This window comes from Oryctolagus cuniculus, chromosome 16, assembly GCF_964237555.1.
Source record: "Oryctolagus cuniculus chromosome 16, mOryCun1.1, whole genome shotgun sequence".
Taxonomy (NCBI): Eukaryota; Metazoa; Chordata; class Mammalia; order Lagomorpha; family Leporidae; genus Oryctolagus; species Oryctolagus cuniculus.
In genome coordinates this window covers 3,916,528-3,988,616 of record NC_091447.1, presented here as the reverse complement: position 1 = coordinate 3,988,616, position 72,089 = coordinate 3,916,528, and the positions used below count along the sequence as shown (strand labels likewise).

The 72,089-nt window shown below is 41.0% G+C and overlaps 1 pseudogene; it reads right to left on the bottom strand.

Moving 5' to 3' along the window:
• Positions 1 to 23,671: 23,671 nt before the first annotated feature.
• On the bottom strand, positions 23,672 to 62,995 carry LOC100356665 (rho-related BTB domain-containing protein 3 pseudogene; annotated as a pseudogene).
• Between the last annotated feature and the right edge of the window lie 9,094 nt (positions 62,996 to 72,089).

The following is a 72,089-nucleotide window of genomic DNA, read 5'->3' as shown; positions in this document are numbered from 1 at the left end:
ATTTCCTGAACTCTGGAGATTGGCCACAAACTTGAATAATCCATGGACTACTGATTCCATAAAGGGGGAAAAAAAAGACAACCAGTTCTCAGGAAAACACTGAATTGGTGTCAGTTGCCCTTTCCTGGGTCCAACCTGCTGCTCTGCAGTTCCACAGGAGCACAGAAAATTAAAACGCACATTCATGGTGAAAACAAGCAACCTCCTCAGCCGCTGGAGACAGCAGGATCAGCCTCAGGCTCCCACAAAGCCTTATCCCAAGTGTCTGCTACTTTCTAGACTGTGTCTGACATGACCTCGAGATTCTCAAGGCTTGTGCCCTGCACAACTGTCAAAAAAACAAAAAATTCACAGGCAACTGTTTAACTTCATGGAAACCTGAAGTGGTTGTTCACATTCTCCTAGTCAAACAATAGATTCATCAAAAGCATTGAAGGAAAGCCGGGCCATGAGCTGTCTCTGGGGCCTTGGAAATGCTCTGATACATTTTTGGGTATCTGGAGAATGCACAATTGTAGCATTTTCTGATAAGAGGGGCTCCTGGTACCTATTTTGTTCCCACAAACACAAAGGCTTATGCCAAACATGTTCTTTTGGGGATCCTGGGACTTAGGTACGAGCTAGTAAGACAGTGTCAATGACTAATCCCATTAGAAAACTCTGGACAATCAGTCTCTAGTGAGCTTCTCTGCAGACAACACTTCACAACTCATTGCTGAGTCCAGTGGGCTCTCAAAAAATCATTGACCCCAGGGGTGCTCTCAGGTCCCCCAGCAGAAGCAGATGCACAAGGAGTAAGGCAAGCAGTGGACAATGTCCCTGCGGAATTCCAGACAGGGGACTCTCTAGGCAGAGTACTCAGCCTTGACGACTATTTTCAGATAATAAAGACTATGTCTAAAGAAGTAAAAGGTAGCGTGAGAATTGTGTTTCTCCAAACGGAAAACAACAGTAAAGATATAAATTACAAGACAGACCCAAATTGGATTTCTGGAATTGAGGAGGCAAAGAAGAAAATCACTGGAGGCACTTCTGCTGTCTTGCTCCCCCAGTGGTGGTTGTGAGCCACTGCATCACACGTGGGCTGGCAGAGTTCTTGCTGTGTGGGCACTCAGGGTTTGGAAGAGCTGCTTGTGAGGAGCTCACTCACGGAAACTCAGGACAGGGACTTACCCTTCTGTCCTCAGTTCCCTGTTCTGGTGTAGGAAAACGTTCCTACGGTCTACTTGTCAGTATTGTAGTAGGAAGCCTGATAGAAGCAAATACACACAGAACCCTGATGGAAAATGACTGGAGCTTCCTGAGCATCACAGCCGCGCTCACACGATCACACGATCAGCATCTGGGGAAAAAGGCAGGCAGGGGTTCTGGCTGTCCCAGAGGGCCCCCCAGCAAGGCCCCAAGTACCCCAGCATGGGAGAGGGCTTTCCAGCCTTTGTTTCACAGCTCTGGTCTCTTCTCTGCCAGGTATGCTAGCTTCTCGTATGGCAAGGGGCCTGGGCTCCTTTGTCCTCACACTTTTCCCAAGGAAAAGCAAGGCATTCAGGCCACTGATACTGTCTCAGCACATCCAGAGACAGAGGACTCCCGCTCTAAATCTCCAACAGGAGGGTGCTCCCTCTTGATCTTAAGGGTCTGGGAGTTCAGAGGCGGGACCTGCACAGCAAGACAGTGACAAATCTTGGAGCACGCTTCGAACAGTGTTCAATGAGATCGACATTGCTGGACTCACACACGTGGCCCTAGAGGAAGACTCAGTGCCACCATCCACATGAAGTCGCCGCTGGAGGGCTGGGCTCAGAATCCTCAGAGGCAGACATGGAACAGGGATCTGTTCCCAGAGAGGGGTTCTTGGGACATCTACTGGGCTCCCCTGTGCTGTTCACGTGCAAGAGCAGACATGCCGGTGTCACCTTCAGCTTTGCTGGTTTTCCTTACATGCAGGGAAGAGAGTGAGGGAAGCCATGGGGAACACTTGCAGAGCTTTGCTGTACTCTCCACCTGCCCACTCCACACTCCCGTTTCCAGCACCTCCTTCTTTTCTTGATCCCTGTCTTCCCAAAGCTATAATTTACACCAAGAGACTTTTCTTTTCTTAAAAAATATTTGATTAATTACTGATGATCGGGGGTGGAGCCAAGATGGCGGAATAGTGAGGGCGTGCACCGACAGTCCGGGAAAAGATAGTTTAATAAAAGTGGAGTTACGGTAGCCTCAGGAAAAGGATCAGGGAAAAACTGCAGAGGAAACTCTTCCAGATCTAGTGGCTGTGACTCGGAGGACCTAAGGGGAGAGCAAGGTCGCCCACCACGTGGAAGCTGAGCCACGGGAGCCGCCAGGGCCGCTGGACACGCTGGACCCGCTGGACCCGCCGGAGCTGCAGAGTCTGCGTGCCAGCGCTGGAAGGGGAGGTGAGCTAAAAACCTCTTGGTAACCTGAGACATTGGCGGGGAAAGGCAGAAAAAGCCTGCAGAGAACGAGGCCTGAAACCCCATTGGGGAAAGTTCACAGGCTGGCTGGAGGAGAGAAAATATCGAATAAATAAGGGGAACCAGCACGGACATTTAGCCTCTCTTTCCACTCACCTTACAAAGCCCAGCAAGACAAAGGGCAGGCGCCATTTTGCATATGTAAAGCGGGTGTCTCTCATTAGCCAAGCAGAAAAACCTGACTCTGGTAAGCAAACAAATACCCACAGGGGCCAGATTTCATACATCAATTACTCTCAATTCCACTCAGGTGTGTGGAATTACTTCCCAACTGAGTCAAAAAGAAAAAAAAAAGAGAGAGAGAGAGCGAGAGTGAGCAAGAGAACAATCAGGGTGAATCACCTTTGGCACACCCTTAACCCTGTAGAACCAGAGCTCTCTAGCCACACCCATCACAGCCTCTAAGGATCCATCAAAAGCAGACAGTCCTCTTAATCTAGAGTCACAGTATAACGAGAAAAAACCAAAGAATATCTCCAATATGACAAACAAATGCAAAAGCCGAGGTAACAAGAACAAGGAAGACATTATGACGCCCCCAAATGAAATAGACACCCCAATTCAAGATTATGAAGATGATGAGATAGGAGAAATGCAAGAAGTGGATCTCAAAAAATTGATAAGAACATTAAGAAGTTCTCAAAAACAAATTCTCGAACTACAGAAATCCTTAACGGACAAGGTAGAAAATCCCTCTCATGAAAATGAAATATTAAGGAGGAATCAAAATGAAATGAACCAACTAGTAGAAAATGAAACTGTGATAGTGATGAGAAATCATAATGAAGTGAAGAATTCAATAGATCAAATGACAAACACATTAGAGAGCCTTAAAAACAGAATGGGTGAAGCAGAAGAGAGAATATCAGACTTAGAAGACAGAGAACAGGAAAATACACAATCAAACCAAAGAAATGAGGAGGAAATTAGAAATCTAAAAAATATTGTCAGGAATCTTCAAGATAATATTAAAAAACCCAACATTCAGGTTCTAGGAGTTCCTGAAGGCATGGAGAGGGAGAAAGGATTAGAAGGCCTTTTTAGTGAGATATTAGCAGAAAATTTCCCAGGTTTGGAGAAGAACAGAGACATCCTAGTACAGGAAGCTCATAGAACCCCCAGTAAACATGACCAAAAGAGATCCTCACCACGACACGTTGTAATTAAACTCACCACAGTGAAACATAAAGAAAAGATCCTAAAATGTGCAAGAGAGAAACGTCGGATTACTCTCAGTGGATCTCCAATCAGACTCACAGCTGACTTCTCATCAGAAACCCTACAAGCTAGGAGGGAATGGCGAGATATAGCCCAGGTACTAAGAGAGAAAAACTGCCAGCCCAGAATATTATATCCTGCTAAGCTCTCATTTGTGAATGAAGGTGAAATAAACCTTTCACAACAAACAGAAATTGAAAGAATTTGTTGCCACTCATCCAGCCCTGCAAAAGATGCTTAAAGATGTGTTACACACAGAAACACAGAAACACGGTCATCAATATGAAAGAAGGTAAATGAAGGAAATCTCACAGCAAAAGATCACAGGAAGTTCAAAACATATATCAGAAAATATCTTTTGCAAATGGCAGGGCAAAGCTACTACTTATCAATAGTCACATTGAACGTTAATGGCCTGATCTGTCCAGTTAAAAGACACCGATTGGCTGATTGGGTTAAGGAACAAAACCCATCTATTTGCTGCTTACAAGAAACACATCTTTCCAACAAAGATCCATACAGACTGAAAGTGAAAGGCTGGAAAAAGATATACCATGCCAACAGAAATGAAAAAAGAGCAGGCGTAGCCATCTTAATATCGGACAACATAAACTTTACCACAAAAACTGTTAGGAGAGACAAGAGGGGCACTATATAATGATTAAGGGATCAATTCAACAGGAAGATATAATGATTATCAATGTATATGCACCTAATTACAGGGCACCGGTTTATTTAAAAGATTTGTTAAGGGACTTAAAGGGAGACTTAGACCCCAATACAATAGTACTGGGGGACCTCAATACCCCAGTCTCAGAAATAGACAGATCAACAGGACAGAAGATCAAGAAGGAGAAAAAAAATCAGATTTAAATGACACTATAGCCCAAATGGATCTAACAGATATCTACAGAACTTTTCATCCTACACATAAAGAATTTACATTCTTCTCAGCAGTACATGGAACCTTCTGTAGGATTGACCACATACTAGGCCATAAAGCAAGTCTCAGCAAATTCAAAAGAATTAGAATCATACCATGCAGTTTCTCAAACCATAAAGGAATAAAGTTGGAAATTAGCAACTCAGGAATCCCTAGAGCATATGCAAACACATGGAGACTGAACAACATGCTCCTGAATGAACAATGGGTCATAGAAGAAATTAAAAGAGAAATAAAAATTTTCTGGAAGTAAATGAGGATAACAGCACAACATACCAAAACTTACGGGATGCAGCAAAAGCAATGTTAAGAGGAAATTTATATTAATAGGTGCCTATATCAAGAAATTGGAAAGGCACCAAATAGATGAGCTTTCACTGCATCTCATGGATCTAGAAAAACTGCAGCAAACCAGACCCAAATCTAGTTGGAGAAGAGAAATAATTAAAATCAGAGAAGAAATTAACAGGACTGAATCAAAAAAAAATTACAAAAAATGAGCCAAATGAGGAGCTTGTTTTTTGAAAAAATAAACAAAATTGACACCCATTGGACCAAATAAAAAAAGAAAAGACCCAAATCAATAAAATCAGAGATGAAAAAGGAAACGTAACAACAGACACCACAGAAATAAAAAGATTCATCAGAAATTACTACAAGGACCTGTATGCCAGCAAACAGGGAAACCTATCAGAAATGGATAGATTCCTGGACATATGCAACCTACCTAAATTGAACCAGGAAGACATAGAAAACCTAAATAGACCCATAACTGAGACAGAAATTGATACAGTAATAAAGGTCCTCCCAACAAAGAAAAGCGCAGGACCAGATGGATTCACTGCTGAATTCTACCAGAAATTTAAAGAAGAACTGACTCCAATTCTTCTCAAACTATTCAGAACAATCGAAAAAGAGGGAGTCCTCCCAAATTCTTTCTATGAAGCCAGCATCACCTTAATTCCTAAGCCAGAGAAAGATGCAGCACTGAAAGAAAATTACAGACCAATATTCCTGAGGAACATAGATGCAAAAATCCTCAATAAAATTCTGGCCAAGAGAATGCAACAACACATCAGAAAGATCATCCACCCAGACCAAGTGGGATTTAGCCCTTGCATGCAGGGATGGTTCAACATTCGCAAATCAATCAATGTGACACACCACATTAACAGACTGCAGAAGAAAAACCATATGATTTTCTCAATAGATGCAGAGAAAGCATTTGGATAAAATTCAACACCCTTTCATGATGAAAACTCTAAGCAAACTGGGTATGGAAGGAACATTCCTCAATACAATCAAAGCAATTTATGAAAAACCCACGGCCAACATCCTATTGAATGGGGAAAAGTTGGAAGCATTTCCACTGAGATCTGGCACCAGACAGGGATGCCCACTCTCACCACTGCTATTCAATATAATTCTGGAAGTTCTAGCTATTAGTTCAGAGCTATTAAGCAAGAAAAAGAAATTAAAGGGATACAAATTGGGAAGGAAGAACTCAAACTATCCCTCTTTGCAGATGATATAATTCTTTACTACGGGGACCCAGAGAACTCTACCAAGAGACTATTGGAACTCATAGAAGAGTTTGGCAACGTATCAGGATATAAAATCAATGCACAAAAATCAACAGCCTTTGTATACACAGGCAATACTGAGAAAGAAATTCTAAGATCAATCCCATTCACAACAGCTACAAAAACAATCAAGTACCTTGGAATAAACTTAACCAAGGACGTTAAAGATCTCTACGATGAAAATTACAAAACCTTAAAGAAAGAAATAGAAGAGGATGCCAAAAACTGGAAAAATCTTCCATGCTCATGGATTGGAAGAATCAATATCATCAAAATGTCCATTCTCCCAAAATCAATTTACAGATTCAATGCAATACCAATCAAGATACCGAAGACCTTCTTCTCAGATCTGGAAAAAATGATGCTGAAATTCATATGGAGACACAGGAGACCTCGAACAGCTAAAGCAATCTTGTACAACAAAAACAAAGCCGGAGGCATCGCAATACCAGATTTCAGGACATACTACAGGGCAGTTGTTATCAAAAAAGCATGGTACTGGTACAGAAACAGATGGATAGACCAATGGAACAGAATAGAAACACCAGAAATCAACCCAAACATCTACAGCCAAGTCATATTTGATCAAGGATACAAAACCAATCCCTGGAGTAAGGACAGTCTATTCAATAAATGGTGCTGGGAAAATTGGATTTCCACGTGCAGAAGCATGAAGCAAGACCCCTACCTTTCACCTTACACAAAAATCCACTCAACATGGATTAAAGATCTAAATCTATGACCCGACACCATCAAATTACTAGAGAACACTGGAGAAACTCTGCAAGATATAGGTACCGGCAAAGACTTCTTGGAAAATACCCCAGAAGCACAGGCAGTCAAAACCAAAATTAACATTTGGGATTGCATCAAATTGAGAAGTTTCTGTACAGCTAAAGAAACAGTCAGGAGAGTGAAGAGGCAACCAACAGAATGGGAAAAAATATTTGCAAACTATGCAACAGATAAAGGGTTAATAGCCAGAATCTACAAAGAAATCAAGAAACTCCACAAAATCAAAACAAACAACCCACTTAAGAGATGGGCCAAAGAACTCAATAGACATTTTTCAAAAAAGGAATTCCAAATGGCCAACAGACACATGAAAAAATCTTCAAGATCACTAGCAGTTAGGGAAATGCAAATCAAAACCACAATGAGGTTTCACCTCAACCCGGTTAGAATGGCTCACATTCAGAAATCTACCGACAACAGATGCTGGCAAGGATGTGGGGAAAAAGGGACACTAACCCACTGTTGGTGGGAATGCTAACTGGTTAAGCTACTGTGGAAGTCAGTCTGGAGATTCCTCAGAAACCTGAAGATAACCCTACCGTTCGACCCAGCCATCCCACTCCTTGGAATTTACCCAAAGGAAATTAAATTGGCAAACAAAAAAGCTTTCTTCACCTTATTGTTTATTGCAGCTCAATTCACAATAGCTAAGACCTGGAACCAACCCAAATGGCCATCAACAGTAGACTGGATGAAGAAATTATGGGATATGTACTCTATAGAATACTATACAGCAGTCAAGAACAATGAAATCCGGTCATTTGTAACAATATGGAGGAATTTGGAAAACATCATGCTGAGTGAATTAAGCCAGTCCCAAAAGGACAAACATCATATGTTCTCCCTGATTGGCGACAACTAACTGAGCACCAAAGGGGAAACGTTGAAGTGAAATTGACACTATGAGAAACAGTGACCTGATCAGCTCTTGTCCTGACTGTTGATGTACAATGTAATACTTTATCCATTTTAGTATTTTTTTTTGTTCTAGTACTATTGGTTGAACTCTGTAATTAACACACAATTATTCTTAGGTATTTAAATTTTAATTGAAAAGTGATCCCTGTTAGGAATCTGGAAAGCATTATGCTGAGTAAAATAAGCCAGCCCCAAAGGGACAAATACCATATGTTCTCCCTGATTGGTGACAACTAACTGAGCACCAAAAAGGAAACCTGTTAAAGTGAAATGAACACTATGAGAAACGGTGACTTGATTAGCCCTTGTCCTGACTGTTGATGAACAACTTAATACGTTATCCCTCTTAGTATTTTTTTGTTTATTTGTTCTACTTAATACTTTTGGTTGAATACTGTAATTAATACACAGTTATTCTCAAGTGTTGAAACGTAACTGAAAAGTGATCGCTGTTAAATATAAGAGTGGGAATAAGAGAGGGAAGAGATGTGCAATTTGGGACATGCTCAAGCTGACCTGCCCCAAATTCTGGAGTTAGAAATGTGCCAGGGGATTCCAATTCAGTCCCATCAAGTTGGCATGTACCAATGCCATTTCACTAGTCCCGGTGATCAATTTCTGTTCACAATTGATCATAATGATAGGACTAAGAGCCAAAGGGATCACATAAACAAGACTAGTGTCTGCAAATACTAGCTGATAGACTAAAAAAGGGAGAGAATGATGAGATACACATCAGACCCATAGAATGGCAGATGTCCTAAACAGCACTCTGGCCTCAGAATCAGCCCTTAAGTCACGCAGATCTGGCTGAAAAGCCCATGAGAGTATTACAGGCATGGAAAGCCAAAACACTGTGGCAAATTAAAAAAAAAAAACCTGCCCAAAAATAAATAAATAAATAAATAAAAAGAGTTACATACAGAAGGAGAGGCAGAGAGAGAGGTTTTCCATCTGCTGGTTCACTCCCTTATTGTCCTCAAAGGCCGGAACTGTGCCGATCTGAATACAGGAGCCAGGAGCTTCTTCCAGGTCCCCCACGTGGGTGCAGGGGCTCAAGGACTTGGGCCATCTCCCACTGCTTTCCCAGGCATAGCAGAGAGCTGGATCGGAAGTGGAACCAGCACCCATATGGGATGCCGGCACAGCAGGCGGTGGCTTCACCTACTGAGATAGATAATATAGTCTCTGAGTGACTGGTAAGATGGCCAGTAAAGATGCCTGACACTAGTCCTTTCTCTGCATAGAGAGCCAGAAAAAAAAACCCAATAGCTTCATTTCAGGGCGACTGGCACTGGAACCAAGGAAAGAAGAGAGAGCAGCATAGAGAATGGAAAGAAGCAGTCTGGACATCTGTGACCCTGTTTCGGGGCAAAGAGAGGGGGTGTATTTGCACTGGAACTCTTCACCATGCAAACCAGCAGCCAAGGCCAAAGAGGAGCTCCACAGAAACCACAGACATGGAGTCCAGATTGGGGAGCTTCCTGCCCTTCTGGTGAAACTGTGTTCCCAGAAAACTTCCTGCAATGCATTGCCCATTCCGAAGAACACAGGCTGCCACAGTTCCAAAATAATATTGGTGGCAGGGCCATGCTACCATCCCACCAGCAGCTGAGGGCATGTGTTCTACAATAAATTCTCCCTAGGAGGTGTTAATGCTCTAGGGCTTACATTTTTATGCTGTACAAAACACCCAGCCTCGATTTAGAACTACAAGGGGCTGAGTGTTCTACCAAAGCCACCCTGGTCCTAATCTAGCTTTCTGTCCCACTTGTCCCCATTCACGACCATATCACACCCATAGCTGATGTCTCCAGTTGGCAGGAGCAGGTACCACCAAACCCACTATCATTTTTGCTGAGGAAAATCCATCACATGCTTCCCCTGACAATACCTTTATTTCCACAGTGGCCATCAAGTGAGTGCCCAATCTGTCTGTGCACCACACACAACTGACTTACTAAAGGGTCCCCACACTGCATAGCTTTTACAGACAGAAGAACTCTCTGCCCTCCACTCACCCCCAGAAGCACTGCACCCAAAAACTTCAGTTATGCTGAAGAAGTTTAGGGAGCTACATTAAGGTGCCCAACAGGAACCAAGTTCAATTAAGTTTACCAAACTAACACTTTCAAGTGTCATATGCAGGACAACCATTTATTTAAAAATCACCCCTTTATGAACAGTAGAAACAGTTTATTCACCTTACACACAAATATCAATGTAGGGACAAAGACGTATGGAAAAGCAAACAAGACATCTCCGAAGGAATTCAGTGTCTCTCAACAGCAAACCCAAGGAATAGGTGATTAATAAAATGCCTGATAAAAATTCAAAAGAATGATTAGTAGGAAAATCCATGAGATACAAGAGAATATGGGCAGTTTATTGTGATTGGAAAACAACACACATTCATATGAATGACAAATTCAGCAAAGAGGTAGAGAAGTCTTGCAAAAAAATCTACAAATGATTCATTCAGTAAGTCAAATTAAAACTGCAATTGAAAGCCCCCAAAACAGACTAAAAGAGGAGAATAACTGAAGTTGAGCACAGGTGTTTGAAATATTCCATTCAGATAAAAAAAAAAAACATAGAATATATACAGCCTCTGAGACCCTTGGTTCTCCATTAAAGGACCAAATATTCAAAGTGTGGTGGACATCATGAAAGTGTTGAAAAGAGGAAATGCATGGCCGGCGCTGTAGCTTACTAGGCTAGTCCTCTGCCTGTGGCGCCAGCACCCCAGGGTTCTGGTCCCGGTTAGGGCGCCGGATTCTGTCCCAGTTGCTCATCTTCCAGTCCAGCTCTCTGCTGCGGCCTGGGAAGGCAGTGGAGGATGGCCCAAGTGCTTGGGCCCTGCACCCACATGAGAGACTAGGAGGAAGTGCCTAGCAGGAGCTAGGTTTTGGATCGGCGCAGCGCGCCGGCCGTAGTGGCCATTTGGAGAGTGAACCAACGGAAGGAAGACCTTTCTCGCTCGTTCGCTCTCTCTCTCTCTCTCTCTCTCTCTCTCTCTCATTGCCTAAATCTGCCTGTCAAAATCAAAAACAAAAAAAAAAAAGAGGAAATGCATAGAATACATATTCTATGAACTTGTATCTGAAAGCTTCCCCATCTTTAAAAGGATATGAATATTTTGGTTCAGGGGTGCACAAGATCCAAAATAGACATGACTGGAATATATTCTCACAGTAGTCAAATGGTCAAAGCACAACACAAGGATAATATGTAAAACTTTAAGACAAAAGCACAAAGTTATATATAAGGAAATCCTCCATTAGACTAACAGCATATTACTCAGCAAAACAATTATAAGCCAAGAGGACTTGGAATGATACATTCCAATTGCTATAGTAAATTAAAAAAAAAAAACACACCAACCATGAATACTATACCCTGTGAATCTTATCCATGAGAAATGAAAGAGAAATAATTTCTAAGACAACCAAAACTAATAAAATGCATCAGTGCCAGATCAGTCTCATTAAAGATGATTATGTGATTCCTACATACAGAAGCAAAAGAAGGATAAGTATCATCAGGGAAACATGTGAATCTATGATGCTCACTAGAAGACCAAGTGTACAAAAGGTAAGTAGAAGACTATCAAACCTTATCAGTTGGCAAGTCAGCAACCCAGACAGATGAACAACAAGAAAGAAAGACAAGGGAAAATAATCTTCAAAACAAACATGAGGAAAAACTTACTTAAATGACAGACTAAATCTTTCTTTACCAATAATAATCTTGAATGCAAATGCATTCAAAATTATAGGTACGAACTGACTGAACAGATAAAAACAAAACCTAACGACAAGATGTCTATGGGAAATTTACTTCACCAATAAAAACACACAGGCACAGAGAAAGTGTAAGAGTGCGGAAAGACATTCCATGCATACAGAAACCCAAAGCGAGCAGTATGAGTTAAATTTATGTCATATAAAATACACTTTATGACAACAAATATAAAATACACAAAGAAAGTCATTATATAATGATCAAGGAATCAGTTCAGTCAGAAGCTGTGGCCATTTTAAATGTATGTGTGTCTGGGGCTGGTGCTGTGGCGTAAAAAGTTAAGGCAGTGCCGGCATCACATGTGGATACCAGTTCAAGTTTTGGCTGCTCCACTTCCCATTCAGCTCCCTGCTGATGCACCAGGGAAAGCAGCGGAGAATGGCCCAAGTGTTTGGACCCCTATACCCATATAAGAGACTGTCTCCCTATGGTAACCGGTATCTTGGTAAGTAACAGGCCCACCTTCTTGGATAGCTTGTTCACAACTCTATTATGTAATGGCTTGGCTTATTGCTGCTTTTGTCTGTAAGCTCCTATAAAATTTGAGGGGCATAGTTTGGTATAGATATCTCATTGCAATCCAGCCAGCCACCAACAACAAGTGGTTGTGTTTATGTACCTGTGTATGTACCCACCACTGCAAATAAAGATATATGAATTTGCATAAGGATCCTAGGTTGTTCTTTGGCCTATCTGAATCCAGACTGTGTCTCTCAGGAGTCAAAGTTTTGAATCACACTTGGTGTAGTAAAAGGCAGGATTGGTCACAGGCCAAAATGATGGAGCCTTCTTGCCCCTTGGGGGTGGAACATAGGGATGGCCAGCCACAAGTGTGTGGCACCAGGTGGCCTGGTCTTTGTCAGCCTGGTCTTGTCAGCCCACAAGAGTGGGCTGGAGTGGATGGCTCACCCACTAGTGTGGAACAGGCATTACATGCCTTTGAATAAACTTTTGATAAGAAAGATGCTTGAACATCTGCGGGAACTGTGGACTGGATCTTTGTGACTGCCTCACGAGCAGAAAATGATAGGTTGCAGGTGAAGTCTTGGGAGTTATGGGAGATACACCTGCACCTCATCTCAGAGGAGGCAAGAGAGATGGTGTCTGCACCCTGGATGCAGGAGCTGCTGCCCTCTGTGTCACATCTGATGTCCAAGATGATCTGCTGATTGCAGTGGGTTCATCATCCAGTGGTGACGAGGATGACCTTGAGCCTCCTGTGTCATTCAGGGCTGTCTGGTTGTTGCTCAAAAGATAAAGATGCAGCAACTGGGGCTCCTCCAGGACAGCCACAGGTTTCCTCTCAGGTTGTTGAGTATTCAGTGTTCTGCTGTTCACTCAGGCAGAGCCGGTGGATTTGGTAGTGAAATTCAGAGTAAAGCCATTGGAATCTTTTGCTGCTTGGTTGCTCTATGACATGTAGAGGTAGATGGAATTTTGCTGTTGGTGTCAGAGATGGACAAACTGGCACATCTGACTATACACCCTGCTCTGCATCAGAGACGCCACACTTCCCATCAAACAGCAGGAAATCATTCTCTTTTGGAGTTTCTCATGGCTGCAGCTTTCTTGGTTTGCCTAGTTCTGGAGATGTACCTGGGGCTGTCAGTAAGTATGCTGAGTTACAACAAGTATTGCAGAAACTGGGCATGCATGATGCTATCTGAAACGTTGAGACTCTTGGGCCAGATGAGGATGTTTTTACTGCAGGAATGCAGGACCTTGTGTTACAGACTGCTTCTGCTTTGTTTGGTTCCTTGATGGCAATACTAGCCCCATGTGTGGGGCAGCTTATCAATGTCATTGTGCATGCTGTTACTGATTTGAGAGAGGCCCAGACAATGTGCAGGCAGAAGAAAAGAGAGAAAGGAGAGGACCAATCAAGGTCACTCAAACTCAGATGTGGGTCTATCTTGACAGAAGAGGCAGAAAGGGAAAAGTTAAATGGACAGACTAACAAGGTATTACTGGGACTGTGGCAGCAACAGAAACTTGAGCAAAAGTTCCAGCCATATTGGAGGTATAATGTGAGCACAACACCCAAGTGGACAACAGGGGTCCAAGCAGTGCAGCTGCAAGATTTTCTGAAGAACTCTGAGCTGTCTGGAAGAGCCACTGGAGACAATTGGGCATTTCAGTTTGATTAGTGGGGAAGCCAAGGGACCTGTATGGCTGGGATGGGTGAGGATGGGAGGCCGCGTGTGGAATTCCTATTGACTGGTCCCCCTGTTACGTTAAGAGAGTAATGGCATGGTTGATCCAGGAGCTGAATGTATATTACTGCATGACAGCACTGAGGAATTTATAGGGCACCCTGTACCCATAGATGGCTGTGGAAGACACTCTCAAGTAAAGGCAATGAATGTACCTTTGGAAATAGGACATCTACCACCCTAGGAATATACTGCATATGTGTTGAGCATACACTGGGCGTTGATATCCTGCATGGCCTGTGACTGAAAACCACAGTCGAGGAGTTCCACCTGTGAGTGTATGTGTTAAAGCAGTGCTGAGAGGGTATGCTGCCCACCTGCCACTGCAGCTGCCCATGCCTAGGCAAGTGACCAACACAAAGCAGTTAAACCTACCTGGGGAGTGGAGGACATTAAGAAATTACTGGAATTATCCCAGAATTGGAGAAGCTGAGCATTAGCAGGTCTTCACATAACAAATTTCACTCCCCAGGATGGCCTGCGAATACTCAGATGGGACATGGAGGGTGACGGTAGATTACCAGGAGCTTAATAAATTTGTTCCTCCCCTGCGTGCAGCAGTTCCATTGGTGAGTGACTTAATGGACTGCCTCAGCCAAGAAGCTGAAGCATACCATGTTGTTTTAGATCTGGTTAGTGCTTTCTGTTCTATTGGTAAAGCTCATGAGAATCAAGACCAGCTCGCCTCCACCTGGAATGGATGGTGGTGGACTTTCACTATTCTTCCACAAGAATATCTACACAGCCCCACCTTGTGTCATGGTTTGGTAGTAGCAGACTTGGCATGGTAGCCTGTGCCTCCAGCCATACAGGTGTTTTATTAGAGAGATGATGGGATGTTAACCTGAGACTCTTGCAGATTTGGAAGCAGCTATTCCTACTCAGCTGAGCCACCTAAAGTCATGTGACTGGGCTATCACTGAGTCCAAAATGCAGTGACCTGGACTCTGTCAAGTTCTTGGGGGTTACTTTGTCTGGTAAAACCAAAGTCATTCCTAAGGCAGTGATTGATAAGATTCAGGCTTTTCCCATTCCCAACAGTGTGAAACAGTTACAGGAGTTTGTAGGATTGTTGGGATATTGCAGAGTGTTTATCTTGTATTTGGCACAGATTGTGAGGCCCTTGTACCATTTGGTAAAAAGGGTCATCAGGTGGGAATGGGGCAAGCAAGATCAAGCAGCCTTCTTAGCAGCTAAGAAGAGCATGCAAGCCTCCCAGGCCATCAATGTTTTTGATCCAGCCAGCCAGTGTGAGCTTGATGTGTGTGTCACTGCAGAAGGGTTTGGTTGGGGCCTTTGACAATGACACAAAAGGCTGTGACAGCCTATTGGGTTTTGATTCTAGTTACGTAAAGGAGTAGAGACTTGGTACTCTCTATTTGAAAAACAGCTCACTGCAGTGTACTGTGCTGTGATGGGTACTGAAAGCATACTGGGCACAAATCCTGTCACTGTGCATGCCTTGTGCCCTATTGCCAACTGGGTATGATCATCAGCAGTGAAACCATATAGTAGAATAGTGCAAATGCCCCCACCGGCCAAGTGGAATGCCAATTTGAAGCAATGAGAAGTTCTAAATGTGAGCCTTTCGTGGGTGGGCCGAACTGCAAGGGATTCTGGAGCCTGTAACATATGTGACTTGCATAATGCCCATGTGTTGTGGAACCAGTGCCTAGTCTGCTGTAGGATGAGACTCCACTGATTCCTGTAGAGGCCTGGTACATGGATGGATGCAGCAGAAGACATCTGCACAGTGGACTGCAGTGGCTTTCTTTCCTTCCACCGAAACGATTTGGTGTGAATCAGGTAATCAACAAAGCAGCCAATGGGACATACTCCGAGTTACATAGCTGGTTGTCATTAGTGGGCTTTCCCCTATTATTTGCACAGACAGCAGGGCTGTCTATTGGGGCTTAGCTGTCTGGATAGCAACACGTTATGCAGAGAATTGGATGGGTAGGCACAGCATTTGTGGGGCCAAGCCATGTGGCAAGACTTGTGGGAGATGGGACATCTTTAGAAAATCACTGTGTAAACCACTTGATGGGGCACATGCCTCTTGCTTATCCATGGAATGATGAGGTTGACACTCTTGAGTGTTGGTTGGGAACAGTCCCTGAAAATGATGTGGCTCAGTGGTTATATCAACAACTGCTATATTCAGGGCAAAAAACAATGTGGGCTACAGTGAAGGCCTGTAACCTAGCAGGAGGTTCTGGATGCCTGCAAAATGTCTGTTTCCAGGAGCATCTCCATCGAGTGCTGGAAGACACTGGAACTGTGAAGCAGGGATGAGTGCCCCTTGAAAAAAGGCAGACCCACTTTACTGAGGGGTGCAGGTGTGCTGTGACTGTGTATGCGTTGCTACAGGACTGCTCCTTGCTCTCCTACCAGGCACCCTGACCAGCACACAGTCCTGCATGCCTGGGAAAGATCGTGTGCCATGTATGGAGGACCACAGGTCGTTGAAAGTGACCTTGGGTTGGCCGGCGCCATGGCTCACTAGGCTAATCCTCTGCCTGTGGCACCGGCACTCCAGGTTCTAGTCCCGGTTGGGGTGCCGGTTCTGTCCTGGTTGCTCCTCTTCCCTTCCAGCTCTCTGCTGTGGCCCGGGAAGGCAGTGGAGGATGGCCCAAGTGCTTGGGCCCTGCACCCTCATGGGAGTCCAGGAGGAAGCGCCTGGCTCCTGGCTTGGGATCGGCGCAGTGTGCTGGCCGTAGTGGTCATTTAGGGGGTGAACCAATGGAAGGAAGACCTTTCTAAAAAATAAAAATAAATAAATAAAAAATAAAAGAAAGTGACCTTGGGACCCATTTTACAGGCTCTGGAGGACAAGACTGGGTCATGTGCCTAGATACTGACTGGAAGCTACATGAACCATACCATTCCCAAGCAGATGGAATGATTCAATCACATAATGGCCTATTGAAGTAAGGCCTTCGAAGGGAAGCTAACCTAGGCTTCCTGGTTGGATGGACCAAGAGACTGTGGACAGTGCTGCAGCTGTTGAGTGAATGGGTTGGGCAGGAGCGCTGGCTCCTTTGGAGGCTTTGCTGATTTTTTTTTCCTGTGGTGCATTACTCAGTGGTGTCTATGCAACTGCAGGTGCAAACCACTGACCTTCTGTTGAAACCAAGTTTCGGAAAACAGAATAATGTGTTATTACCGCCTCCCTTGGCTCTTGAGCCAGGGGAGAATGTCACCTTGCAGTGGCCGTGGAAAATACAGAACACCAGCAATGCTGATTTGTTTTGCTGTCACCATGGGGAGCAGGATTGGAGTATGACAGTAGGTGACAGCAACTTAGTCTCCTGTGGTCAGGCTATATTACCCACACAATAAAGAGGCTGATACCTTGCTAAAAGGTACATTTGTTTTAACTTTATAGTCAATGCTAGCCTTTCTAAATGCAGAGCAGTGCCCAGTAAAGACTATGACCCATCGAGTCAGGTCTAAGAGGCCAGGGCAAGCCCTTTTGCCAGCTGTACGGTTATCGCAAAATAAATCTCTGGCTTTTATTTTATCTGGTGGTCAGGATTTGCCATTATTGGTGCCATCAACCTCTGTTTTATTTCCCTTAGCCTGGTGGCTGCAAATACTGGGCATACAATGGTGAATAATCAATCCACTCGTTGAGTATGCACCCAGTTGCCTGTCAGCTCTGAAACTGGCTGCTTTGGAAGATAACTGCAGCCACTGACCATAACTGGACTTGGTTAGAAAGCAGGTAATCTTCTGATGTGCTGTGGAACCACACCTGGACTCCTGTGAATATTTTGGTCTGGGAGTAGAATAAAACCTGATCAGGGTTGGGGTACTCTGTGTTACTTCTTATGGTTTGTTGACACAACTCATATCGTTATTATGATCTTTGGTTGTTATATTGGATGCTCTATGTGTACTGCTTGCCCAGGGACCTCTATGGAAGACAATGTACACATGGATTGTGAGGCAAAGGAACTTAAGGGGTGGAGTATCGAGGAGATGCGCTTAGGAAGGTGGTCTTTATCAAGTTCCCATGACCCCTTATCTCTGTGCTTCCATATCTCTGTCTCTCTGTGGTAACAGGTGTCATGGTAACCAAGAGGCCCGCCTATTTGGCTAACTGCCCACAATCCTGTTATGTAACAGCTTGGCTTCGTGCCACTTTTGTCTGTAAGCTCACATAAGAGCATGATTGGGTGCAAATACTTCATTGCAGTGCAGCCAGCTGCCATGGACAAGCAGTTGTGTTTCTGTGCATGTTCTTGTCCACCACTGTGGACAAAGAGGCATGAACTTGCACAAGGCTCCTAAATTGTTCTTTGGCTTGTCTGAACCTGAAAGTAGTTTCTTTGGAGTCAAATTCCTGAATATCTCTCTCTCACATGCACAAATAAATAGTGATAAAGTAAAATAAAATAACGTTGCCTTATTTCAGGGCAAGTGCAGGCATTTTATAATAAAATGTTTCCAATTTTCCCCTTCTCTATCACCCCATATCTACTTTCCAGCATTTCTTTTAACTATTGAAAGTTGCAGCAAACCAGTACTCTGTTGATATTATTATTGTAAACAAATTTTTCAATTAGATAAAATGGAAATAAGAAAACACATAATTTCACTTACAATTCTTTTCTAAACTTAATTCCTGAATGTTGTATGACTCCTTAAGCTATATTACTTTTTTCTCTCTGATGAAAATTTCTTTTAACAATTCTTGACAAGCCACAAACACTTGGGACACATTTTCTTGATTCTAGTTGTTTTTCATTCTTTTCTGCAGACTAGACACACAGAATTGTTTTTTCTGCATGCTAGTGATTTCTTATCATATCCCAGAGCCCTTCCAGTCTATTTTTAACTAGAGACATAGATTCAAATTCAAATACTGCCCGTAATTCAACAACAGTGTTAGCAATGAGTAAAACAATATGAGATCCCTTCCAGGAATTCAAGGTTAATATTCTAATTGTGGCATTTTCAAAGTACCTAGGTGCCTATTTGTAAATCATTTAAAGATGGGAAAAAACGTTCAAGAGGAAAGGCATCCTTGACATGTTGATTATATTTCTGTGTGTATAGGTTAGAGGATATCAGAATGCGTTGGGTTGGAATATTCTGTTAGCCAGAATGAGTAGGGCACTCTCTGCAATGATTACAAAGGGAGGGGCAGTTTGTCTGTGGATAGTGGCAATAACCCCAGGGTCATTAGGGCAATCATTTGTGTATGTGGCCATGGTGAGTCTAAGTTTTCATAGCCTTGAGAATGTTGCTGGTTCTTTCTGCAGTACTTAATGATCAATGATGTTAAAGAGAGATCTTATGTGTTGCTTTTTCTATTTCTTTTACAATATTGCCAGTGAAAAGTTGTCCTGACACTGGAAATGGTAGAAGGGGTATTCTAGGAAAACCTGGCTACTGACACTGCTGAAGTGTTTCTGAGGGAAAATTCTCCAAAAAATTAGGAAACATACAGATTACAGTGGGTACATATGAACAGGCAACTGGAACTTTTGGAACTGAACTTTTGGTAACTGGATAAGCTGTTTGCTAACGACAGAAAGTCCAGAGGGAGTGGCTTTTCTTTCCTTGCCCCACCGTTATGTTTTTTTGTTTTTTTTTTTTTTTTTTTTTTTTACCTGCGTGTATTTTTGGCAGATGAGGCAATTGGGCCAAACAAAAGGTAACATGTCTGCCCCACTGTTTTACCATGTATCCCGTGTTCTGTCCTTTCTGTGGAGTTATACTGTGTATACTGACACAATCACTCTGTGGATAAACTTAGGAAACACAGACAACTACTTGGTGACTCCTAAGTCCATCTGAGTGAATAGATTACTCAACGTTTTAGTATGAATTTTTTCTTAGACTGAGGCTGTTACATGGTCCACACATATTTCCTTCACTATTTCATCTGGTGGCATTTTAAAGAATTTGCATCTTTCAAAGAAGGGTGAATAATTCCACCAGGAATTTGGATACATGAAGTGAGACTCAGGTGTATAGGCCAAAGGTTTAGAGATTGCCTGGATTTCTCAGGTGGTCAAGCAAGAGACTTCAATTTATCATATGAGGGTATTCTAAGGTGTTTATGGAAAATTGAATTGAAAGTTAAGAATTTAGGAGCAAAATTTTTGATATACATGTATGGTTTTTCATAAAATACATTTTCAATGAACTTATTGAAGATTTCTTGTATTTTCAGCTTTTACATCTCCTTCCTCATCTGAGTTTTTAGTACTGAGGCCCTCTGTTTCAGCTGTAGAAACTTAGTGTGGTAGATGTATTTTGCCAGCCCCTTTTGAGGACTGTCTCCTGGGTATCAGCTGTTGTCATGAATCCTCCGTTTTCATAATATTTCGAGTCACATATAACTCTAAAAGCCTAATTTTATCTAACCTCCAAAGGTAATAGTCATCCAGTGAAATGTTGCGTCTCATGGGGAGAGGGAGTCTCCTGACAAACACACAGAGCAGGAAAAGTGAAGCAGAAAATGAAGGAGGGGAGGAAAAATTTAGGTAAGTTTCTTAGCACATTGTTTAGACAGATGCTTTGTGACAGAAAAGTTCAGTTTATACTCAAGCATCTGCTGTGTTACAGCAGAGAAATAAAATGGAATATTAAACAAGTATAATGGAGAAAAAAGACTACAGTGAAAATCAATGACTTTGATAACAGGACCACACGAAGAAAAACCACATTCATAGCATTGATTAAATTCTGAGGTAGCTTGTCAGGAAAAAAAAAAAAAGAGAGAAAAAATTCCACAAATTGGAAATAGTAGGAATCAAATTAACAAAATCAACAATGATCCCAAAGGCCTTGAAATGCTAGTGAGGAAATGATCACAATCCCATGGGTCTGTGTTTTTTTGTGCTTTTGGGGTCCTACCCAAGAAATCATTGCTAAAGAGATGTCATGGAACATTTACTCTGTTTTCTTCTAGTGGTTTTAATTTTGGGTCAGGTCTTATGTTTATGTCTTTATTACACTTTGAGTTGACCTTATATAAGAGTTAATGTAGCTTCTTTTGCATATGAATAGCAAGTTCTCTTAGCATTTATTGAACAGACTGTCTTTTCCCCATATTGTGTTCTTGGCATCATTATTATCAATTTAACACAGATGCATAGGATTGCTTTAAAACTTTCTATCCCAGTCCATTGCATGATGTCTTTGTTTTATGCCATTGCCATGTATTTTTTTTGACAGGCAGAGTGGACAGTGAGAGAAAGAGACAGAGAGAAAGGTCTTCCTTTGCCATTGGTTCACCCTCCAATGGCCGCCGCGCCGGCGTGCTGTGGCCGGCGCAATGCGCTGTTTCGATGGCAGGAGCCAGGTGCTTCTCCTGGTCTCCCATGGGGTGCAGGGCCCAAGTACTTGGGCCATCCTCCACTGCACTCCCTGGCCACAGCAGAGAGCTGGCCTGGAAGAGAGGCAACCGGGACAGAATCTGGCACCCCGACCGGGACTAGAACCCGGGTTGCCAGCGTCGCAAGGTGGAGGATTAGCCTAGTGAGCCGTGGCGCTGGCCGCCATGTTGTTTTAATTGCCACAGTTTTGTAATGTGTTTTGAAATCAGATAATATAATATCTTCAGCTTTATTCTTTTGTCACATTCTTTTCCTATTTATGGTCTTTGGCAATTCTATATGAATTTTAAGATTTTTTCTTTTTTCTGTGAATGACTTGAGGATTTTTATTGGAAGTGAATTAAATATGTACATTGCAATACATTGTATGGAAATATAAATTTGAATATAAATTTGTCCAGTGCATAAGCATGGAGTATCATTCCATTATTTATATCATTTTTCAGTCCATTCATCAATGTTTTACAGTTTTTTAAAATTTTTTTTAATTTTTATTATTTTTGACAGGCAGAGTGGACAGTGAGAGAAAGAGACAGAGAGAAAGGTCTTCCTTTTTGCCATTGGTTCACCCTCCAATGGCCGCCACGGCCGGCGCGCTGCAGCCGGCGCACCGCGCTGATCCGATGGCAGGAGCTAGGTGCTTATCCTGGTCTCCCATGGGGTGCAGGGCCCATGTTCTTGGGCCATCCTCCACTGCACCTCCGGGCCACAGCAGAGGGCTGGCCTGGAAGAGAGGCAACTGGGACAGAATCCGGCGCCCCGACCGGGACTAGAACCCGGTGTGCCGGCGCCGCTAGGTAAAGGATTAGCCTATTGAGCCACGGCGCTGGTCCTGTTTTACAGTTTTTAGTATAAAATTCATTGACATCTTTGGTTAAATTTACTCTCAAGTGATTTTATTATGCAAATGTATATGAATTGTTTCCTATTTAATTCCTTTTTAATAGTTCAATGTGAGCTCTATAGATGTTTCTGAATTTACAAATTCTGTTATTTAATATCCATTAACATGTAGTAGTTGAGCATCTGAGAGATATAGTGCAATATTTCAACCATATGCACAGTGTAAGCTGCTCAGGCCAGGCAGTAGTCTTTCCATTTTTTTCATGTTGTGTTTGGGGCCTACCAGCTCCTCTCTTCCAGTTCTTTATACAGTATGTAATACGACCTTGTGAACTACAGTCATCCCACTGTGCTGTGCAACACTAGAATTTTCTACTTCTGTGTCACTGTCATTACAGATTCCTTACCCAGCTTCTCTCTCTCACTCAACCTCCACCCTTCCCAGACTCTGGGAGTCATAATTCTATGTTCATATTAACTACTTAAATATATGCATTTATTTGTTTGAAAGGCAGAGTTACAGAGAGGCAGAAGCAGTGGTTCACTCCACAAATAGCCGCAGTGGCTGGAGATGGGCTGATCTGAAACCAGGAACCAGGAGCTTTTTCTGGGTCTCCCATATGGGTGCAGGGGCTCAAGGAATTGGGCCTTCTCCTACTGTTTTCCCAGGCCATAGCAGAGAGCTGGATCAGAAGTGGAGCAGCCGGGACTTGAACCAGTACCCATATGGCATGGCAGAACTGCAAGAGGTATCTTTACCAGCTACACCACAGTGCCAACCCCCAGATTAATTATTTTTAACATCCACATATAAGAGAGAATATGTGGTATTCATCTTTTGTGTCTGGCTTAATTTAATTTAATGAATCTCCAATTCCATCCATTTTGCTGCTGGTAATATTTCATTTTTCCTATGACTGAAGATATTCCATTATGATTATATACCACATTTTCTTTATCCATTCACCTATTAATGGACAAATAGGTTGACTCCACAGTTTAGTTACTGTGACTTTTGTGGGAATGAACACGAGAGTGAAGGTATCTCTTTGATAAACTGATTTCATTTCCTTCAAAGGTACACACAGATGTGAGATATCTGGTTAATATGGCAGGTGCACTTTCAATTTTTTTGAGGAAACTCCTTCTGCTCTCCTAATATCTCTTCTACAATGGAATCCCATCAACAGTAAACAGGAGACTCCCTTTTCTCCACCTCTTCAACTGCATTTGTTTTATTTTGTCCTTCTGATATTAGCCATTTTATAAACATCATAAACTACATCAACATAATGAAGAACCAAAATCATATGGTTATCCAAGTAGATACAGAGAAAGCATTTGATAAGATTCAATATCCTTTCATGATAAAAGAAAAACCTCCACAAAATAGGTATAGAGGGAAGTACCTCGAAATTATAAAGCCTATATCATAGTGAATGGGGAAAGATGAAAGCCTTTTCCTTCAGATCTGGAAGGTGACAAGGATGTCCTCTTTTCACCACTTATATCCCACAAAGCATTGGAAACAATAGCAAGAGTAATTAGGGAGGAGAAATAAATAAAGGTATCAAAATTGGAAAGGAGGAAGTAAAAATATATATGTGACTTTATTTGGAAAGCCTGTACTGGCTTTTCACTGGAACCCAGAGGTATTCCCTTCTCATAATGGTAATAAAAGCCTGCGTGTTTGTGTCTATCAAAGCTCCAGGTTACATTACTGGGCAACGACACTTCTGGGAGTGAATGTACGTTCTGTATTCAGCCAACTGCTTCAAGTACAGATTCGCTGGCCATCTGTGCTTTTCCACAAAACTGCACTCTTCCACTGAAAGATCCCGAAATTCACGCTTTTGGCTGAAGAAGAGGTAGATAGTGGCAGTGAAATGAAGGAGCCAGGTTGAAAGGCAATCAGAGCGGTGGAAGTTGGCCCTCTTGAGCATGTCCACTATGTCGAGGTTCATGGAGGCCAGCTCCCGGCTGGGCGTGCTGTGCAGATGTGCTTTAGTCTAGACACCTGGATCTCCGCACAGAGCAGCAGACACATGGCCTGGAAGATGCCCGCTGGGCAACACGAGTCTGTGTAAAGGTACTCTAAAAACGACAAGAAAGTCTCCTTGGAAACGCTGTAGAGGGGGATCAGGACACTCTTGTCTTCCGTAGACTTAACACTGCCGCCATCACCTCACAGTGGGCAGGCACCGACGCACCTTGTATTTCAAAGACGACATCAGCAAGCATGGGTTTGTTAAGGAAAAACGTGATGGCAGTGTTGTAAAACACGAGGCTTCCTGGCTTGACAGGTTTTGCAATTCTGGTGTTTTTCTTTCCCGGTGTTTTTTAAATGCATTTTAATTTTCTCGATCACATTGGAAACATCCCCCAGAGTCTTTCAACTTCCTCCTGATACCGTCCTCCAATTCTTCGCACTGAGAAGCACCTGAGGATAGATGAAGCGCAGGCTGTGGGTGAGGCACGCGCAGTGGCGGGTTGCCAGAGGGCTCCGCATCGCGGTCCTGGGTGGGGCGCACGGTGCTGGCGTCCTGCATGTCGGTGGGGCTCTTGACGTCGAACAGCAGCGTGAAGACGTGGCTCACGGCGCACAGCACGATCTTGTGCTCCTGCAGATCCGTGTGGAAGGACACCACGTCCACACAGCGGCGGGTGAAGTCGCGTTGTTAGTACGACACTTCCGCCTTCAGCGCCGGCATTTTTCCGGTTGTTCAAGCTGAGGTGGTCTAACTCCGTGAAAGGAGCTGCTCATTTTTCTTTTCTTCATTTTTTCCACTCATCTTCTGATTCAAGGCTTGGATCAGGAAATACTCTAGCATGCCTCCCAAGTACTTCCCGATGTAGACGCCCTCAAGGCTGGGCAGCGCCAGGTAGGTGGCTCCTAGCTCCTTGGCAAGATGGATGCCTTTAGTGGTGGCGCCGCAGCTCTCTTGGTCTGAGGTGCACAGTGGGTACGTGCAAGGTAATTCTTCATTTTTGTTTTCTGGTGCCAGCAGCAGCAATGATTCCCAGAACTGAATTCAGTGCTCTCTTAAGCGCTGGTGTGGTACTCAGTGAACACGGACTGCAGGATCCTGCCGGCCTACGTTCAGCAACAAGCTGCTTTCGTCCCCCTAGACCAGCGGGCTCCTCCCCAGGTACGTGCGGTTGTCCTGGTGGAGCGCGTACCCCTCGTTCCCCAGCACCACGATGTGGATAGACAGGATCTCCAGTCGCGGGGACGGGCGGCGCCTGGGGGCCGGGTGGCTGCCCACAGCAGGTCGGGCCTGGCAGCAACGTGTTTACATGCAGTGCACTCATCCCCATGGCGGCCCCTCGTGCGCCTCCACCGCGGCGCTGCAGAGGCACAGTGGGGCCTTGGGAGCCAGCAGTGGGCAGGAGACTTTTTATTACTGTTTCAACATGATTATTTGTTATTTGTTCCTTCAAGTTTTCTGCTTCTTCATGGTTCCGTTTTGGTAAATTATGTGAGTGAAGAAATTTATCAATTTCTTCTAAGTTTCCCAAGTTTTTGATGTCTAGTTGTTAATGTTCCTAATAATAAAATTTCTGGTATATCAATTATTTTTTATTTTCTAGAAGATTGATTTATTTTGAAACTCAGATTAGAGAGAGGGAGAAATAAAGAGAGATTGACCCTCCATCCACTGGTTGACTCCCCAGATGGCTGTAATTGCCAGTGCTGGGACAGGCTGAAGCAGGAGCCAGGAACTTCATCTGGGCCCCACCTGGGTGGCAGGGGCCCAGGTACTTGAGACAGCTTCTGCTGTTTTACTAGGCCATTAGCAGGGAGCTGGATTGGAAGTGGAGCAGCCAGCACACGAACTGGTAAACAGACTGGATTCTGGCATTGTAGGTGGAGGCTTTACCCATCATACCACAATGCTAGCCTCCTGGAGTTTTAATATCTTATTCTCTCATTTTATTTATTTGAGCCTCCCTTTTTCTTACCCTAGTTAACATTTTATTGTTTCTTTTAAATTTTTTTCAAAAATCAACTCTTCATGTCGTTAATCTTTTTATGTTTATGTTTCTATTTCATTTATTTCTGCTCTGATCTTAATTTCTTCCCCAACTGTCTTTGTGCTTGGTTTGTTTTTCTATGGCCTTGATATACATAGTTAGGTTGCTTATTTTGTATCTTTCTATTTTTGAGGCATTTAACCACCTGAAGTGACAGTTTTAATTTTCTGTATTTGTCTGATGATTTCTAGTGTGGACCTTCTTGGTGGCTGCTGGAAAAGTAGGCAGAAAATGGGGTATATTACTTTGTCAGGGTTGCCATAAAAATTACCAAAGGTGGTATAAGTTGAAGTACAGACATTTGCTTCTCATACTTTTAGAGGTTGAAAGTCCAGGATTAGCAGGTTTGGTTTCTTTAGAGCCCTCTCTCTAACTTCTAGTCAGCTACCCTCCTGCTGTGTTCTCACGTGATATTTCCTCTGGCCTTGTGCATGTTTGGTGTCTCCTTACAAACACACACTCCTTACGAGGCCAAACTCTTAAGGTACCATTTTTATCTCCTTGAGGACCCTGTGTCCAAGTACAGTCACACTGGGGGTTAGGTCTCTAAGATGTGAATTTTGTGGAAACACAAGTCAGTCCATCACTTTGAGAAGAGCCCCAGTGCTCTGCCTCACAGGCATCCAGTTCTGAAGACAGCTTAACACTGAAATGAGGGCCAGGTTGCATCAGTATTATTTTCAGTGATATGGGCACATGTGCACACACACACAGGCAACCATGTGCTTATACACAAAGTGTAGTGGGCATGTCTGATGGTAGTGAACATGTAATGTAAACACAAAAGCTGTAACACGGGCTATTAGGAAGCATTAAAATGAGTGAAATCAGAAAAAATTATAACATCTTCAGTTACATAAAGTTATGCATAATATATAATGTTTATAGCTCCTAATAGGAAAACACAAAAGTATGAGAAACAACAAAAAGAAAACAAAAACTTAGACAATTGGAGCAATCTTGTTTAATATTGCCCAAAACTAACACTTGGAACCATATGATACCTAGGAACCATACATTTCCAGAAAGCATAAATAAAGTACCATTGAAGAAAAAACTATTAGTTAATGCTTCAGATTTTCTCAGATTATCTACTAAATTAACAGCATGGTGAATCATGAAGGATTTTCAGATTACACCTGGGCTGATTTTATCATTTCAATGAATATGATGATGATGATTGCAGGATTTAAAATAAAAATTTTAATTTATAATCATATAGGTCGTCTTAGCACCCACAAAATCTCCAATGCATATAAAATAATAATGTGAGTCGTTCAGATGATACCTAAAAAATTTAATTGAATTTGAATATTAATATACTAGCTAATGCACATTATATGTTATAATTAGAAACATAATTCACAAGCCACTAAGCATGTGAGCATTAACACTGTGTGATTCCTATAGAGACTTCTGTCATGACAGTGTAAGTAACAGTGTGGACCCTCATTCCACTGAAATGAATTTTAATTATTTAAAAACAAATCAAAAAGCCAACAATTGAAAATTTGCATTAATAGTCCCAAAGATATACAGCAAATGAAGAAACATTTGCTGAAGAAAATCTAATAAGCTCCACTAAGAAAATGAAGATCCAGTGACAGTTGAATGAAGACCCGCATCCTGCTCCCTCTTCCCAACTCAGTGAAATGGAAATTCCACTCTAGACCCGTGCAGCTGGGAGCACAGGGCTCCGTATCCTGCTGGCTGCCAGTTGGGGGTCTAATTTTTCTGGTTGGACAAGACATCTTCATTTTTACTCCTACCCCCTGGCAGCTCCTGCTGGAAATATGTTCTGAATGAGTGGTGCTGGGACGTAGGGCCCAGATTCCACTTGAGTGATAGAGGTCCCTTACTGTATATAAGAACAGCCAGATCCAACCAACTATTACATGCAATGTTCACAGTAGGCAAATATACAGAAATTAGTACATTTTTATGGCCTAAAGTTGCAGGGATTGGTGATAGTAAGAATATAGCTTAAAGCACGTTTCTTTTAGAGGTGCTAAAATTACCCTAAAACTGACAATGGTGATGGTTGCACATATCTGTGAAAACCATCGAATTGAGTGTGCAATGCTAATGAAGCATCATATGATGAATGAGTTGTATTTTAGCTCAGTAGAGCTGTTTAAGAATGCTACATAATTCCTGATAACTTTTTAAAAGTTGTACTGAATAATTTAAAATTCATTTGTAATATTTTACTGTAGTATTCTAAATTCAAATCCACCTAAATTGTGATGTCATTTGGGTATGACACAGTGTGTATTTATGGGTAGCTATGGACGTAAATGCCTGAATACATATGTGCAGCATATAAACCATCCATATATTTCCTGGATATCCCCTGGAGAATAGACCTAACACATCATAACTCTCCTCTACTCGAGTGAAAACCATATGAAATTCTGCATTTTTTTAATTCCTGGTTTTCCTTCTTAAAAATTAGTTCTTATGCTGTATTGATGTTTATCCCTAATGCTCATAGCAAATGATACAACTTCCAGGAAAGTGGAGATCTGAGCTTTACATGGCCCACACACTTATTTATCAGATTGCCCAGAGTGGTCAAGATTTGAATGACGCTACTTTATCTCACCCATAAAATATCAGAGGGTAATTCTGGAAGTTTTACATCAAGGTTTTTGCAAGGGAAACAGACTAGATTATGAAGGATGGTAAGGGCTGATGATATGTTATTTATTGGAAGGGTCTTAAAAGTATGGCCTGTGGGGAGAGTATAACCTATCAAATCTGTGTACAAGTTCACTAACACATATAACTTCATTCTGCACTCATTACTTACAGATTTGGAGCTCTTTCAAAGCTAGTTTGTCAGTATGTTTCATATCTAGAGCTCTGCTAATGCTCCCTATATCTGGATAATTCCTTTTGGTAGCATGGGAAGAATTTGTCAGAGTTGTTCTGCCAGATATGAAAGATAAAACAGGGCTGGTATTGTGGCATAACAGGCTAAGCCTCCACCTGTGACAGCAGCATTCCATATCAGTGCAGGTTCCAGACCAGGGTGCTCCACTTCTGATCCAGCTCCCTGCAATGTGCCTGGGAAAGCAGTGGAAGATGACCCACGTACATGGGCCCATGCCCCAGTGTGGGAGATCTGGAAGAAGCTCCTGGCTTCAGCCTGGCCAGGCCCAAACATAACGTTGGTGAATAAGCTAGCAAATGGAAAATTTCTTTTATTCTCTCCTTCTCTCTCCCTCCTCTCTGTAACTCTGCCTTCCAAATAAACAAAATAAACCTTTTTAAAAGAGAGATAGAGAGAAGAAGCAAGTTCTATTGAAACACAGGCAATAAGTGCCACATAAGTGTGGCCCATGCCAATGATTTGTAGATGTCAGGCAAGTGAATTTTTGACTAGTGTTCTCTGTTTTTCCACAGCTAATTCAAAGTTCATGTTTGGGCCGGCGCCGCGGCTCACTAGGCTAATCCTCCGCCTTGCGGCGCCGGCACACCGGGTTCTAGTCCCGGTCGGGGCGCCGGATTCTGTCCCAGTTGCCCCTCTTCCAGGCCAGCCCTCTGCTGTGGCCAGGGAGTGCAGTGGAGGAAGGCCCAGGTGCTTGGGCCCTGCACCCCATGGGAGACCAGGAAAAGCACCTGACTCCTGGCTCCTGCCATCGGATCAGCGCGGTGCGCCGGCCGCAGCGCGCCGGCCGCGGCGGCCATTGGAGGGTGAACCAACGGCAAAAGGAAGACCTTTCTCTCTGTCTCTCTCTCTCACTGTCCACTCTGCCTGTCAAAAAAAAATAAATAAATAAAAAAAAAATAAAAAAAAAAAAAACAAAGTTCATGTTTGTTTTTGAGACCAGTTTTAGGAACTGTGATCAATTAGTACAAATATTTCTTTAGAAAACATTGACTTAAATATACTCCCCCCCCACCAATGTATTCTGTGAATTGTAAGAGTTCCAAAGTTGATAATTCAAATTTTTCTCACTCAAGGCCAGTAATCATACTGAAAAGCATACTGAAAATCATACATACAGCATGCAGTATACCAAAAGCTACAGAAAAAATTGGTATTAGTCTATTTTCCATTATTTAAAATAGGAAAATTATACTGCATCTTATCTTACTACAAGTCAGTTTCTTAAAACATAAACAAAATGCAATACAGAGCACAAATATAAGTAAAAGCTTAAAATATAGTTTAATGACTCCATATAATTTCTTTATACAGGTCACATGACCTCTCTTAGTGACACCAACCTTGCTAAAATCCATCTGGTTGGCATATACGTTGCTTATGAAAATTTCTACATGTGATTTTGAAGTTCTTTTGTTTGTATTTGGCATGCAATTTAATTCTCTCTCACCTACTCATTAATATGAAGCATTTGATGCATAAGAAATTAACAAAACATCTTACTGTGTGAAAAAATGATCATTTTGTTTTTAATTCTGAGTCAGCATTTTGGGGTTGGCTCAGCTGGGCAGTTTCCATGGTTTGTTCCTGGGATCACACATGAGAGTTAGTCAGCTGGTGCCTTGATGTAGGCTGGTTTCTTGATATGGATTCATTCACATGTCTGGTGGTTTGTGCTGGTTCTTGACTATGTCCTGCATCTGCAGCAAGCAAGCCCCAGGCTTCGTCACAAAATAACAGTATTCCAAGAAGGGAAACACAACTAGGAAAACACATTTCAAAATTATCCTTGCATTTGTGGTCACTGTGGCCTAGTAGGTTAAGTATTTGCCTGCGGCACCAGCATCCCATATAGGTACAGGTTCAAGTCCCAGCTACTCCATTTGCAATTCAGCTCCCTGATAATGGCCTAGAAAAACAATGGAAGATGGCCCAAGTGCTTGGGCCCCTGAACCTGCATGGAAGACCCAGAATAAGCTCCTGACTACTGGTTTCAGATTGGCCCAACTCTGGCTTTTTCGAGAGTGACCCAGCAGATGGAAGACCCCTCTCTCTTCTCCCTCTGTAGCTCTGCCTCTTAAATAAATAGATAATTTTAAAAATAAAAAATTAAATAAATTCATGTTAGATTCACTAGAGCTTTAAAATAAAAATATTTTATAAAATTATGATTGCACCATAATTTATTGATGTCCCATTGGCTAAAGCAACTGAAATTCCAAAGCCAAGAGTTGTTGTGAAGAGGAATGATAAGAAGGTATGGATTCAGGATTCAGGGAGGTGTGCCCTTTAAAATCATTCTGAAAATGTGTATTATAATAGCAAAATATTATGTCTATTTTGCCTTCATATGTGTGTGGGGGGATGTCGGGCTGCAAGATGTATATTTTATGTGAAATATAAGATATAAACACAAGAATTATTCTATTAAAACATTAATGTGGAGTTCTTTGTGGTTTGCCTGTATTAATAAGAAAGAAGTTAATGTACCCACTGCAGTATAAATGGTAGTGATAGCACAGTTCTCTAATCTATATGGAGTGGATACTAGCAATTACTTGACTCAAAGCACTGAAAAAAATCTGGATTTTTCTTGATTTCTCACTCTTTATAAGGTCTGATCTCATCTACTGCCAAATCCTACTGCTTTTGTTTCTTTGTTTTTAAAATAGTATTCTGATTCAGTATATATAAAGTAGCAAGAGCTTTGGGCACTCAAAAACAAACACAGACTTTCTTTTTTACATCAGAAGTGCAACTCTTGGCACAGCCCGACGGTGTGTTAGCTCAGCGCTGTAGGTGTGGCTTAGATGGCAGATTTAGATGGCAGTGTGAGAAAGCTTTCAGCAGTTAGCTGGACACATCTGAAAAAGAGTTAAGAGAAAGATAAACAAAGAATTATAGCAGGGAGCACAGATTTCACTAATTTGTATATTTTGTTTCTATAAATATATGTCAGTGGTTTTATCTTTAGTTTGTATGTTTATAGCTCAGATATAACTTCTGTTTTCACATTCTTCAAAGATTATGTCGTGTTATTTTTGGTTAATTATTCAAACAAAATCAGGGAAAGAATTGGGGATTTTGCCTAGCAATTAAGATACAAGTTATGATGCCACATCCCCACATGAGTACTCGAATTCAACTCATAATTACAACTTTCTGATAAAGAGGACCCTAGGAGGAAGTAATGATAACTGAAGAATTCAGGTTTCTGCCATCAATGTAGGTGATCTAAATGGCATTGCTGTCTCCTAAATATAGCCAAACCTTCCCGCCACTGCTTTAGGCATTTAAGGGAGTAAAGCAAGTGGATAGGAACTTTCTCTCTCTCTCTCTCTCTTTCTCTCTCTTCCCACACCCTCTCTTCTCCTCGGTGTGTGTGTGTGTGTGTGTGTGTGTGTGTGTGTGTGTATGTATGAATAATTTAAAAGTGAATACATTTAAAAGATTTTTTAATGAATAGAGAATATAGATTTATATATAGTCCTAATTATGATTAAAATATGCGCATACTAAAATTTGACCATTTAACTGTTTTAGCCTTACAGATCAGTGGCATTAAGTTTATTTACCTTTCTCTGTAACTATTGCCATTATCTACAGAATTTTTTCATCTTTCCCAGATGAAACTGTGCATCAAACACTAATTCCCCATTACACTTGACCAGTGACGCTGACAATCACTGGTCTGATTTCTATCTGAATTTGTCTCCTCTAAGTTCTTCACACAAGCGAAGTCATACAATATCTGTCATCCTGTTAGAGGCTTGTGTCTCTAAGTTCCATCCATTTTGCATCATTCATCAGGATATGTTGGCTTTCACAAGCTCAGACAGCAGGCTACTGTATGTTGCTATGGTATGAATATAATTTGTCTCCTACAAAATGTGTTTTGGGGGTTTAATTCCCATTTTAAGGTATTCAGAGTATGGGAAATTAGTCTGATTAAGGTGGTCAGATGGGGAGCCTTTGGAAATGATTGAGATTAGAAAAGATAAAGTGATTATGATTAGACTAGAGGGAGCACACGTTTTCTTCCAGTACACACCTCCATGGGAGGCCCTGTGCCCGCATAACTCTGCCAGCAAGAAGTTTCTCATCAGATGTGGCCCCTACCCTTTGATAAAAATTATGAGCCAAGATAACTCTCTTTTCTTTACAATTTACCTAGATTGTAGTATTGTGGTATTAACAAGAGAAAAAATATACATACATACATTATGTATATACTATGTTTTGTTTAATGTTTTCCCTCCATGGAAGGTTGGCTTGCTCCACATTTTGTCTGCTGTGAATGATGCTGGCTTGAAAATGCACATTCAAAGATCAGTTCTAGTGCCTGCTGTCACTTATTCGGGGTGTATCCCCAGTAGAGGAATTACTACATTATATGGTTATTCTTTTTGATTCTGTCAGGAATCTCTATAATGTCTTCCAGATCAGCTTCAATACTTCCCGTTCTAAACCAGTAATGTATTAGAATCTAATTTTCTCCCCATCCTCACCAACACTTGTAATTTTTTATTTTTTGATAATTATCATTTAATTATCAATTATAATTTTAATTATCATTAATTTTATAGTTATTATTTCAATTATTTTAAATATCATTAATCATTATTAATTATTTTGATTATCATTTTAATGAGTAAAGTGGTTTTCATTTACATTTTCCTAATGATCAGTGAAGTTGAATATCTTTTCATGTGTATATCACTTATTTGGCTATCAAAATTATTATATAATCATTGTCCATTTTTAAATCTTCTTTTGGTTTTGAGTTCTAAGATTTTTCTAATATAAAAAATTCTCAATTTAATATGTTTCTAATTTATGTACCATATTTTGTCCCTAATGTTTTTATCAGCATTCTGGATATACCAAGTTTTCTTGGCTTAGCAAGTTGACTGACTTAGACTCCACTTCAAATGTAGAATAGTAAAGAAAGTCTCACTTTTAATCTACTACAAATGTCATTGCTACAATTGTTCATGAAGCACTCTAATTTTCCTTGTGATTTCTCTTTCAATCATTGATTATTTAATAATTAATTATTTAATTTCAAAATAGTTGAGGCTCTTCTGGATTTGTCTTTTTCTTTTTTCTTTTTCTTTTCTTTTCTTTTTTTTTTTTTTTTTTGACAGGCAGAGTGGACAGTGAGACAGAGAGAGAGACAGACAGAAAGGTCTTCCTTTTGCTGTTGGTTCACTCTCCAATGGCTGCCACAGCTGGCGCGCTGCGGCCGGCGCACCGCGCTGATCCAATGACAGGAGCCAGGTGCTTCTCCTGGTCTCCCATGAGGTGCAGGGCCCAAGCACTTGGGCCATCCTCCACTGCTTTCCCGGGCCATAGCAGAGAGCTGGCCTGGAAGAGGGGCAACCGGGAAAGAATCCGGCGCCCCAACCAGGACTAGAACCCGGTGTGCCGGAGCCGCTAGGTAGAGGATTAGCCTATTGAGCTGTGGTGCCGGCCTGTTTTTTTCTTTTTGATTTCTAATTTAATTCCATGTGGTCAGAGAACACACTAGGCTAATCCTCCACCTGCGGCGCTGGCACTCTGGGTTCTAGTCGCGTTTGGGGAGCATGTTCTGTCCCGGTTGCTTCTCTTCCAGTCCAGCTCTCTGCTGTGGCCCGGGAAGGCAGTAGAGGATGGCCCAAGTGCTTGGGCCCTGCATCCGCATGGGAGACCAAGAGGAAGCACCTGGTTCCTGGCTTTGGATTGGCGAAGTGCCGGCCATAGCGGCCACTTGGGGGATGAACCAATGGAAAAAGGAAGACCTTTCTGTCTCTTTCTCTCTCACTGTCTAACTCTGCCTGTCAAAAAAAAAATCCATTTTTAGCCTTGTTTTTTAGTCAACATATGTTCTGTCTTGGTGAGAGTTCCATATATTGCTTTGTAAATGTCATCAGGCCAATATATTGTCAGTCAGTCTGACTGATTCAATATCTGGTTGTTCCATCAATTACTACAAAGCTATCTTAATTATACAAGTTTAATCTTGCACTTTTTATTTTCCCATTTAGTTCTATAATTTTATGTCATTCCCTTTGAGACTTTGTTTTTAGGCACATACATTGTTAAATCACCTGTACAGATGATCCAATTATTATTATGAAATGACATGCCTTTTCTGTGGTAATGTTTGTGGGGAGCAACTCGGACTAGACTAAGTTACTGGAATTAAGACTTATTCTATGCATCTGCTCTCCCACAATATGGCGCTGGGAGAGGAGTAAACAGCTTCTACACAGCTGCCTCTCGCCAATTTGATTGACTGAGCTGCAGGAGCTGATCTTGTTCCTGATTGGAGGAGAGCAGCGTACTCGGCATGTGGGTAGCAGAGTTGGGATTGGTGGAAGAGGACTATAAAGGAGGAGAGAGACAATATGCACCAGGAACATCTAAGGGGAACATCGGAATAACATCTGAGCAGCCCCCGAGAGAGCCGGCCGGCGGTGTGCCGCTCCCCAGCGGAAGTGGGGAAAGTGGCAGGGGGAACCGCCCTTCCACGGAGGTGGAAGGTACGGTAGCCAACCCGGGAAGGACCAGCAGCAAACCCGGGGAGGGCCGAGCAGACAAAAGAACAGCGCAGGGTCCTGTGTCATTCCTCCGCGAATGGGGAGGAATGTGATGACTTTTTTATCTGCTTCTAAGATATTCCCTTGTCTGTTTAATGATTTCTATTTGCTTAGAGTATCAGGTTCCCCAGCCCCCTTTTTAAACTTTCCGTCAGTTTGTGCACTGTATTTCAAGTACAACACTTACAAATAGCATATTGAAAAGTCTTGGTTTTTAAATCAAGTCTAGCAATCTCTGCCTTAAATATTTAGATCATTTCCTTTTAAGCTGATTACTGATATAGTTGAAATTATGTCTCCTATTTGTCTTTAAGTTTCTGTTTGTCTAACCTGATTTATTCCTGTTTCTTCTTTGTTACCTTTTTTCTAAGTTTTGATATTCAATCTTGGTTTTTCTACCAACTCATAGCTCTATGACGTATACTGATATGTCTTCCACAAAATACATAAGTGGAAACTGTAAATCCCAAGCAGCTAGTCTTGGAGACAAGATCATCAAATAGGTCATTAAGGTTTATTGATGCCATACATGTGGCCCCTAACCCACTTTAACTGATGTCTTTGTACAAGACATCTGTGATGGCAGCACACTTTGGAATGGCCGTAATGTCAGCAAGACAGAGCATGTAATTGACCCCCAAACTAAGCAGGGAATCCTGAAACTGGTGAATTAAGCTCCAGGGAAGAATAAAAAAACGCTGATTAGGGCAACTTCCACACAGGATTCAGTGTTTATTCTGCACAGAACAGAAGAAGCAAAGTTCCTACTTTTACAATACATAAGGGAGCTGGTGGTTGAAATCTGTGTTACTGCATTACTTTATTCTTTAGGAATAGCCCCTTAGGCCTTGTACTGGGCTGCCCCCACCTTATCAGAGAGGTTCACAATAGCATTTAAACTTTAGTGCTGTGGGAATGGCATTGTGGTGCAGTGTGTGAAGTTGCTGCCTGTGAAGACAGCGTCACATATAATCACCAGTTTGAGTCCCCAATACTCCACTTCTGACCCAGCTCCCTGCTGGTGCTCCTGGTAAAACAGATATGATGGCCCAAGTGCTTGAGCCCCTGCTCTCACAAGGGAGTCTTGGATGGGGATTCCAGGTTGCTGGCTTCAGCCTGGCCCAGCCTGACTCATTGTGGCTATTTGGGGAGTGGAACAGTAGATGGAAAATCTCTCTCCTGCCCTGTAACAATACCTTTCAAATAAATAATTAAAAAAAAATCTTATGGCTTTAGAGTGATCCCAGTTAGGTCAGCTAATGGGTAGTCAGTTTCCTGTTGAGACAGAGACTGAAATGTCATCACTACGGTTTGCTGTCACAAGCCATGTGAGAGAAGCTAACTACCTTTAAACCAAAAAGGAAAGATGTAGGAGAAACCACCACTATATAAGCTTGTCTTTGAATTTTCTCAGGAACTATAAGAAAATAAAATGTTGTTTCATTAAGTTAGACAATAATAGTGTGTTATGGCAGCTCTAACAACCAAATCCAATAATCCATTGCATTAGCTTCCTTGACACATATTTATATGCCTTAATTTTTATTAACTACTGTAAAGATTTATAATGTGAATTTTAAATTATCTGTATATGCTTGGAGCATTACTGCACTGACTAACATAAAATAAAGTTACTTTTCAATAGAATAATTCCATCTCTGACCCCTATCCTTTGTACTACTGTTTTCATAGATACGTGTTTACATATTGAGTGGGAAATGGGAGCGTTGCAGGTGGGAGAGAAGTTATGAGGGGGGAACAGCCATTGTAATCCATAAGCTGTACTTTGGAAATTTATATTTATTAAATAAAAGTTAAAAAAAGTATTGTCAAGGTGAAATGGATTTTAATAATGTATTTTATTTTAATCAATATATTCAAAATATAATCATTTTAACATCTAATCAAGTTGCTAATGAAAGATTTTACATTTGTGCTTTCTTTAAATCCAGTATGTATTTTAGACGTCATTTATCTCAATAAAAATGCTAAATTCTTTTTTTTTTTTTTTGACAGGCAGAGTGGACAGTGAGAGAGAGAGAGAGACAGAGAGAAAGGTCTTCCTTTTGCCATTGGTTCACCCTCCAATGGCCACCGTGGCTGGCGCGCTGCGGCCGGCACACCACGCTGATCTGATGGCAGGAGCCAGGTGCTTCTCCTGGTCTCCCATGGGGTGCAGGGCCCAAGCACTTGGGCCATCCTCCACTGCACTCCCTGGCCACAGCAGAGAGCTGGCCTGCAAGAGGGGCAGCCGGGACAGAATCTGGTGCCCCGACCGGGACTAGAACCCGGTATGCCGGCGCCACAAGGCGGAAGATTAGCCTAGTGAGCTGTGGCGGCGGCCGCTAAATTCTTTTAAAAAATATTTATTTTATTTATTTGAAAGGAAGACCTGCAGAGACAGAAGCAGAGAGAGAGAGAGAGAGTGACTTTCTATCTGCTGGTTCACATCCTGAATGGCTGCAACAGCCATATATTTTGAATATATTGATTAAAATAAAATACATTATTTATAATGTATTATATAAAATATATTATTCAGATGAAGCCAGGGGCCAGCATCTCTGAATCTCCCATGTAGGTGGCAGGGACCCAAGTACTTCTGCCATCGTTCACTGTTTTCCCAGGGTCATTAGCAGGGAGCTGGATTGGAAGTAGAGCAACCAAGACTCAACCAACACTCAAATGAGATGCCTGCATTGCAAAAGGCTGGTTAACCTACTGCACCCCAGCACCAATCCAATGTTTATGTACTGAATATACATACATTTCAGCATCCCACATAATATGATAATTTTTGCTATAATTAACCATCTATAAGTAATTTAAAAGACTAAAAAGTTATTTAGTCCTTTGTTTTTTACCTACATTGCTGTTTACTGTATTTGTTGATACTTGATCTTTCCTGTACATCAAGGTTAGCATCTGATGCCATTTTCTTTCATCCTGGAGAACAACCTGTAACGTTCCTGTAGTTTAAGTCTAGTGGTGATTAATTATATTGCTTTTTGTCTGAAATTGTCTTTTTCCCCTATTTGTTAGTATATTTTCACCACATATACAATTGTGTATTGGAGTATATTTTCTCTCAAAGCTTTAAATGTGTCATTCTATTGTTTCTGATGAGAAATCAGTCATCATTTATGTATGGTTGTATTGTGGTTTTTGTTACTGTTTTAAGATCTCTTCTTTTTTAAAAGATTTGATTATTTTGATATTTGATTATTTGAAAGTCAAACTGAGAGAGAGAGAGAGAGCGAGAGAGAGAGATCGATCGCTCTTCCATTCACTGGCTCATTTCACAGATGGAAACAATGGCCAGGGCTGAATCAGGTCAAAGCCAGGAGCATATCTCCCACATATAGTTAGATCTCCCACATACAGGAGGATCTTCTATTTTCTCCCCAGGCCTTAGTAGGGAGCTGGATCAGAAGTTTAGGAACCAGGATACGAACCAGAGCCAAAATATGATGCCAATGTTGCAGGTGACCACATTACCCACTACACCACAATTCTGGCCCCAAGGTCTTATCTTTTAAATGCACTTGTCCACAAATTTCTTGTAGTTCCCTTCTATAAAGGATATATTTCTTAATTTCTTTAAAGGTTTTTGAATCTCTGATATTTATATTCTATCTTTCATAAATATAAGATATATAAATATATATAAATATTAAATATAGAAATAAGAATAAATGTATTTCATAAATATAAGAAAATATTTAGTTATTGATTTTCTTATTCTGTTATGTGTTGCTATGACAAAATATCACAGACTGTGTAATTTATAAGGAATTTTTTATAGTCTGGAGATTGAGAAGTAGAAGGTCAACAGGCACCTCTGGTTAGGGCTGAAGGCCCTCGGTAGAAAGTATCACATGGTGAGGGAGGGAGAGACAGACCTCATAGCCCCAAGCCCTTTAAAATGACATTAATCTACTTGTAAGGATTGGAACTGCTACTTTGGGAATTAAATTTCCAATGTATATTTTTGGGGAAAATATTAAAAACACAGACATTTTCAAATTTCATCCTATTTTTTCTTTTAGCCTTTTCCAATTTGACGTTAAGTCCATAAGTTCATTTTCATCTGTTACCATATTTTAAACCCCTACACGGTGTTTCTTTCAAGTTTACTTTTTCACTGGTAATCATCTTTTTGTGCTTTGAGTACTTGAAAATATTTAGAGGTAACTTAACCAACTTTGCTGCTACTTGTAACATCTCAGTTAACTTGCTTTTTCTAGTGATTTTCCCCTTAAACATGAATCACATTTTCATTTCTTTACATCTGTAGACCTTCTGAATTGAATCCTTAATTTATAAATTCCGTGTTTCAGAAATTTTGGATATTGGTATAATCTTCAGTAGAGTGATTTTTTTTCCTCTAGAAGATAATAAACTGATTGGATGGATCAGCTTCACATTCTAAAATTGAAGTGTTGTGTTCCTTTTGGGGAGTCATATTGTTTCTTGTATTTCTATGTGTTCTTTTAGGCATAAATATAAACACTTGTTGGTTTTTTTTTATCTCATGGCTTTTATCTTTAATTTTTTTTTAACTTTTATTTAATGAATATAAATTTCCAAAGTACAGCTTATGGACTACATTGGCTTCCCCCACCCCTCCGATGACTTCCCTCCCACCCGCAACCCTCCCCTTTCCCGCTCTCTCTCCCCTTCCATTCATATCAAGATTCATTTTCAATTTTCTATATATACAGAAGATCAGTTTAGTATACATTAAGTAAAGATTTCAACAGTTTGCACCCACATAGAAACACAAAGTGAAATATACTGTTTGAGTACACGTTATAGCATTAAATCTCAAAGTACAGCACATTAAGGACAGAGATCCTACATGAGGAGTAAGTGCACAGTGACTCCTGTTGTAGACTTTACAAATTGACACTCCTGTTTATGGCATCAGTAATCTCCCTATGCTCCAGTCATGAGTTTCCAAGGCTATGGAAGCCTTTTGAGTTCCCCGACTCTTATCTTGTTTAGACAAGGTCATAGTCAAAGTGGAGGTTCTCTCCTCCCTTCAGAGAAAGGCAGCTCCCTTTTGAAGACCTGTTCTTTCCACTGGGATCTCACTCACAGAGATCTTTCATTTAGGTCTTTTTTTTTTTTTTTGCCAGAGGCTTTCCATGCCTGAAATACTCTCATGGGCTTTGCAGCCGGATTGGAATGCCTTTAGGGCTGATTCTGAGGCCAGAGTGCTGTTTAGGACATCTGCCATTCTATGAGTATGCTGTGTATCTCGCTTCCCATGTTGGATCACTCTCCCCTTTATTTGTTCTATCGGTTAGTATTAGCAGGCACTAGACTTGTTTATGTGCTCCCTTTGACTCTTAGTCCTTTCATTATGATCAATTGTGAACTGAAATTGATCACTTGGAGTAGTGAGATGGCATTGGTACATGCCACCTTGATGGGATTAAATTGGAATCCCCTGGTATGTTTCTAACTCTACCATTTGGGGCAAGTCAGCTTGAGCATGTCCCAAATTGTACATCCCTTCCCTCTCTTATTCCCACTCTTACGTTTGACAGGGATCACATTTCAGTTAAATTTCAACACTTAAGAATAACTGTGTATTAATTGCAGAATTAAACCAGTAGTATTAAGTAGAACAGACAAAAAACTACTAAGAGGGATAATGTATTAAGTTGTTCATTAACAGTCTGGGCTATGCTGATCAAGTCACCGTTTCTCATAGTGTTCATTTCACTTCAACAGGTTTCCTTTTTGGTGCTCAGTCAGTTGTCACTGATCAGGGAGAACATATGATATTTGTCCCTTTGGGACTGGCTTATTTCACTCAGCATGATGTGTTCCAGATTCTTCCATTTTGTTGCAAATGACTGGATTTCATTGTTTTTTACTGCGGTATAGTATTCTAGAGTACATATCCCATAATTTCTTTATCCAGTCTACTGTTGATTGGCATTTAGGTTGGTTCCAGATCTTTGCTATTGTGAATTGTGCTGCAATAAACATTAGGGTGCAGACCGCCTTTTTTGTTTGCCAATTTAAATTCCTTTGGGTAAATTCCAAGGAGTGGGATGGCTGGGTCGAACGGTAGGGTTATCTTCAGGTTTCTGAGGGATCTCCAGACTGACTTCCATAGTGGCTTCACCAGTTTGCATTCCCACCAACAGTGGGTTAGTGTCCCTTTTTCCCCACATCCTCGCCAGCATCTGTTGTTGGTACGTTTCTGAATGTGAGCCATTCTAACTGGGATGAGGTGAAACCTCATTGTGGTTTTGATTTGCATTTCCCTGATTGCTAGTGACCTTGAACATTTTTCATGTGCCTGTTGGCCATTTGGATTTCCTCTTTTGAAAAATGTCTATTGAGTTCCTTGGCCCATCTCTTAAGTGGGTTGTTGGTTTTGTTTTTGTGGAGTTTCTTGTTCTCTTTGAAGATTCTGGTTATTAACCCTTTATCTGTTGCATAGTTTGCAAATATTTTTTCCCATTCTGTCCGTTGTCTTTTCACTCTCCTGACTGTTTCTTTTGCAGTACAGAAACTTCTCAGTTTGATGTAATCCCAGTAGTTGATTCTGGCTTTGACTGCCTGAGCCTCCCGGGTCTTTTCCAGAAACTCTTTGCCTGTGCCAATATCTTGAAGGGTTTCTCCAATGTTCTCTAATAACTTGATGGTGTCAGGTCGTAGATTTAGGTGTTTAATCCATGGTGAGTGGATTTTTGTGTAAGGTGTAAGGTAGGGGTCTTGCTTCATGCTTCTGCACGTGGAAATCCAGTTTTCCCAGCACCATTTATTGAATAGACTGTCCTTGCTCCAGGAATTGGTTTTAGATCCTTGATCAAATATGAGTTGGCTGTAGATGTTTGGGTTGATTTCTGGTGTTTCAATTCTGTTCCATTGGTCTATCCATCTGTTTCTGTACCAGTACCATGCTGTTTTGATTACAACTGCCCTGTAGTATGTCCTGAAATCTGGTATTGTGATGCCTCCAGCTTCGTTTTTGTTGTACAAGATTGCTTTAGCTATTTGAGGTCTCCTGTGTCTCCATATGAATTTCAACTTCATTTTTTCTGGATCTGAGAAGAATGTCTTTGGTATCTTGATTGGTATTGCATTGAATGTATAAATTGCTTTTGGGAGAATAGACATTTTGATGATGCTGATTCTTCCAATCCCTGAACATGGAAGATTTTTCCATTTGTTGGTATCCTCTTCTATTTCATTCTTTAAGATTTTGTAATTTTCATCGTAGAGATCTTTAACGTCCTTGGTTAAGTTTATTCCAAGGTATTTGATTGTTTTTGTAGCTTGTGAATGGGATTGATCTTAGCAGTTCTTTCTCAGATGTGGCATAGCTTATGTATACAAAGGCTGTTGATTTTTGTGCATTGATTTTGTATCCTGACAGTTTGCCAAACTCCTCTATGAGTTCCAATAGTCTCTTAGTAGAGTTCTTTGGATCCTCTAAGTAAAGAATCATATCGTCTGCAAAGAGGGATAGTTTGATTTCTTCCTTCTCAATTTGTATTCCTTTGATTTCTTTTTCTTGTCTGATGGCTCCGGCTAAAAGTTCCAGAACTATGTTAAATAGCAGTGGTGAGAGTGGGCATCCCTGCCTGGTGCCAGATTTCAGTGGAAATGCTTCCAACTTTTCCCCATTCAATAGGATGTTGGCCGTGGGTTTTTCATAAATTGCTTTGATTATATTGAGGAATGTTCCTTCTATACCCAATTTTCTTAGAGTTTTCATCATGAAAGGGTGTTGAATTTTATCGAATGCTTTCTCTGCATCTATTGAGATAATCATATGGTTTTTCTTCTGCAGTCTGTTAATGTGGTGAATCACATTGATTGATTTGCAAATGTTGAACCATCCCTGCATACCAAGGATAAATCCCACTTGGTCTGGGTGGATGATTTTTCTGATGTGTTGTTGTATTCTATTGGCGAGAATTTTATTGAGGATTTTTGCGTCTATGTTCATCAGGGATATTGGTCTATAATTTTCTTTCAGTGCTGCATCTTTCTCTGGCTTAGGGATTAAGGTGATGCTGGGTTCATAGAAAGAATTTGGGAGGACTCCCTCTTTTTCAATTGTTCTGAATAGTTTGAGAAGAAATGGAATTAGTTCTTCTTTAAATGTCTGGTAGAATTCAGCAGTGAATCCATCTGGTCCTGGGCTTTTCTTTGTTGGGAGGGCCTTTATTACTGTTTCAATTTCTGTTTAAGTTATGGGTCTATTTAGGTTTTCTATGTCTTCATGGTTCAATTTCTCTCTTGCACATTTTAGGATCTTTTCTTTATGTTTCACTGTGGTGAGTTTAATTACAACGTGTCATGCTGAGGATCTCTTTTGGTCATGTGTACTGGGGGTTCTATGAGCTTCCTGTACTAGGATGTCTCTGTCCTTCTCCAAACCCAGAAAGTTCTCTGCTAGTATCTCACTAAAAAGGCCTTCTAATCCTTTCTCCCTCTCCATGCCTTCAGGAACTCCTAGAACTCGAATGTTGGTTTTTTTAAATAGTATCCTGTAGATTCCCAACAATATTTTTTAGATTTCTAATTTCCTCTTCTTTTCTTTGGTTTGACTGTATCCTTCTGTTCTCTGTCTTCTAAGTCCGATATTCTCTCTTCTGCTTCACCCATTCTGTTTTTAAGGCTCTCTAATGTGTTTTTGTCATTAGATCTATTGAGCTCTTCATTTCCTTTTGATTTCTCTTCACTATCACACTTTCCTGTTCTACTAGTTTCTGTGTTTCATTTTGATTCTTCCTTAAAATTTCATTTTCACAAGAGAGATTTTCAGTCCTGTCCAATAAGGATTTCTGTAGTTCAAGGATTTGCTTTTGAAAACTTCTAAATGTTCTTATCATAAATTTTTTGAGATCCACTTCTTGCATTTCTTCTATCTCATCATCTTCATAATCTTGGCTTGGGGTGTTTTGTTTATTTGGAGGCGTCATAGTGTCATTGTTGATCTTGTTCCCTCGATTTTTGTGTTTGTTGCTTGGCATAGTTAATTCTTCTTCCCTCACTGTGAGTTTTTTTTATACTATGTCTGTGGTAAGTGGACTGCCTGCTTTTTGAGGAGCCTTAGATGCTTGAGATGGGTGTGGCCTGAGATCTCTGCTTGGTTCTTCTGGGTTACAGGTGTGCAAAGGTGACACCCTCAGGTTATGCGTGATAAATCTCTCTCTCTCTCTATTTATTTATTTTTTTATTTTATTTTTTTTTTATTTTTTATTCAGGAGGTAAGTAATACCGCACAGCTGAGCAGAATTGATGGTATTTAGCTTCCGATCTCTGGCTTCTACCCAAAGAGTCTGTGCCAGCTCAGTTTCTCCTGCGGACTCCCACTGGGTTGCCTAGGCTACTGAATTGTAGCCTTAGCTCTCCCCTTTTATTATGTATATCCCAAGTGGGGCCTACTCTTTGTCTCTTGCTCGCCTTTGCAAGGTTGGCGGAGAGAGAAACTTGTCTGTACCAGTACCCCCCACCTTTTTTTTTTTTTTCCTTCTCTCCTGTAGTCAGTCTGGTGAACTTTCCCGCTTCAAAGCCCGCTTCCCTCTAAATTCTGTCCACCATTTCCCCGCCAATGTCTCCGGTTACTGAGCTCACCTCCCCTTCCAGCGCCGATGTGTGGACTCGGGGCCTTGGGCATCCCTCTTCTCTCCACTGGTGTATGTGTCACATCCACTCCCCTTCCCGCACTGGCGCACAGACCCTGCAGCTCCCGGGGCTCGGCTTCCATGTAGTGGGCGACCTTGCTCTCCCAGTAGGTCCTCTGAGTCACAGCCACTAGATCCGGAAGAGTTTCCTCTGCAGTTTTTTCCTGATCCTTTTTCTGAGGCTACCATAACTCCACTTTTATTAAACTAAAATTTCCCGGACTATTGGTGTGCGCCCTCACTATTCCGCCATCTTTCATGGCTTTTATCTTTGAAATATGCCTCTGTGGCTCAGTGAATAATCTTATCCTTCAGTGGATACCCATAATCATATGCTGTGTTGGGTCAGGGAGCTCTGGCCAGTGATTGAGGGTGGGACAAGAGTCCAGGTGACACCCAAGTTATGTGTGGGAGATCTCCTATATCATCATCAGCAGAGGGGAAGTTATGGTCTCATAGGATGGTGTGAACAAAGCCCCTCTCTGCCAAGGTGAACCAACCACCCAGGGTGATCCCACAGTGCCTAGGCATCTGACCCATTCAGGTGCACGAACTCCTCAGTGTGAGCACGGAACCCTGAGCCACTGAAACCAGAAACAGTGATTACCCAAAGGCGCAGCTACACTCTATTTCACACCCTATTCCACAGTCATAGAATTCTCACATTCACAGGGAGATGTACTAAACCACACTAGCACTTGCCCCCTTCTATCCACAGAAAGAGTGGTAGTGTTCCCAGCGCCAGCTGCCCAACCAATAGAGGTTGGTTGGTGCTCCGACTTGGCAAGTCAAGTCTGTTCCCCTTGATACAGTGAGGAGGAGGAGAGAGCTCCAACTGCCTACATGGGAGCCCTGACTGCTGCCAACCTTCCAGGCCATACTTAAAGCCAGTGGGGGACTGAGGATTTACCCTCTGGTAAAATTTCCCAGTCATGTGCAGGCTACAGCAATCTCTACTCATCTTATTAAGATGGTGTTCATCCTTGCTGGTTGCAAAGCATCTTGCTCCAAGAAGATGGTGTCCCCTCAACCCACCTTATTCTGAGAAGATGGCTTTTCCCCCAGCAACCAATGGATACTCTCATTTTCTTTCTGAAATGTTATTGCTCATTGTGGCAGGTTAAAACATGATATTCTAACTTTGGCTTTTACAGTTTCTGCTTAGAAGTAACACATGCCACTTCATTTGCATTCTGTTAGTCAAAGCAAGGCAAATGGAATACTACAAATCTTCTTACCTAAGTTTCATTGTTGGGGAATTTTTAATTCTAATCCAATGAAATGAATGAATTGGATCCCCCAGGTTTTATGTCTTAATCGCAAATGTGATAATAGGTGGAGATAGCAGTTCTAGGATCTGATTATGGTTAAATTAAGTCATAAACGTAGGATCCTGTGAATGAGACCCCCGTGAAAAGAAGGGGCCATCAAGGAAGGATATACTTTTATTTGAAGGGAGGAGCGAATTTCCATTTTGCTTATGGCCTTGTCCAAATACTGATGGAATCTGTGGTCACAAAAGTCTTCCATAGCCTTGGCAGCTCATGGCAAGAGCCTCAGGGGATCACTGACATCAAACGTAAGAGTGTTAGTGTTTTTTTTTTTTTTGACAGGCAGAGTGGACAGTAAGAGAGAGAGACAGAGAGAAAGGTCTTCCTTTGCCATTGGTTCACCCTCCAATGGCTGCCACGGCTGGCGTGCTGCGGCCAGCGCACCGCGCTGATCCGATGGCAGGAGCCAGGTACTTATCCTGGTCTCCCATGGGGTGCAGGGCCCAAGGACTCGGGCCATCCTCCACTGCACTCCCTGGTCACAGCAGAGAGCTGGCCTGGAAGAGGGGCAACCGGGACAGAATCTGGCGCCCCAACCGGGACTAGAACCCGGTGTGCCGGTGCTGCAAGGCGGAGGATTAGCCTAGTGAGCTGCGGCACCAGCCAAGAGTATTAGTTTTTAAATGAAAAACAGGAGTCACTATGCACTTATCCCCCATATCCTTAATTAGTTATACTATGAGAATTAACTGCAAAACTTGTCTCAAAATGTACTTTATATGTTGTGTGTGTGGATGCAAACTGTTGAAATCTTTGGATAGTATTGAGTTGACCCTCTGTATATAAAGTTAAACTAAAAATGAACCATGATGAAAAAATGGGATGAGAGAAGGAGTAGGAGGTGGAATGGAGTCAGGGTGGGATGACTGGTATGGGGAAAAGAACCACTATATTCTTCAAGTTGTACCTATGAAAAATGCATTCATTAAATAAAATCTTAAAAATGGGTAGGATCCTAATCTGATAAGACTGATGGCCTCTGAAGAGAAGGAATCCTTCTCTCTATTTTCTGTTTCTCTTTCTCTCTTCACCATATAAAGCACATCAGCAAGGCTATCACTGGAGATTCTAGATGGCAATGAAGAAAAGCTCAGTGTTTGCTCCTTCCACCACTAAGAAAACCCAACTTCTAGGGTGAATGCATAAGGAAGACCACCTAAACACAGTAAGAGAACAGGGCCACACAGTACGACACCAAGAGCAGGAATCACAGCATAGGGAGAGAAGAAAGAGGGACAAAGCCAAACCCAGAGTGTCAGAAGCTGTAGCCTCATGATTGGGAGTTTGTTTACCTGTTGTAGGGGAAAGGGTGAGCAGGAGAGCATCAGTGTAGCCAACTGTATAAATCGCTTACATGGGAATCACTCACTAGAGGGGAATCCAGCCACCAAAGACCAGCAGCTCAGTAGGAAAAGCTTCCTGGAAGACTCATGGCTCTTTGGCTTCAGAGAAAGAACTAGCACAGTCCCCACCCTAAACCCTTGGAGTGAGGGCTGTGGTGGTGAGGTGCCACCTTGAGAAGTGAATTACTGTAAGAATCCATTCTGTGGTAGTAGACAGAAATGCTTGCCTATCTTACTAGGAGCCCCAGCAGTAATCCTGCATTTTATTTTTTTTAAGATTTATTTATTTATTTGAAGGGCGGAGTTACAGAAAGGAAGAGGTTGAGAGAAAAAAGAGAGGTATTCCATCCACTGGATCACCTGCCCATATGGCTGTAACGGCCAGAGTTTGGCTGATCCAAAGCCAGAAGCCTGGAGTTACTTCCAGGTCTCCCACACAGGTGCAGAGGCCCAAGGACTTAGGTCATCTTCTACTGCTTTTCCAGGCCATCACAGAGAGCTAGATCAGAAGTGGAGCAGCCAGGACTGGAACCGGCACCCACATGGGATGCCAGCACTGCAGGCAGCAGCTTTACGTGCTACACCACAACACCAGTCCAGTCCTGCATTTTAGCACAGATTCAGTTGGTTTCAAAAAAGCAGCAACAATCCCAGCATGTTAGCCTACACAGTACTCTACCTCAGTTGACATTGGAAACAGGGCAGCTGGGAGAGCCAGACCTAAGGACGCTGGATTTAGGTGAGAGGTTGCCTCGACAGAATTGAGTTCATTCTCCTGCCCGCCTGCTCCTCTCCATCAACTCCTTGAAGCATTTCAGGTTGAGGCTGGAACCTGTGCACACAGGGATTTATTCAGATTTCCATGTACCCATCCAGCCCTAATATAGAGGCTTAGTGGTTCCTGCAAACTACCGATTGATCTTTCAATAGATCTGAGTTGCGTTAGGAAGTGGGTCAGTTTTCTAGATGGTGTGAATGTCTAAGTGGGTGAAAGTTTCTGGGATTGTGTACTCTGAAATGTGAATCCAGCTGCTTCCACTATCATTGAAAGGCAAGGGACAACTCAGATCTAGCTCTGTCACCTCCACACCAACAATAGCCAAAGGTGCTGCACTATGCTTATCTCAGATGTCACTCTGTACTCCTGCACCACCTAAGAATAGTGGCCAGGACTCCTTGGCTCTACCTAGTACATGAACTTGGAGCTCTGGCTTATGTCTTATGCCCCATCTAGTACGGCAACACCTTGCCCACTGGGACTTTGGAACTGTGTGGAGTCCTGTCTAACACAGAAAACCAGCATTGCTTGCTGGAATCTCTGTCCAACAGCTTCTGTGCTCTGTTGACACCCAGAATGGGACTCAGAGCTCCAGCCACTTCCATGGAAGCTGCCAGTTGAGGAATTGCTGTTGACTTGTTCAGGCATGAGGTTTCTGAACCTAAACAATCCCAGCAAGCAACTTACGGACAAGTAGTCCAAGACGACTTGTGCTGCTGACAAAGAGCTAAAGTCACTCTCACAGATACAGCCTCCCTGACAATAGCTTTGTGAACAGCATACTCCATTATGTGACTTCTGCACTACCGAAACTCTTGGAGCTCTGGCTCTGAGCTACGGCCAGAGCTGCAAGACATCTAGCTCTTTGGGCCAACACTTGCAACTCCAGAACCTGTCTTGGATTTACTGGCTTGATATATATATATATATATATATATATATATATATATATATATATACACACATATATATATATATATATGTGTGTGTGTGTGTGTGTGTGTGTGTGAAGCACATTTATATTAACAGAAAGGTCTCCTCCTAACTCCTGAGAAGCTCTTCAACAAGTCCTTTCCTCAGGAGGTGACTGGGGACCTGCATAACAGGAAACTCAGGTCTACACTGAGCCATGGGAACAGCCCACATCCTTCATATGGCTACTATCAATGATATAAAATAAAGGCATACACCGACTATATTATGTTTATACTATAGTAAGTATATACACAGGATAGAATACTACTCAGCCATAAAAATGTTGAAGGGGCCAGTGCTGTGGAATATTAGGTTAAGCCTCTTCCTGTTGTGCCATATGGCATCGCAAATGAGCACTGGTTTGTGTTCCAAATGCTCCTATTCTTATCCGTCTCTTTGTTAATGGCCTGGGAAAGCAGTGAAATATGTCCCAAGTCCTTGGGTCCTTGTAGCCATGAGGGAGACCTGGAGGAAGCCCCTGGCTCCTGGCTCCAGATCGGACTATCTCCAGCATATGTGGCCTCTTGGGGAATGAACCAGTGTGTGGAAGAGCTCTCTCTCTCTGCCTCTATCTGTCTATAACTCTGCCTCCCAAATGAATAACTATATCTTTAAAAAAAAAAAGAACAAAATCTTACCTTTTGCAGCAATATGGATGCACCTGCCGATCATTATGCTTGTTGAAATAAGCTAGACCCAAGAAAACAAATACCATATGTTTTCTGGTTTGTGGCAGACAAAAGTGCAACCTTATTCTTTATACAAAAATCAACACAAATTGGATCAAGGATCTAAAACTATGTCCTGATACCATCAAATTATCAAAGAAAATAATAAAAGAATCGCTGTAAGACATTGTGATAGGCAAAGACCCATTATTAGACTAAGAGACTTCTGCACAGCAAAGGAAACACTCAAAAATGTTAGAAAGCAACTGACACAATGGGTGAAAATATTTGCAAATCATGCAACTCATACAGGATTAATATCCAGAATCTATAAGGAGTCAAGAAACTCAACATCAAAACAAACAGTCCAGTTTAGAAATGGGCAAAGGACAAGAACTGGCAGTTTTTAAAAGACGAAATTTATATTGTCAGTAGACATATTAAAAATGTCCAGGATCACTAGCCATCAGGGAACTATAAATATAAAACACAATTTAGTTTTGCCTCACCCCAGTTAAAATGGTTATCATCCAAAAATTAAAAAAAAAATAATAAAAGCTGCTGAGGCTGTTGGGGGAAAGGTATCCTGATGCACTCTTGGTGGGGATGTAAACTAGTACAACCATTATAGAAAACAATGCAGAGATTCCTCAGAAATCTGAAAAGAGATCTGGTATAACCCAGAAATCTCCCTCATGCTAATTAACACAAAAAATAAAATCAGCATATGAAAATGTTATCTATATCCCAATGTTAATTGCAGCTCAATTCGCAATAACATATATGGAATCAACCCAGATATCCACCAGTTGATGAATAGATAAACTAAATATAGTATATATACACTATAGAATACAGCTCAGCCATAAAAAATTATAATCTTGTCTTTTGCAACAAAATGGATGCAACTAGAATTCACTGTGCTTAGTAAAATAAGCCAGTCCCAAGAAGACAAACATCATATGTTTGCTCTGTGCCAGTTAATAGAGAATACAAAAAATATATAGGAATGCAATGTACTTTTTTGATACAATTGTTGTTTATATCCCTTGTTCATTCTCTGGTGGAACTATGGTCTTTGTACTTTTCAATTGTTGCCGTTATGGTTAGTGGTATGTTAAGCCTGTGAACATAGAGTGGATGGAAATTAGGTTTTTGCACAAATTGAAGATAAAGGAAGTAAGGAAAGGAGGGAGTTCGAGGGAGGGAGAGGGGGAAAGAGGGAAGTATGGTTATCTTCTTAGAATTGTACTTATGGGGGTTGATGTTGTGTTGTAATGGGTAAAGCCACCACCCTCAGTGCCGGCATCCCATATCGGTGCCAGCTCGAGTACTAGCTGCTCCACTTCTGATCCAGATTTCTGCTATGGGCTGGGAAAGCAGTAGAAGATGGCCCAAGTCCTTGAGCCCCTGCACCCATGTGGGAGACACAGAAGAAGCTCCTCGCTCCTGGCTTCAGATTGGCCAGCTCCAGCCGTTGTGACCAATTGGGGAGTGAACCAGCAGATGGAAAACCTCTCTCTATCTACCTCTCCTTCTCTCTGTGTGTAAATCTGACTTTCAAGTAAATAAAAAATCTTTAAAAAATTGCATTTATGTAATCTGTTATCTTTACATAAATTTAAAAATTTTAAAGATATTTTTATTTATTTGAGAGACAAGTTATAGACAGAAATAGTGAGAGACAGAAAGAAAGGTCTTCCATCCACTTGTTCCCTCCCCAAGTGGCCACAATGGCTGGAGCTGAGCCAATTGGTCGCCAGGAGCCAGGAGCTTCTTCTGGGTCTTCCACATTAGTACAGGGGCCCAAGTCCTTGGGCCATCTTCCATTGGTTTCTCAGGCCATAAGCAGGAATCTGGATTGGAAGAAGAGCAGCCGGAATACCAACCAGTGCCCAAATGGGATGCTGGCATCACAGACAGAGGCTTAGCCTACTATGCCACAGTGCCACATCCTAAATTTTTTTAAAGAAGTAAATCTACTTAATGAAATATAAGTAGATATACTCCCAAATTTGGAGAAAGATAAAACTTCCAAAAACAGGAAGTTCATTGAACCTCAATTAGGTATTATATGAAAACATCCTCAGGGCTAGTGTTGTGGTGGTTAAGTCACCACCTTCGATGTTGGCATTCATGAGTGCTGGTTCAGGTACTGCCTGCTCCACTTCCTATCCATCTCCCTCCTATTGCACCTGGGAAGGCAGCAGAAGGTGGCTGAAGCACTTAGGCTTGTGCTACTCACACAGGGAACCAGGATAGTGTTCCAAGTTTCTGGCTTTGTCTTGGCCCAACTATGGACATTGTGTTCCCTTGGTGAGTAAACCAGTAGATGAAAGATCTCCTGATCTCTTTCTGTATTTCTTTCCCTGCAATAAATAAATCTTTTTAAAAAATCTCACCATGATGCATTGTACTCAAACTGAAAAATAAAACATAAAGATTATATTATAAATTTTCCTGAGAAAAGTACCAGGTCACTTTTAATTAGACGGCAGCAGGTTTCTCAACAGAAATCCTATAGGCCAAGAAGAATGTGGAGATAAAGTTCTGAACGAACTTTATCCAACCCAGAATACTTTTTCCAGTGAAGCTCTCATTCATGATTGGTAAATAATGAGTACTCAAGACAAGAAAAAAGTCTGAATTTATCATCATCCTACTGGCCTTGTAAATAATCCTTGAGGATATATCATATACAGAAACAGAGAAAAGCTAACCAGCACCATAAATAATGTGATGGAAGAAAACATACTAGTATAAAAACAAGTGAACGGAAGCAAACAGATATTCTAAACAAATGAAAATTAAAAGTGAGCATGAGTAGTTATATCTTTATCATACAAAATAGACTTTAACACAAAAACTGTTAAAAAAAAAGAGAGAGACATAGAGAGTCACTATATTATGATCAAGGAATAAAAAAGAAGATAAGACTAATATAGACGTATATACATCTGATAGTAGGGTATCCTGTTTTATAAAACAAACAGATATCAACTGATCTAATTAAGAATACAAACTACAATAAAATAGTACATAGTGAGGAGTTTAACACCCTTTTTCCTCAATTGGGAAATGAACTGGAGAAATATCCACAAAGAAACAACAGAACTGACCAACAAAATAGGCCAAATGTACCTAATAAACATCTACAAAACATTCCATTAGAAGGCTGCAAAATATTTTAATCAGTACATGGAGCATTCTCTAGGACAGAACACATACTAGGCCATGAAACAAGTCTCAACAAATTTTTAAAAAATGAAATAACACGCATCTTCTCCGATGAAAATGGACTGAAACTAGAAATTTACAACAAAGAAATTCTATAAATTAAACATGTGAAGACTGCAACATGCTCCTGAATAACCACATATCTTAGAGAAAATCATGAGAAATTTGAAAACTATTTTAAACTAATGAAAATGAAAATACAACATATCAAAACTTATGGGATATAGGCTGGCGCTGCAGCTCACTAGGCTAATCTTCCGCCTGTGGTGCCGGCACCCCAGGTTCTAGTCCCGGTCGCGGCTCCTCTTCCAGCCCAGCTCTCTGCTGTGGCGCGGGTAGGCAGTGGAGGATGGCCCAAGTGCTTGGGCCCTGCACCCGCATGGGAGACCAGGAGGAAGCACCTGGCTCCTGGCTTCGGATCGGAGCAGCATGCCGGCCGTAGCGGCCATTTGGGGGTGAACCAACGGAAGGAAGACCTTTCTCTCTGTCTCTCTCTCTCTCTCACTGTCTAACTCTGCCTGTCAAAAAAAAAAAAAAACTTATGGGATATAGGAAAATTAGTCTTATGAGTAAAGCCTATAGCACTAAGTTCCTACATAAAAATGGATTAATATCAAATCAGAAATGTAACCATTCATCTCGAGAACCTAAAAAAAAGGAACAAAGCAAACCCAAAATTAGTAGGAAAGAGATAATGAAATTAAAATAAATCAATGTAGACATTAATAGGAAATTTAAAAATCAATGCGGAATATCAATGAAATGCAGAGACTTTCTTAGAAGAAAATAAGCAAAACTTGTAAACCATTAGACTGAGTAATCAAGAAAAACAGAAGACTCAAATCAATGAGATAAAATACTACAACAGATATCACAAAAATGCAAACCATAATTAACAATTATTATGAAAAATTATATGCCAATAAACTGGAAAATCTAGAAGAAGTAGATATATTTCTGGACATATAATTTACCAAATATAAAACATGAACATCTAGAAAATCTGAATAGTTCAATACTTAGGGTTGAGATTGAATCAGGAATAAAGAGTCTCTCAACAAAGAAAAGCTCAACATAAGATAGCTTCATTTCTGAATTCTACCAGTTTTAAGGAAGAATTAACACTAAGTGTTCTCAAATTATTCCAAAGTAATGAAAGGGAAAGAACTCTTAAAACTCAATCTATGGCTGGTGCCGCGGCTCACTAGGCTAATCCTCCGCCTTGCGGCGCCGGCACACCAAGTTCTAGTCCCGGTCGGGGTGCCGGATTCTGTCCCAGTTGCCCCTCTTCCAGGCCAGCTCTCTGCTGTGGCCAGGGAGTGCAGTGGAGGATGGCCCAAGTCCTTGGGCCCTGCACCCCATGGCAGACCAAGATAAGTACCTGGCTCCTGCCATCGGATCAGCGTGGTGCGCTGGCCGCAGCGCGCTGGCCACGGCGGCCATTGGAAGGTGAAGCAATGGCAAAAGAAGACCTTTCTCTCTGTCTCTCTCTCTTACTGTCCACTCTGCCTGTCAAAAAAAAAAGGTAAATAATTTGCCTTTAAAAAAAAAAAAACTCGATCTATGACACCATTGCTACCTTAATTTTAAAACCAGAGAAAGATGTAACAAAGAAATGGAACTATAGGCCAATATCTGATGAACATAGATGCAAAAATCCTCAACAGAATAATAGAAAATAAGATCCAATAACACATTATGAATATCATTTCCCCTTACAAATTGGGATTGATTGCAAGGATGCAGGAATGGTTCAACAATTACAAGCCAATAAATGTGATATATCACGTAAACAAAATGCAGGATAAAAATCATATGGTTATCTTTCTTATTAGATGCAGATAATGATTAAAATATAGCACTATTTCATGATCTAAACTTTGAAATTGAGTATAAAAGAAAAATACTTCAACACAATAATGGCAATATATGATAATCCCATATCCACTATCACATCGAACTACAGAAAGCTGGAAGTATTTCCTGTAAGATCTGGATCTATACAAGGATACCCATTCTTACACTGCTGTTCTATGTAGTCCTGGAAGTTTTAGCCAGAGTCATCATGAGAGAAAAATAAATCAATGGTGTACAAATTGAAAAGATGGAAGTCGAATTATCCCTCTTTTCAGATTCCATAGATATTGATTTAAGAGACTATTAGAACTTGTTACAAGATACTGTAGCAAACTATAAGAACTGAAAAAACAGTTCAGTAAAATTACAGGTTAGAAAATCACCACACAAAAATCAGTAGCATTCTTATACACCAACAATGCCGTGACTGAGAAAGAATTTATAAAAACAATCACATTCAAAAGAGCTACAAAAAATTAAATACCTTGGGATGTGAAAGATGTCTGCAACAAAATTTACAAAACATTAATTAAAGAAATAGAAGACACAAGAAATGGAAACAATTTTATCTTCATGTATTAGAAGAATAAATGTTATCAAAAAGTCCACACTATCAAGAGCAATTTAAAGATTCAATGCAATTCCAATCTAAATTCCATGAATATTTTAGGATCAGTACCACTCAGAAGAGCTACAAAATTTAAATACGTCAGGATAAATTTAATCTAGGATGTGAAAGATGTCTACAATGAAAACTAAAAACACATCGATGAAAGAAATAGAAGAAGACAAACATGGAAAAAAATTAAGATACATTTATTGGAAAAATGAACATCAAAATATCCATACTACCCAAAGCAGTTTACAGAGTCAACACAATTCCAAGTAAAAAACCGAAGCATTCTTCTCAGATCTGGGAAAAAAATAATAAAATTCATAAGGAGTCACAAGAGAACAAAATAGCTAAAGCAATCCTAAACAATACAAATAAAGCTAGAGTCATTTAAAAATCTGACTTGTTACAGGGCACTTATAATCAAAAGAGTCTGGTATTGTGACAAGTACACAATGTGGACCAATGGAACATGTTAGAGACCCCAGTAATTTATCTACACAACTATAACCAACCAATCTTTGAGAACTGAGCTAAAATCACTCACTGGAGGAAGTACAGTTTCTTCAACAAATGGTGTTGGGAAAATTGGATCCTTGCATGCCAAAGTATGAAACAAGATCACTTCCTTTTACCCTATACAAAAATCAACTCACAGTGGATCAAGGATCTAAATCTAAAACCTGAAATCATCAAACTACAAGAGGAATACATAGGGGAAACAATACAGATCACTGGCAGAGGCAAAGATTTCTTGAATAGGAATCCAGAAGCACAGGCACTAAAGACAAGTAGGCAAATGGGATTACATCAAGCTAGGAAGCTCTGCACTGCAAAGGAAACACTCAACAAGGTAAAGAAGACACTGACGGAATGGTAGAAAATATTTGCAAATTATATGTAAGATAAAATATTGATTAATAAAAGATTAATTAATATGTGTATATATATATCAACAGATTATTTTTAACTGTTGAACTCTATTTAGTGGAGTATTCATCATTTTTATGTAAATTAAATCATTATCTAAATAATAAAGTATTAGTTGGTAAAAATAGACATCTAAAACATGCGACATAATAAAAACCCCAGAAATAAATACACATATCTACAATCAGCTAATCTTTAACAAACCTGCTAAAAACATTCCCTGGAGAGAGTACAGACTCTTCAAAGTAGTGTTGGAGAAATTTGATTTCCATAGGCATAGGTTTGAAACAGAATCCCTACCATAAACCTTATATAAAAATCCACTCCAAATAGTCCTAAACTTAAGACCTGAAACTATCAAATTACTAGAGGAAACAGTAGAAGATACAGCAGAAATAGCACAAGATAGCAGCCTAGGAAAATAATCTTTGGGTTAGACCCCGAAAGCACAGACAATCAAAAAAATCAGATAAAGTGATTAGATCAAGCTAAGCAGCTTCTGCACAAGAAGCAGTTAACGAAGTAGAGAGGTATTCAACAGAATGGGAGAAATATTTGCAAACTATGCATCTGGTAAATGATTAATATCCAGAATATATAAGGAACTCAAAAAAAGAAGATCTTGGAACCAAGTAAATTTGGGGAACATCAGGCTGAAAAAATGTTATTTCTTTTTATTTATTTATTAGAGAGGCAGAGAGAAAGAGTAAGTGGGGCTTCCATTTTCTGGTTTACTCCACAAATACCATTAAGCCCAGGTAATCCAATGTCATCAAGCCCAGGTAATTCAATGAAGGACGTGGGGTCTCTTAACAGCCATCTTACCTACTAGGCCAAACACTGGCCCCTTAGTAAATTTCAGTACATGTATTCACTGCAGAATGGCTCCAAATCCTATGGAAGAGACTCCATTGACTTTCTCAGTGAGAAACAAATAGAAGCAGGCGGTGAAACCAAACTTTGAAGCTATTTTGCCTTGAGAATCTCACAGATGAAAACACTTGAAAGAATGTTAATTTATGCCATACCCATCATAGAGAAACAAATAGGTAGGTGGGTAGATATAGACACATGGGTAATTCAAGAACAAATTGTGAAATACTGTTATAATTTGCCTGTGAGTTTTATTATATTTTAAGCTATTCTTAATTCATATGGTTTTGAAGTTAGGATCCAGGCGCTCCATTTGGTCTCCCATGGGGATTGCAGAGGTCAAACTCTTTGGCCATCTTCCGCTGCTTTCCCAGGCACATTATCAGGTATCTGGATCAGAAGTAGAGCAGCTGGAACTCAGTGATGTTCCAGTGTGATGCCGGCTTATCAGGCAGTGCACACAGGGCCAGTCCCGAAATTTACTGCGTTTATCTTTCATTACAGTCCAGGAGAACTCAACTAAGGTGTTGTGGTTTTTTGAAGTTCCATTCACTGCTTATGTGTACTTTGTGCCTTTAAATCTGAATTTTGTTTCTTAATATACATGGACTCCCCTTTATGTATGAGATCTGAACATCATTGGCATTGCAGTGAAGTGGAACAGAAAAGTTTTTGCTATCTTGTTGTAATATGAATATGTCTGAGTTCACTTGACACTTTATTTCATTTTTTGTGTTTATACTTCTGTCTTTAGACAAATTGAGAAATGTTTTAGAACCTGAATTTTATTCATCTGATATTTCTCAAAACAAAGATGTTTGAAAGAATAAGAGAGGGAAGAGATACGCAACTCGGGACATGCTCAAGCTGACTTACCTCAAATGGTAGAGTTAGAAACATACCAGGGGATTCCAATTCAATCCCATCAAGGTGGCATGTACCAATGCCATCTCACTAGTCCCAGTGATCAATTTCTGTTCACAATTGATCATAATGATAGGACTAAGAACCAAAGGGATCACATAAACAAAAATAGTGTCTGCAAATACTAGCTGATAGATAAAAAAGGGAGAGAATGATCCGACATGAGAAGTGAGATACACAGCAGACCCATAAAATGGCAGATGTCCTAAACAACACTCTGGCCTCAGAATTAGCCCTTAAGGCATGTGGATCCGGCTGAAAAGCCCATGAGAGTATTTCAGGCATGGGAAGCCAAGACACTCTGGCAAAAAAAAAAAAAAAAAAAAAAAAAAAAAAAAAACCTAAATGAAAGATCTCCACGAGTGAGATCCCAGTGGAAAGAACGGGTCATCAAAGAAGGAGGTACCTTTCTCTGAAGGGAGGAGAGAACTTCCACTTTGAACATGGCCTTGTCTAAATATGATCAGAGTCAGTGAACTCAGGGGGCTTCCATAGCCTTGGCAGCTCATGACAAGAGCCTAGGGTGATTACTGATGCCATAAACAAGAGTGTCAATTTGTTAAGTCAACAACAGGAGTCACTGTGCACTTAGTCCTCATGTAGGATCTTTGTCCTTAGTGTGCTATACATTGAGATTTAATGCTATAACTAGTACTCAAACAGTATTTTTCACTTTATGTTTCTATGTGGGAGCAAACTGTTGAAATCTTTACTTAATGTATGCTAAACTGATCTTCTGTATATAAAGAGAATCAAAAATGAATCTTGATGTGAATGGAAGGGGAGAGGGAGTGGGAAAGGGTAGGGTTGCGGGTGGGAGGGACGCTATGGGGGGGAAGCCATTGTAATCCATAAGCTGTACTTTGGAAATTTATATTCATTAAATAAAAGTTAAAAATATATATATAAAGTAAACTCTATGAAAATGTTTTTGGACTTAGAGAATTAATACAGTGGCAAAATACTTTTTTTTTTTGAGAGGCAGAGTTAGACAGTGAGAGAGAGAGAGAGAGACAGAGAGAAAGGTCTTCCTTCCATTGGTTCACCCCCAAATGGCCCCTACGGCTGGTGCGCTGCGCCGATCCGAAGCCAGTAGCCAGGTGCTTCCTCCTGGTCTCCCATGCAGGTGCAGGGCCCAAGCACTTGCGCCATCCTCCACTGCCTTCCCGGGCCACAGCAGAGAGCTGGACTCGAAGAGGAGCAACCAGGACAGAATCCGGCACCCCAAATGGCACTAGAACCTGGAGCACCGGTGCCACAGGCAGAGGATTAGCCTAGTTTTTTCTTTTACCATATTGAATATAAAGTAATCTAAATCTTATTTAAGATAAAGATACACACAGAAAAACTGAACCCAGGTGTTCCTAACATATGAATCAGAGCTAAAATGATACAGAGAATAAACGTGCTATCACAGGTGTTGGTGTCATTTGAAGAGATGGGATGGGTGGGATGGCAGGACATGGACAATGCGGAAAGGACACTGGATATGGATGTAGTGCTGAAGGCCTAGAGTAACCTAATGTTATAGGGTGATAAAAACTGTCAAGTAACTCCAGGGTAGAATATTTTATGTTTTGACAAGTAAATGAATTATTTGCAAGGTGTAACACTCATTCAGAGTAAGACTCCCAGGCCACGAAGAATGGATAAATACTCTAGCAAAAGATTCTTATTGAGCTTGCATTACACGGCTCCTGAAGTCTATCTGTTGTCATTCTCAAACTACTTAATTTAGAAGTTCAGAGAGGTTTTTTTTTTACTGTTTCCCATTCAAAGGATCATGAAATACTGAAATTGAGGTCACCTCAGATCAACATAAGGAGTGGAGGAGAGACATGAATGACATAAGAATCTCTAAAACAGAGACTTCTTGGTCAAGTCAGTGAATACTGAGCAGAGAACCTGGGACAAAGGACAAAGAGAGCTGAGTAAATGCTGGCAATTTAGAGATATTTTTTTTTGACAGGCAGAGTGGACAGTGAGAGAGAGAGACAGAGAGAAAGGTCTTCCTTTTGCCGTTGGTTCACCCTCCAATGGCTGCCGCGGCCGGCGCGCTGTGGCCGGCACCACGCTCTGATCCAATGGCAGGAGCCAGGAGCCAGGTGCTTTTCCTGGTCTCCCATGGGGTGCAGGGCCCAAGCACCTGGGCCATCCTCCACTGCACTCCCTGGCCATAGCAGAGAGCTGGCCTGGAAGAGGGGCAACCGGGACAGAATCCGGCGCCCCAACCGGAACTAGAACCCGGTGTGCCGGCGCCGCTAGGCAGAGGATTAGCCTAGTGAGCTGCGGCGCCGGCCGGCAATTTAGAGCTATTACACTATGTTTTTCCTCCTAAGCTGGTATCATGAATTGGACACACACACTGTATAGTTGCCTACTAAGGCTCTCATGTACACATCCATCATTCTTGTTTTTCTTGTTATCAGATGTATTCTTTTTATAGTCTGAAATAAAAAGCCATTTGTATATATTTTATGCCATATCTATTACTTTAATTTTTTTAAATGTTTATAAAGTGTTTGGGGACAGCATTGTGGCATAGCAGGTAGCACCACTTTCCTCAACACTGGCAGCACATATGGGCCCCAGTTCAAAAACCAGCTGCTCTGACCATTGTGGTCAGCTGGGGAGTGAACCAACAGAAGGAAGACATTTCTCTCTGTCTCGCCCTCTCACTGTCTTAAAAAAAACCAAGCTGCTCCAATTCCAATTCAGCGCCCTGAAAATGCACCTAGGAAAGTGGCAGAAGATGTACCAAGTGCTTGGGCCCCTGCATCTGCAAACCTGAGAGGAATAAACTACTTGAGCCATCACCACTAACTCTCCATATATACATTAGTATGAAGCTGAAATCAGAAGCCACAGATAGGGATTGAACCTAGGTACTCTGAATTGGGACATATGAACACAAACTAGCATCTTAAGTGTAAAATCAAATTCCTATTTTGTAAGGCAGTTTTAGAAAAGTACAATTTATTTACTTCTGGTTAACTTAATTTGGAGATAACAGTTTTCCAAATTTGCCATGTAATGTATAACAGATATGAAATCTAGATGAGTCCGTGTACACCACTACTGGAATGATAAATTTGTAAGTCAGTATCTTAGAGCTAGTATATAAAGTCGTACTTACAGAGGAGGTCATCTTGGAAATTGATAAGAAAATGAGAAGACAGGTCCAGGAGCGAGCATTGAGTAGTATGTCATCATAAATCATGGAGCTGAGGGAAATCAGCGTAGGATCCTGGAAAGGGGTGAACCCACACTTGGGAGGAGAATCAGAAGATTCTTTGTCTCAAGATCAAGTGAACCTGGCCGGCACCACGGCTTACTAGGCTCCTCCGCCTGCGGCGCTGGCACCCCGGGTTCTAGTCCCGGCTGGGGCGCCGGATTCTGTCCCAGGTGCTCCTCTTCCAGTCCAGCTCTCTGCTGTGGCCCGGGAAATCAGTGGAGGATGGCCCAAGTGCTTGGGCCCTGCACCCGCATGGGAGACCAGGAGGAAGCACCTGGCTCCTGGCTTCGGATTGGCGCAGTGCGCTGGCTGCAATGTACTGGCTGTAGCGACCACTTGGGGGGTGAACCAACGGAAAAAGGAAGACCTTTCTCTCTGTCTCTATCTCTCACTGTCTAACTCTGCCTGTCAAAAAAAAAAAAAAAAGATCAAATGAACCAATGATGTACAGGAGAGCCGGTTTTCCTTGATAGTATGACAACTGAAACATCAACACAGAAAACAAAAGACTTGAGAATCAGTAAATATCAAGTAGAATTGTGTAAACCAGGAATGTTGATCTTAGGAACCAAACAGTTTTAAAATATGGCAGATATACCCCTGACTTCAGGACCACATGTTTGAGTCCAGCAGAGAGGTGCTGCACAGGATTGTAGACTGGAGTTTTGCTGTAGCTGTTATGGTTCTGAATAACAGAAAAGGTCGGATTCCTTCAGCAATATGGAGATAGCTGTCCTCAGCTAGTATAAGGAAGAACAAATTTTTACCTGAAAAACCACACTGATGCCTATACCCATCTGGAGAGTGAAAACTAGGCAAATGTAGGTGCAAAAACTAAGCAGTATTCCTGGATTAGGGGACAGGGACATATCACCAGATACATACTTGGCTTTGATCATTTTGCCCAGGTCACATGGCTATTCATAAACCAGCAGGCTACAAATGCAGTGGTGGATTCTCTAGTTGCAGCTGTTGCTGTCTACCTCCCATTTTAACCTAAGAATGTAAGACACCCTTGCAGTGATGAAGATCTTTCCTTATCATGTCTATTAAGAGTTCTGTGTGCTTCCTCTAGTTGAATGTCCATTTTGTTCTCCAAATTAGGGAAGGTTTCTATTATTATTTCACTTAATAGGCCTTCATATCCATTCTCTTTTCCACACCTGCAGGAACTCCTAAGAACTATATGTTGAGTCATTTGGTACTATCCTATAAATATTGAACATTGTTTTTAATTTTTCTAATGTCTTCTCTTTTTGTTCTGAGATATTTCCAAAGATTTGTATTCTAGCTCAGATAGTCTTTTTTGGACCACATCATTCTGTTCTTAGGGCTTTCCACTGTGGTTATTTGACATATTGAATTCTTCATTTCTAATATTTCAGTTTAATTTCACTTCAAAATCTCTATCTCATAGGAAAATTTTTCATTCATATCATGTATGGATTTATTTAACTCATGAATTTGCTTCTCATTGCTTCTGGGTAATCCTATGATCATTCTTTTGAATTCCTTTTCAGACATTTCATCAGTCTCTTCATCTTATTCTAATAGTAAAGTGTTGTTGTGTTCCTTTGAGGAAGTCATGTTTTCTTCCTTATTCTTGTTACTTGATATACTGGGTTTCTTTTCAGGCGTTTGTGGGAATATGTGTGGGTTTTCTCTTCTGAAGACTTTTGTCTTTGAACTATGCCTCTATAGCTTAGTGGAGTATATGCTCCTAGAGCAGATATCCAGAGGAGTGGCTGGGTGTGGACAGGGAGCTCTGGTCAGTGCTCAAGGGTGGGGTGAGAATCTAATGTGACACCCACGTGGGGTGTGGTAGATCTCTATTCTCAATAAGGACAAGTGTATTATCACGTTGGTTGGTGTAATCACAACCTCACCTTCTCTCTTCCAAAGGGATAAATTCCCCAGGGTTAATCCACACTGGGTACAAACTTCACCTATGCTGGTGCATGAACAAAAGATTTGTGCAGTCCTCAGTGTTTGCACAGAAACCTCTGCAGTGACCCAGCCCAGGCAGTCGGGGGCTCTGAACCTCTGACACCAGACCCAGTGATTTCCCGGCTACAATGCATGCTCTATCGTGTAGTCACAGCATTCCCACAATCAAAGTGCACAACCGCAGGGTGCAAAGGATCCCCTCTAAGCCCTGCAAGCATGCCCCATCCAATGAGAGGGAGGAGACATTACCAAAGCCAGATGCTTGAAGATACTCCACCATGGCAGTGTGAGCCCTATAGTCTGTGATAGGTTGAGAGGATGGAAACACCTCACATGCTTAAGTGGGTACCCAGGCCTGTATTAACTCTCCCAAAAAGACTCAAAGTTGGTGGAAAAAGTGAATTAAGGATTTAAATCTGTGACACTGCATAGCAAACACTCTGCAAAGTAAAGAAGAAACTGATAGCATGTGAGAAAATATTTTCAAACTATGCAACCATTAAAGGATTAATGGTCAGAATCTATAAAGAGCTCAAGAAACTCAGCAACAACAAAACAAACAACCCAGTTAAGACATGGGCAGAAGACTTGAATAGGTATTTTTCTTTCTTAAAGCTTTATTGATTTTATTTGTTGGGCAGACTTGCAGAGAGGCAGAAGCAGAGAGAGAGAGAGAGAAATCTTCCATCTGCTGGTTCACTCCCCAGATGGCCACAATGGCTGGAGCTGTGCTGATCTGAAGTCAGGAACCAGGAGTTTCTTCCAGGTCTCCCATGTGGGTACAGGGGCCCAAGGCCTAGGGCCATCCTCTACTGCTTTCCCAGATGATAGCAGAGAGCTGGATCAGATAGGAGCAGCTGGAACTCCGATTGGTGCCCATATGGGATGCTGGTACTGCAGGAGGCGGCTTGACCTGTTATACCACAACATCGGCACCAAGAGACTTTTTGTTTGTTGATTGATTTTAGCAGACACAGAGTTGCTAGCCATCAGGGAAATGCAAATCAAAACCACAATGAGGTTTCACCTCACTCTAGTTAGAATGATTCTCATACAGAAATCAAAATGTTTATGAGGATGTGGGGGAAAAGGTACCCTAATCCACGTTGGTGGGAATGCAAACTAGTACAGCCATAACAGAAGACAGTGTGGAGATTCCTTAGAAGTCTCAAAATAAATATATCATGACCCAGCAATCCCATTCCTGGGAATATACTCAAATGAAATGAAATCAGCATATGAAAGTTATCTGTACCCCCATGTTTATTGTAACTCAGTTCACAACAGCTAAGATACAGAATCAACCCAGATGCCCATCAACCAATGAGTGGATAAAGAAAATGTGGATGGATAGAGAAAAACAATAGAATACTACACAGCCATAAAAAGAATGATGCTCCTTTGCAATGCAATGAATGCAACTGGAAACCATTATACTTAGTGAGATAAGCCAATCCTAAAAAGGCAGATATTGTATGTTTTCCTTGATCTGTGGTAATTAATAGACTACTAAAAATGTAATATGTTTGGGGTAAATGGACTTTTTGAGAATTGATTATTGTTTACCACCATTGTCTCTGTTGTTGAGGAACAGTGTTTTTTTCCTTCTTACTATCTGTTGCTTTCTTTACTTAGTAGAGTGTTAAGCTTATGACTATGAAATAAATTGAAAGTATATCATTGCAAAAATTAAAAGAAAGAATAGGAAAGAAAGGAGGGGGAGGTTTGGAGTATTTGTAGGAGGGAGAGTAGGGTGAGAAGCATAGTGATACTATGTGAAATACACTGAATATATTCACCTTACATAAATAAAAATTAAAAAGATACCCCTGACACCTCCTCTGCTACCCATGAGTCAATTCCCAGTTGGCCCTGGTCATACCTTCAGGGATTACCCAACTGCCAATCATAACATGAACCTCAAATACAAGGATGCCCATTTAAAAGAAAGTAAATTGTTACATGTATTTTCTGAGAAAAGTGACAAAAATAAAGGCAAGTTATTTATACATACTCCAGAGAGTCGTGACTTTAAGGAAAGTAAATTTGTAGAGAAAAACATACTGAAAAAATACTCAGTCTGTCTGGGTGACATAATAATGTAAAATATCTGTGCATTACACAACTCAGTCTTAGCTGATAATAAAGTGAAAATTTATCTACTTATAAGAGAAGCTACATCCACAACCATAGTGGGAGTTTCCTCTCCACTGGATTCAGAAAATGAGGTACAGAAAAAAGAAGGAGAAAATAAAAATAAAAGTTAGAAATGGAAACAGAATACTGCAGCTTTCAGATTAGTAGCATTCAAAGCAAAGTGCCCCAAATATTTACATCCATTGATAATTGTACCAAGCCAGGAAAAATATTAACCCATAACATAGCAAACCTTCTACAGTACAGAAAATGTTGAATTATGAATTAGAATCCACAGAACTCATCAGGGCACAGACTCTGCAAGGCCTAGGAGAGCTAAAGGGCCCATTCAGTCAGTAGATCTAGTGATAGGCCCACCTCAGCCTCTTTCCAGCAGAGAAGTCTTCTAGAGACTGCTAACCCCTTAACTGACCCAGGGTCTCCCATGGCAGTCAGGTGGACACACCGACCCATTGGCTGGCACACAGCATGGAGGAGGTGCAACTGGAGGCATGGTCACGGGGAAGTGGATCACAACATTACCACCTTCCAGAGCCCCAGTTAATGGGTGTACAAATCCCTGAAATAAAATCATTAATATGGAGTGGCTGGAGATGATACAACACACTGTGCAGGCAGCTTGAATTTTGAGAGAACACGGCCATGGCTTCATAAAACCTGCCCAGGGCTGTGAGTCTGGTCTGTGTCAGGACACAGGGCAATTTCAGTGCCTGGGCAACTGGGCAGCCAGGTGGTGCAGGAACTAACAATGGGAGTGGATAGGGGTACATCTTGCCACTTGCTATGATGAGTGCAGCTGTTCATGGCCCTGGGTTGGGGACCTGGGTTCCCTGCCCCATGAGGATCCCCTTATGTTTCTCCTGGATCTCAATACAAATTCAGTGAATTCACTGATGTTGAAGTGTCCAGGGCTTGTTTTGGGTAAATAGCACAGTCATATGCCTGGAGTCCAGAGAGAGGGAGAGTAGGAGCAAGCAGGGCAGGATCAATACCAGCAGAGAGCCTGAGTGCTGTGTCTGTGTGCACAGACTGTGGGCACTTGTGTCTCTTGCTTGTGGGAAGGGAACACTGCACCATCAATTGTCCATAGTTTCCCACTCATATTCATTTCTTCTTCTTGTGTGTTTCAGGTTTAATTTTCCCATTTTATACCTTCTTTTAAAAAAGAACTATTTATTTATTTATTTGAAAGAGAAACTTAAGGGGAGATTTGCAGGGGTTGGGGAGACAGAGAATTCACCCATCCACTGGTTCGCTCCCTCAAATGACCACAACAGCCAATGCTGGGCTGATCTGAAACCAGAAGCCAGGAGCTTCTTCTGGGTCTCCCACATGGGTGCAAGAGTCCAAGTAGTTGGGCCAACCTCCACTGCTTTCTCAGGTCATTAGCAGGGAGCTTGATCAGATGTGGAGCAGCCCGTACTCGAACTAGTGGCTTTACCCTCTAAGACACAGCCCCAACTCCATTTTATACTTTCTTAATGTGGAATATTACAATATTGATGTCATATCTACCTTTTCTTTAAAATAGACATTTACAACTATAATTTCCCCTGTATTCTTTAGGCCATCTCATTAATTTCTGTATGTTGCATTTATTTTCAAACAATCTAGTTCATTTCCCTTGTGATTTCTATGTTCCACTCACTATTTGGCAATTCCCTGGTTGTTTTTAAATATTTGTTCACTTTTCAAAGATCCTATGTCATTGAGCTTCTGTTTAAATCTATTGTGATCAGAGAGAATACTTTCAAATTTATTAATTATATATATATACATATACATATACACATATATATGTATACACTTATACATATATTATACACACACACACACACACACACACTTATACCTCAAAACCTCTCTTGGCGATAAAGACATTTTAATAATATTAACACTTCCAGTCCATGAACATGGATTTTCTTTGCATTATTTTTGTTTTCTTATTTATTTTCCATTTTTTCATCAATTTTCTATGGTTTTTCAGTATGCAGATTATTTACCTCCTTGGCTGAACAATTCTTATCTATTTTGTATTACAGGCAATTGTAGATTTCTTTTTAAGAAAGTTTTATTTTGTAGAGTTGATGCTGTGTATCTGGCTACTCTACTGAATTCATTTGTAAGTTCTCACAGTCCTAATGGAATTCACTGGGTTTTCTATATATAAAATCATATAATTAGCACATACAATTTCATTTGTTTCTTTCCTAGTTGCTTTGTTTTCTATTATATTTTCTCAGCTAGATGTTCCATCTGGAAGTTAAGCATTATATGTACAGAAGGTGGTGAGAGTAGGCATCTTTAACCTATTATTGATCCTAGAGGGAAAGCTTTCAAATTTCATTATTGGATATTATATGAGCTATAGGCTTGTCCATTATGATTTTTATCATGTTGATTATATTTCATTTACATCTAATTTTCTTGGAGTTTTTATTATGACAGGGTGATGGATTTTGCCAAATGTATTTTTGCACCTGTTGAGTTAATCTTATGGTTTTATCTTGTCTTATGTTAACAAAATATTCATGTTGATTGATTCACATATCTTGAGGTATTCCTGCCCCACTTAATTGTGTTAAATAATCTTTTAAATATAATGTTAAATACAATTTGGTATCAGTTGCTTGGGTCTATTTGTACCTATTTTCATATGGATTATTAGCCGTTAGTTTTTTCTGGTAGTGTCTTTGGTTTTAGGGTAATGATGGCTTATAAAAATGATTTTGTAGAGGCTTGGCAAGATGGCAGAACTGCAACAGGATAGTCTGAATCACAAGGGGCAAAATTAATAATTAAAAACGAGAGAAGATACACACCTGAGATAGAGCTGTGGGAAAACTGCTGCAATAAACCCAAGAGAACAGCAGAAACTGACCAGTTCTGTGCTGAAAGAGCAAATAAGGAAAGGAAATGGTGGAGGCTCTGAACAGCAAGGTCAGCATAAGCCCACAGCAGACCAGGTGAATGGGATTCTATGAATCCACAGAGCTGCAGATAGCAGCAGGAGGGAGATCTTGACAAACTAGTTTTGAAGTTCAACACAGGAAAAAAAGAAACAAATAGAGTGGTCAGGCCCTTCCTAATGTCCTCCTTCCTTCCCCATGCCCAGGCTGACAACCAGCTGGGAAAATCAGCTTGCCCTTTTCATAGTTTGTTTATATATATGGATGCAAGCAGGAGTCTGCCACCTTTGCCTCCTGTGCATGTGCCCATCAGTAATGGGGGTCACCTCACCTCACCCCCACCCAAAAATGAAGGCCACAATAATTCAGAGGATTTTATTCCCCCATAATGCAAGCTGTACATCAGATAGAAGAACTGCCTGTCGGAAGCTCATAACCATCCCCACCAACGCTGAGAAATGAGCCAGCCTTCAGTAGGCAGCGTTATATGCATGTGAGCTCATACCCACCCCCACCACCATTGAGAAGTGAGATGGGCTCCAATAGGCAGCGCTCCAAGCATCAAAGCTCATACCTGCCCCCACCACCATTGAGAAGTGAGCCAGGTTCCAGTAGGCAGGGCTCCATGCATCTGCTCACAATGCACAGACCCATAGCAGCTGATAACAGAAGGAACTGTGCCCACTGGAAATTCTCCACACATTAGAGGTTCAGTTCCTTAAGCAGTGCAATCCAGTGCTAAACATACCAGGGATTATCATCAGGGCATCCTGGAACTGGGAGGATGAGGGAGGATCTCACCAACAGACATGAACAACTTCCTCCAGCCAAGTAACCAAAGGAGTTACAAAGCCCCACAGGGGCCTTACCTTGTATTCCTGCTCCACTCTGGAATACAGAACAGAGCACAAGCATCATCCAGCACATACCTCTTGGTACTCACTGAACGTATAGATGCCCCACTAAACCATAGAAACACAAATGAAAGAAAAAGTAACCACATGAAACAAATACACAAATTCCAAAAAGCAAAGAAAGGATCTATGTAAGAATGTGGAAGGCACTATGAGCCTTGCAAAGGAACACTTCAGCACTTCAACAGTAGAAGGTGAAGATGAAGAGATCGAAATATTCCAGAAATGGAATTCAGAAAATTTATCATCAGATTACTTAGAAGGAATCAGAAGAAAATTCATGAATTAAATGAGAAGTTTTCCCACGAAACTGAGATATTAAAGAGAATCCAGATTGAAATACTAGGAAAGAATTGAATAGATCAAATAAAAAATGCAGTGGAAAGCCTTGATAACAGAAGAGGTGAGACAGAAGAAAGAATATAAAAACTAGAAGACAAATTTCTGGAACTTTTACCGTCAGACCAAAAAATACCAAAAAGAAATTAGAAAACTAAAAATCACTGTTGGAGATCTACAGGATACCATTGACTGACCCAACATATGCATCTGAGCAGTTCCTGAAGGCATGGAAAGAGAGAAAGGATTAGAAGGCCTTCTTAATGAAATAATAGCAGAGAACTTCCCTGACCTGGAGAAGGACAGAAACATCCAAATACAGGAAGTACACAGAACTCTCAATAGACATGACCAGAAAAGATCTTCACCCTGACACATTGTAAAACTCTCCATAGTAAAACAGAAAGAAAAAGATCCTAAAATGTGCAAGAGAGAAATACCAAATCACAGTAAAAGTACAAAGGAAACAACTTTTTTTTTTAAAAAAAAGGCCTATTAATGAAAATATGGCAGAGCAGAGTCATTACTTAACAACAGTTACCCTGAAAGTATAAGGTAAGTAAAGGTAAGAAGTAAAGGTCTCAACTCTGCAGTTAACAGATATGACTGTCTGAGTGGATTGAAAAAGAAAACCTATCTGCTGCCTACAAGAAACACATCTCAACAACAAAGACGCACGCAGACTGAAAGTGAAAGGATTGAAAAAGATATTCCATGCTAACAGAAACAAAAGAATAGCTGGTGTAGCCATTCTAATGTCAGACAAAATAGACTTTAAAACAAAAACTATTCAAAGAGACAAAGAAGGGTACAACATAGTGATTAAGAGATCAATTCAACAGGAAGATCTGACTATTATAAATGTATATGCACCTAATTACAGGGAACCTGGCTGTTTAAAAGAAATGTTCACTGATTTGAAGGGACATATGGACTCAAATAAAATAGTAATGGAAATGGGTCCCTATAAAGTTGTACTGATGAAATTTGTATTCATTAAATAAAAGGTTCCTAAAAATTAAATAAATAAAATAAATCAACTACAAAAAATAGTAATGGGGGACTTCAATACCACACTTTCAGCAATGAACAGATCAACCAGACATAGTATAAGCGAGGTAAAAACAGAGTTAATCAACACTATAGACCAAATTGACCTAACAGTTACCTACAGAGCTTTCCACCCTACAGCCACAGAATACACATTTTTCTCACTAGTGCATGAAAGTTCCTCTAAAATTGACCACATGCTAGGCCATATAGCAAGTCTCAGCAGATTCAAAATAATCAAAATTATACCATGCATATTCTCTGATCACAATGGAATGAAGTGGGTAATCAGGAATACCCAGAACATATGTAAACTCATGGAGACTGAACTACATGCTCCTGAACAAACAGTGGGTCTTTAAAGAAATCAAAAAATTTCTGGAAACAAATGAAAATGACTATACAGTGTATCAAAACTTATTGGGGTATAGCAAAAGCAGTGTTAGTAGGAAAGTTTATAGAAGTTGGAGCCTATATCATGTAGTTGGAAAGGAAACAACAACAGCAACAACAAAAGATCTCTCAATGCATCTCAAGGACCTAGAAAAACAACACCAACCTAACCCAAAACTGTAGAAAAAGAAATAATTAACATCACAGAATAAATCAACAAAATTGAAACCAATAAATAATACAAAAGATCAGAAAAACCAAGAGCTGGTTTTTCAAAAAAATAA